Genomic DNA, 72,089 nt, shown 5'->3' with positions numbered 1-72,089 from the left:
CATGGAAGCAAGGGTAGAAGGGGTAGTGGGCATCTCATGGACTGGATGAAGAAAGATTGAACACACACACACACACAAATTGTAGAAGGCAAAACCATTAAAAACAACAGAGAAATAGGCAGGAATAGGGAGAAAGGAGAGAGGGGCTTAAGAGGGAGGATAGAGTTAGGGAGGGAATAGTCACAGAGCAAAGCAAAATTTAATAGCAATGGATGGTTATAAGAAGTTAAAATGGTTAAAAAGAGACAAAGGCAAGACTCAGAAATTCTAGTCTTTATTAAGTGAAGAAATGAAGCAGTAGGATTTGATCACTCTGTGTAATTATTTTTAATAGCAGCCCCTTTTTTTTTTACCACCTTCTTTTGTATTCTAAAAGAAGGCTAGGGATGGGGAAACACAAAAAGATATAATGGAGGGAAAAATACAACTATAATATATAACTACAAATATCAAAGGAATGAATTCACCCATCAAATGAATGAAGGCAGAAGGAATGAGAAAGCATAAGTCAATAATATTTTGTTTAAAATAAACACACTGGTATTGTAAAGATTCATCGAGAGTTAAGATGAGAGTCTAGAATAGAATTTCAAGCCTTGGGTGAATTCAAAAGAATAGTGGTAGTAATGTGACACAGTACATTCTAGGGTTATAGCACATCTAGTAAGAACTTATGGTAATATAAGATGAAGAGTCCCGTGTGATAAATAGAGAAAATCAGTTTGATTGAATCATAAACTGCAGGAGAAAGGGAGTAGCTTCCAGTAAGACTGGAAAAAAAGGTAGTAATCAGGTTGTGTAAGGCCTTAAAATGTAAATGGAGAAGTTTATATTTTATCCTAGAAATAACAGGAACTATGGGTGCCCTCCATGGCTCTGTCATGGGCCTTCTTTTCTCCCTTTATGCTTTTTCATCGGGTGATCCCATCAACTCTTATAGATTCAATGATCATCTTTTTGTGGGTGATCCTCTGAGCTAACTGTCTATCCACAACTGCTCTCCTGATCTTCAGTCTCATATCCAACTACTTACTGGACATTTCAAATTGCTGGTCCTGTTGACATCTTAAACTCAGTGATCTAAAACTGAACTAATTAGCTTCCCCCTAAAAGAAAACAAAACCCTCCTTTCTTCCAAACCACCATACTCCCAGTCACCCAGGTTCAAAATCTAGGTGTTATCCTCAACTCCTCAGTCTTTCTCACTCCCTTCATTCATATTCAATCAGTTGTCAAGTCCTAACATTTCTAACATGCAACATATCTCATATATGCTCCCTTCTCTTGTCTTATATCGTTACTATTCTTGGGCAGGTTTTCATCACCTCATGCCTGATTTTTTTCTTCTATTTGATCTCCCTGACTCAAATCTCTCCCCAATTCAGTCCATCTGCCACTCATCTAATAAAATAGTCTTCCAGCAGAGCCAAGATGGCAGCGGAAAGCAGGGACTTGCTTAAGATCTCCCCCAAATCCCTCCAAATACCTGTAAAAATTGCTTTGAACAAATTCTAGAGCTGCAGAAGCCACGAAATAGCAGAGGGAAGCAGGTCTCCAGCCCAGGTTGGGCTGGATGGTTGCTGGGAAGGGTCTGTCACACGGTGCTGGGAGCGGAGTGCAGTCCAGCATGGGCTGCACCAGGACAGTCCAGACCGGGAGTTGACCAGAGCAGGCCTTAGGGCCATGAATCATTGAGCCCTGGCAGTTACCAGACTTCTCAACCCACAAACACCAAAGGCCACAGAGCAGGTTAGTGGGTAAACTGCTAGATCAGGTTAGAGAGCTTCCAGCCCCAGCCCTGGGGGTGGCAGAGGTGGTATGGTGGTGAAGCACCAGCATCACCTGCTTCTGGAGTCCTTGTCTCACACAGTGGGAGGAATCAAGCAGCAGAACAGAGCGTGAATGCAGGGCTTGCTTTGCCTTGCATGGATCTGGGTCACAATTCTAGTTGCAGGAGAGGAGGAGCACTGCTGGGGAGAGCTTGCAGTGACAGTGGAGTAGAAGTAGCTCTGAAAACAGCAGTACATAACCCCTGAAGCTTGAGACAAAGCACTCTCTACTCTACAAACAATTATACCCTGACAAAATGCTCAAGGGTCAAGTAGTTGGCTGGGAACATGGCCAGGCAGTGAAAAAGGATGCAGACTCAGACTCTAGAATTTTTTTTTGGTGACAAAGAAGATCAAAACATACAGCCAGAAGAAGTCAACAAAGTCAAAGAGCCTACATCAAAAGCTTCCCAGAAAAATATGAATTGGTCTCAGGCCATGGAAGAGCTCAAAAAGGATTTGGAAAAGCAAGTAAGAGAAGTAGAGGAAAAATTGAGACTAGAAACGAGAGTAATGCAAGAAAACCACGAAAAACAAGTCAATGACTTGCTAAAAGAGACCCAAAAAAATATTGAAGAAAATAACACTTTAAAAATGGACTAACCCCAATGGCAAAAGAGCTCCAAAAAGCCAGTGAGGAGAAGAATGCCTTAAAAGACAGAATTAGCCAAATGGATAAAGAGGTCCAAAAGACCACTGAAGAAAATACCACCTTAAAAATTAGATTGGAGCAAGTGGAAGATAGTGACTTTATGAGAAATCATGATATTATAAAACAGAACCAAAGGAATGAAAAAAAAATGGAAGACAGTATGAAATATCTCTTTGGAAAAACCACTGACCCAGAGGATATATCCAGGAGAGATAATTTAAAAAATTATCAAACTACCTGAAAACCATGATCAAAAAAAGAGCCTAGAAATCATCTTTCAAGAAATTATCAAGGAAAACTGCCCTGATATTCTAGAGCCAGAGGGTAAAATAGAAATTCAAAGAATCCACCAACCGCCTCCTGAAAAAGATCCCCAAAAGAAAACTACTAGGAATATTGTTGCCAAATTCCAGAGTTCCCAGGTCAAGGAGAATACTGCAAGCAGCCAGAAAGAAACAATTTGAGTATTGTGGAAACACAATCAGGATAATACAAGATCTAGCAGCTTCTAAATTAAGGGATCAAAGGGCTTGGAATATGATATTCAGGAGGTCAAAGGAGCTAGGATTAAAACCAAGAATCACCTACCCAGCAAAACTGAGTATCATGCTCCAAGGCAAAATATGGATTTTCAATAAAATAGAGGACTTTCAAGCTTTCTCAGTGAAAAGACCAGGGCTGAATAGAAAATTTGACTTTCAAACACAAGAATCAAGAGAAGCATGAAAAGGTAAACAAGAAAGAGAAATCATAAGGGACTTACTAAAGTTGAACTGTTTTGTTTACATTCCTACACAGAAAGATGAAGTGTATAATTCATGAGACCTCAGTATTAGGGTAGGTGAAGGGAATATACATATAGATAGATAGATAGATAGATAGATAGATAGATAGATAGATACATAGATACATAGATACATAGATAGATACATAGATAGAGAGCACAGGGTGAGTTGAATATGAATGGGATGATATCTAAAAAATCAAATCTAAGGGATGAGAGAGGAATATATTGAGAGAGGGAGATAGGGAGAGATAGAATGGGGTAAATTATCTCGCATAAAAGTGGCAAGAAAAAGCAGTTCTGTTGCAAGGGAAGAGGGGGCAGGTAAAGGGGAATGAGAGAATCTTGCTCTTGTCAGATTTGACTTGAGGAGGGAATAACATACACACTCAATGGAGTATCTTACCCCACAGGAAAGTAGGGGGAAGGGGATAAAAAGGGGGGATCATAGAAGGGAGGGTAGATGGGGGAGGAGATAATCAAAAGCTTTTGAAAAGGCACAGGGCCAAGGGATGAAACTGAATAAAGGGGGACAGGATAGGATGGAGAGAAATATAGTTAGTCTTTCACAACATGAGTGTTGTGGAAGTGTTTTACATAATGATACATGTGTGGTCTCCATTGAATTGCTTGCCTTTTTAGGGAGGGTGGGTGGGAAGGGAAGAGGGGAGAGAATTTTGAACTCAGAGTTTTAAAAGCAGATACTCAAAAAAGAGTTGTTTTGCATGCAACTGAGAAATAAGATATATAGGGAATGGGGCATAGAAATGTATACTGCCCTACAAGAAAGTAAGGGGAATGGGGATGGGGGGGGAGTGGGGTGACAGAAGGGAGGGCTGACTGGAGAATGGGGCAATCAGGATTTATGCCATCTTGGAGTGGGGGGGGGGGTAGAAATGGGGAGAAAATTTGTAACTCAAAATCTTGTGGAAATCAATGTTGAAAACTAAAATATTAAATAATAAAATAATTTTTAAGAGAAAAAAAATAAACTGAGATGGAAAAATAAAATAAAATAAAATAATCTTCCAAAACCACAGATCTGACCATGTTACCCCCTATTCAGCAAACTCTGATGGCTCCATATTACCTCTAGGATCAAATAGAAAATCTTCTTTGGCTTTTTAAGGCCTTCATAAACTGGAGGCCAGGACATATCTTTTCACTCTCGTAATACTCCGCTCCATGTACTCTGTGATCCATCAACACCAGCTTCCTTGTTATTCCTTGCACAAGACACTCTATTTCCTAACTTCAGGCATTTTTATTGACTGTCTACCATGCTTAGATTTCTCTCCCTCTTCATCTCTGTTTCCTAGTTTGTCTGGCTTTCTTCAAATCCCAGCTAAAATTCAGTCCTCTACAAGAAGCCTTTCCTGATTCCCCTTAATGCTAGTGCCTTCTCTCTGCAATTTTCACCAATTTTTTGTGTGCATATGTGTGTATGCACATATATATGCATGTGTACATATATATATGTTTGTGTGTATGTATATGTACATATCTGTATATGTACATATATACATGCATATCACACACATAAATGCTATGTGCGTGATGCATGTTGTTTCTCCCATCAGACTGTGATTTCCGTGAGAGTGGCATCTATTTTTGCCTCTCTTTGTATCCTCAGCACTTGGCACATTGCCTGGTGCATAGTAATATGTCCTTAAAGGCTTGTTGACTTGACTTGTTGACTCGAGTAGGTGTGTGATAGTCATATCTGTGCTTAAGGAAAATTATTTTGACTACAGTGTTTTAGGATAGAGTGCAGCAGGGAGAGACTTTAGGAAAAGAGATGAATTAGGAGACTGTTGAAATGATCTAGGCAAGATGTGATGAGGGCCTGGACTGATGGCTGAGTGAATGGAGAGAAGTGGTCATATGTGTTGTTTTTCCTTCATCCTTGTTCTTGAAGAGGACTATGACATCAGGACAACAGGAAGTTATACCATGACTTGCAAGTGAGTTGGATTTAAGTGAAGGAGGCCTGTGCAAGGTTACCAGCCTCACTTTCTACTCTGAAGCCATCTGGGTCCAGTGGCAAGATATAGATCAGAAGGACTGGAGATGGCCCCATCTCAGAGGTGACAGATGTTGTGAATGTAGAAATGGCAAGATTTGTTAACTGATTGCACATGCGAAGTAAATAAGAGTAATGCCAAAGTTATGAATTTGAGAGACAGGAAGGATGGTGGCACCTTTGATAGTAACATGGAAGTTTGAAAGAAGAGAGGGCTTAGGGATATGTATAGTGAGGTCAGTTTTTGGAAATGTTGGATTTAAGATATCTCTGGGATATCAGGTTTCGTGATTGGTGGTATAGGACTAAAGCTCAGAGGACAGACTAGGGGGTGGATATATAGACCTGGGTGTCATCTGCAAAAATATGATAATTAAAACTATGTGTCCTGATAAGGTTACCAAGAAAGAATGTGTAGAGGGAGAAGAGAACAGTGCCTCAGAATGAATCTTTGGAAACATCTACATTTAGGGAGCATGATATGGAGAGAGCCAGAAAAATGAGACTGAGAAATAGTGTTCACATAGGTAGAAAGTAGGGTCACAAAACAGGTCTCTCCAAATGATGACAAAATCAAAAACCATATTGCAAAGGATTGAGGAGTAGAGGAGAGGAAGTAGTAGTGTAGACAACAAGTGTAAATAGCTTTTTCAAGGAGTCTAAGAAAGTGAGAAGAGATGTTGGATGAGAACTTTAAAGCAATGGTATAGTCTAGCAAAAGTTTTTTTTACGAATGGGACAGACCTGGATATGGATGAAGGAAGTAGAGACAAAAAAAACAATAATGGAGATTGAAGGTTTGAGAGGGGATGATTATGTTTTCAATTTTCTGGAGAAGACAAGAGGGGATGGGATCAAGTTCAAATGTAGAACGTGTTGACTTTGGCAAAGAGAAGGACTACTTCTTTGTCAGCAAATGGGACAGAGAAGAGAGAGTGGGAGATAATGTCAAAGAGTTTTGAGATGAAGAAAACAGGATAAGTTTATATTGAATGGTCCCACTAATGATTGAGTACCCCTCACCATCCCTGTTCTGCAGCGTTTGAGTCCAGAGCCCTATGAATATGGGATGAGGGGGCATGAAAGCTTCCCCTGTCAGATACTGGGGTATCTCTGTTCCACAGGCCTTTCCACTGTCAGCCCACCATGCCCTAGACCTCTTATTTTAATCTGATGATGGTGAAGCAGGTTTCTAGGACTTAGTTGTTGTTGCTTTTTGTTGTTGTTTTAAAATGCACTTTTATTGTTATCTTTTGGTTTTTTATATCACCAAAATTTCTCTCAATACCCCTTTGGGATGGGAATGGGGAGCCTCTCCTCTTCCAGAGAGCAATCAGATGTAACTATAATATTTTTAAAGAAAAGAAAAAAGTGAAGAAATTAGTAGAACCAATTACTATATTGAAAAAAATCTGAAAATATATACAATGTACCACACTTGTGAACCTCTCACCTCCACAAAAGGAGCAAGCTAAGGCTTGTTCTTTGTAATTTTCTAAAAGATGAGGGCTGGACAAGTAGATCTAAGAATGACCCGCTTGCAGATGATAAATCCATGGGAACTGATTCATTTGCCAAGCAAAACAGTATAGAAGGGAGCCAAGATGGCGGCTGGTAAGCAGGGACTAGAGTGAGCTCTGTACCGAGTCCCTCCAAAAACCTATAAAAAATGGCTCTGAACCAATTCTAGAATGGCAGAACCCACAGAGCAGCAGAGGGAAGCAGGGCCCCAGCCCAGGACAGCCTGGATGGTCTCTGGGTGAGGTCTATTCCACACGGAGCTGGGAGCTGGGAGCTGGGAACGGAGTGGAGCAGAGCCCAGCCTGAGCGGCATGGAACAACCAAACTTGGAGTTGGGCGGATGGGGCCCCTAGCGCCCTGAATATGTGAGCTGCGGGAGTGACCAGACCCCTCAACCCACAAACACCAAAGACTGCGGAGGTTAGTGGGAAAAGCTGTGGGAGTGGAAGGGGTTCGTGGTTCGGCTTCCAGCCCCGGGGGCAGCGGAGGTTGGGCAGCTACAGTTGCTGCTGCTTCTGGCCCCAGGCCCACCTGGTGGGAGGAATTAAGTGGCGGATCAGAGCAGGAGTGCAACAGCCTGCTGAAGATCTAAGCCCAGCCCAGGCTGGGGGTTCTTGGGGAAGGAGTAGTGCGGGTCTGACAGAGCTGGCACCTCCCCTGCCCCAAACGTGGAACATAGAACTCGTTAGTCTACAAGTAGTCATACCCCACTGAAAAACTCAAGGGTCAAGTTGGTTGGGAATATGGCCAGGCAGCGAAAATGCGCCCAGATTCAGTTTCAGACTTTGGATTCTTTCTTTCCTGACAAAGAAGACCAAAACATACAGCCTAAAGAAGACAACAAAGTCGTAGAGCCTACAACAAAAGCCTCCAAGAAAAACATGAACTGGCCCCAGGCCATAGAAGAACTCAAAAAGAATTTGGAAAAGCAAGTTAGAGAAGTAGAGGAAAAATTGGGAAGAGAAATGAGAAGGATGCGAGAAAACGATGAAAAACAAGTCAATGACTTGCTAAAGGAGACCCAAAAAAATACTGAAAAATACACTGAAGAAAACAACACCTTAAAAAACAGACTAACTCAAATGGCAAAAGAGCTCCAAAAAGCCAATGAGGAGAAGAATGACTTGAAAGGCAGAATTAGCCAAATGGAAAAGGAGGTCCAAAAGACCACTGAAGAAAATACTACTTTAAAAATTAGATTGGAGCAAGTGGAAGCTAGTGACTTTATGAGAAATCAGGATATTATAAAACAGAACCAAAGGAATGAAAAAATGGAAGACAATGTGAAATATCTCCTTGGAAAAACCACTGACCTGGAAAATAGATTCAGGAGAGATAATTTAAAAATTATTGGACTACCTGAAAGCCATGATCAAAAAAAGAGCCTAGATACCATCTTTCAAGAAATTATCAAGGAGAACTGCCCTGATATTCTAGAGCCACAGGGCAAAATAGAAATTGAAAGAATCCATCGATTACCTCCTCAAATAGATCCCAAAAAGAAATCTCCTAGGAATATTGTCGCCAAATTCCAGAGCTCACAGATCAAGGAGAAAATACTGCAAGCAGCCAGAAAGAAACAATTTGAGTATTGTGGAAACCCAATCAGAATAACCCAAGATCTGGCAGCTTCTACATTAAGACATCGAAGGGCTTGGAATACGATATTCCGGAGGTCAATGGAGCTAGGATTAAAACCTAGAATTACCTACCCATCAAAACTGAGTATCATGTTCCAAGGCAAAATATGGATTTTCAATAAAATAGAGGACTTTCAAGCTTTCTCAGTGAAAAGACCAGAACTGAATAGAAAATTTGACTTTCAAACACAAGAATCAAGAGAAGCATGAAAAGGTAATCAAGAAACAGAAATTGCAAGGGACTTACTAAAGTTGAACTGTTTTGTTTACATTCCTACATGGAAAGATGATGTGTATGATTCATGAGACCTCAGTATTAGGGTAGTTGAAGGGAATAGGCATATATATATATATGTGTGTGTGTGTGTGTGTGTGTGTGTGTGTGTGTGTTTATGTATATATGTAAGTGAATGTGTATGTATGTATATATCTATGTGTATATGTATGTATGTGTATGTATGTGCATATATATGTGTGTATATATATACATATATATGTACATATATATATGTAAAAGAGAGAGAGCAGACACAGGGTGAGTTGAAGATGAAGGGAAGACATCTAAAAGAAATAAAATGAAATTAAGGGATGAGAGAGCAACATACTGAGAGAGGGAGATAGGGAGAGATAGAATGGGGTGGATTATCTCGCATAAAGTTGGCAAGAGGAAGCAGTTCTGTGGGAGGAGGGGAGAGGGCAGGTGAGGGGGGAATGAGTGAACCTTGTTCTCATCAGATTTGGCCTGAGGGGGAATACCATACATACTCAGTTGGGTATCTTACCCCACAGGAAAGAAGAGGGAGGAAGATAAAAAAAAAATAAAAGGGGGGGGATGATGGAGGGGAGGGCAGATGGGGGTGGAGGTAATCAAAACAAACACTTTGGAAAGGGGACAGGGTCAAGGGAGAAAATCCAATAAAGCGGGATGGGTTGGGAAGGAGCAAAGTGTAGTTGGCCTTTCACAACATGAATATTGTGGAAGGGTTATACATAATGATACATGTGTGGCCTAGGTTGAATTGCTCGACTTCTTAGGGAGGGTGGGTAGGAAGGGAAGAGGGGAGAGAATTTGGAACTCAAAGTTTTAAAATCAGATGTTCAAAAAAAAAATTTTTGCATGCAACTAAAAAATAAGATACACAGGCAATGGGGCGTAGAAATGTATCTTGCCCTACAAAAAAGGAAGGGAAGAGGGGATGAGAGGGGAGGGGGGTGATAGAGGGGAAGGCTGACTGGGAAGCAGGGCAATCAGAATATATGCCATCTTGGAGTGGGGGTGAGGGTAGAAATGGGGAGAAAATTTGTAATTCAAACTGTTGTGAAAATCAATGCTGAAAACCAAATATGTTAAATAAATAAATTTAAATTAAAAAAAATTTAAAAGAAAAAAATTATCCCTGACTCTCACAACAACAACAAAATAAACAGTATAGAAGGAGCAGAGAAGAGGACCCAGGACAAAGCCTTGGGGGACACCTATGGTTACTGGTATGACTTAGATAATGGGCCAGTGAAGGAGACTGAGGAGTAGTGAGATAGGTAGTAGGAGAACCAGGAGAGGGTAGTATCAAAAACTGAGAGAGAAAAGAGTATTGTGGATGATAAACAGTGACAAGGGTTCAGAGGGGTCAAGAGGAATGAAGACTGAGAAAAAGCCATTGGATTTGGCAATTAAGAGAATCACTGGTGACATTGGCCAAGGGCAGTTTGGGTAGAATGATGAGGGTGGAAACCAGGCAGTGGAGAATAGAGGGAGAGGAAAGGAAGTGGAGGCACCAATTGTAGATGGCTTTCTCAAGGGGTTTAGTTATTTCTACTTCCTCAACCTCTCTTATATAGATCCCCATCTCACCACTCATACTGCCATCACCCTAATTCAGATCCTCGTAGCCTCTTGTCCAGACCACTGCAATAGCCTTCTGACTGGTCTCCCTAGCCCAAATGTCTCTCCACTTCAAGCCATCCTCTGCTCAACTGTGCCAAAGTGTTTTCTAAAGTGTAGGTCGCCTCCTCCCCAAAGAGCCCCAGTGGCTCCCTGTTGCCTTTATGATCAGATATAAAGTCTTCTCAGATTGGCCACAATTGATTCTTTATCTTTCTCTTCAAGCCCTATTATTGTCTCCCCCCCCCCCCCCCACCGTCCCAATCTGGGCCTTTTCTACCTCACACCCTTCTTCCTCCGTACTCCCCTCCACAAACTCTACAGATGGTCCTGCTGGCTCTATGATGCAGTCAGTTAAAGTGAGTGGCCTGCTTGCAGCTGCATTTCCTGCCTCCGCCTTTACAGTGGCTGTGACTCACTTCTAGAAAGCTCTGCCCCCTCAATTCTACCCTCTAGTTTCCCTGGCTTCTTTCAAGAATCAGATAAAATACCAACTTTGGCAGGATGACTTTCCTGGTCCCCCCAGGTCCTAGTGCCTTTCCTATTTAAATGACCTTTATCTACTCTGCATATTATGTAGGAACCTAGTTGTTGACTCCTCTGTTACATAGAATGCTCTTTGAGGGCATGAACTTCTACTTTTTATTTTTTTAATTTTTGGACTTTGTTTGTATCCCCAGGCACCCTCCCCCCCCCCCCCCCCCCCCCCCCGCCCCGCACATAATAAGTGCTTAATAAATGTTTGTTGACTGACTGATGGCTTTTTGTTTAAATCTCCCTCATGCACAGAGCCAGGAAGAGGAGTTGGTGGCATAGGCCTTTTACTTGTCTCTATTACTTTCAGACTCTTCCTCTGCCATTTTCACCCAGAAACCACCTCCTCTTCTTTAAGTTCCTTTTCAATTAGCTCCGTTGGGCTTCTAAGTGGAACAGTATATGGGATACTGGCCCTGGAGTCAGGATGGACCTGAGTTCAAATTCATCCTCAGACACTTACTAGCTGTGTGACCCTGGGCGAGTCACTTAACCCTGATTGCCTCAAAAAAAAAAGTTCATTCCATTCTGTCCAGACCACTTTTACTCATGGCCTTCCAGGCCACTCGGTTAATTCAGTCCCTATCTCAAAGTCTTCACCTCAACCCCTTCCCAATTCAAATATCTTGACCCTCCAACTTCCTCAACTTTCTCATCTTCCACATCTATAGTCTCCAATCAATCTCTGCCACATAATTAGTCATATCAAGTAAATTTGCCCCAGCCGCCAGAATTCCTCATTATAGCTGACTCTCAAGTCATTTGAGGACCTTGAGGAACACCGGTGGAGTCATGGATATGGGAATGGCTATGCTTTCACCTGGCTCTTGAGGCACTCCAACTCCTAGGGACATACAGGAGAAAGAGAACCTTAGTATTTACAGTATAGCAGATGTTCCTAGCAGACACTAGGAAGTGGAAAAGGAAGCTAGAAGTTTGGGATGTGTGTGTGTGTGTGTGTGTGTGTGTGTGTGTGAGAGAGGGGGGGGGGGGGCCTGGAGCTGAATGGTGTCAAGGCTCTGTTGGAAACTGTCCCAGCAGAGGGAGGAGGAGGGTGCTGGGCATTGGGGGTGGGGGTGTGGAAAGCCTGAATGCTGACAGATGGAGCTCTCTCTTTCAGGTTCCTCTGAGGACCGTTGCAAACCACACAATGTACAGAAGTAAATTAAATCCAGGAACATGTGCACCAAACTGGGGAAGAAGGGAGGAGGAATCTCACATGGGGGCTGGAGAGCCCCCCAGGGACTGGGGGAGGAGAGGCCAAAGGCAGTAGATGGGCCTGCTTGTGGAATGGAGGTCAGGGATCATTTGCTGAAGCACTTGGGGAAGTGGAGGTGGAGGGCAGAGCCACAGAGCCATAGACCCCTAACTTCCTCAGGTAGACAAGGGACCTTGAGAGTTGAAGCCAAGCTTTCTGGTTTTCTTCCACCCTATACCCCCTGCATTCATTCAGCTTTCTAGACAAATTGGACACCTAAGCCAAGTTGTCCCAAGCTTGGGTAATTTTTTCCAAACACTTTACTTCAGCCCTAGTGATGAGAAAAGTGTATTGTCTTGACAGTTAATTCCTAGCTCACCTTACCCTTTCTCTAACCTCCATGTTTTTGCCCAGGACATGCTTAACTTTGGATCATAGTCTTCCCTCCTCTCTGCCATCTCTTCCTTCAAGGCCCAGATCTTTGCCTGCGTTTGTGCTAATGTGGGTGCATGCCAGCTCTTACAATTTCATTGTGAGCTTTTGGAGGGCAGAGCTCATCCCCTAGCTGCTTTAAAGAGTGACTTGTATGATGATGCACTTAAAAAATGTTGGTTGAATTGAATTGTATTAAATGCATCCTAACTCAACCCTGGATAGACTGCAGTCCCCTCACTGCTTGCTTTTCCTGCCCTTAACGATAATTTCAAACACCTCCCCAACCCTGGTAAAAAGTGTCTAATGGAGAATCTCATCGATGCCTTCCTCAGCTGGCATAGGCAACATGTATCTAGAGTGGGGGTTCTTAACCTGGGGTCCACAAATACGCAAAGAGTTGGATAGATTTCAGGGGGATCCAGAGGTTGGATGGGGAAAAATGCATCTTTATTTTCACTAACCTCTAATTGAAATTAAACTTTTCCTGCAATTATTTAAAAACGCTGCTCTGAGAATGGGTCTATAGGTTTCAAATGAGATTATATTTATAGCACAATGCCTGGTGTATAACAGGTGCTTAATAAATGTTTTTTCCTTTCTCCCTCCCCCTTCACCAGACTGCAAAAGGGACCATGACACAGGAAAGGCTCAGATCCTTTGATATAGAAAAATCTCCTTTTTTTAATCAACTATCACATAGAGGAACCGGAGGAAGAAACACTCTGGACCCAAGTTGGGGATAGGAACGGGGTTTTTTGTTGTTTGGCTGATTAGTCATGTCTGACTTTTCATGACCCCATTTGGGGTTTTCCTTGGCAAAGCATTCCAGTATCTTTGCCAAGACAACCCCAAATGGAGTCATGAAGAATCAGGCATGACTAAAAACAATACTAAATGTAAGGTTGCCATTACCTTCTCCAGCTCTTTTTACAGATGAAGAAACTGAGACACACAGGGTTAAGTGACTTGCCCAGGGTCACACAAGTAGCAAGTGTCTCAGGCTGAATTTTAACTCAGATTCTTCTGACTCTAGGCCTGGCACTGTGTCTACTGTACCACATAGTTGCCCTACAGGAGCAGAGTAGTAGTTATTAATTTAATTCTAAGAGGAATTATGGCATTCTCTCTTTTCTCTTGGCCTGGACAGTAGCAGCATGGTTAAGTGCTGTGGTCTTCATACAGTTAGAAAGCTCTACAGTCAGAAAAGAGACCAAAAGTGGCATGAGAAACAGTAGAAGAAAGCTTATTTGGGCACTGATCTAAAGGCCAACCCATTTGGAGGAGGGTCCCATGCAAAAGAAGTTGTCTTGGGAAAAGGTGTGGAAGCCAAGCAACCCAATTCTGTTGTGTCTAAGTCCAACTAATTAAGAACAGCAAATAGTAATAATAAAAATGAAAATTTAAAAAAAACATCACTGCTTTTGTTCCCAAGGACAGTTGCTTGAACTTTAATGAGCACAACGATGAGGTTTTGGAGATTGGATTTGGTCGGAAAAGTAGGATTGTTAGTGATGTTCCTAGAGTCCACTTCAAGATTGTAAAAGATACAAACGTTTTTCTTCTGGCCTTGTTCAAAGGCACGGAAGGAAGAACAAGATCATAAAACTTGTATGATCCCTTTATCATAGTAAAACATTTTCATGTAAAAAAAAGGAAGTTTGACGTAGTGGACAAAAAAACTGGCCTAGCGGTCTTGCACCCAAGGACAGTGCATTTCCTTGGCTAGGCATTTAATTGAACTGAATCAGAAAATCTAGGCTCAGAATCTCAGCTAGGGCAGGGTGTCATGGCTTTGTCCTTAGGGTGCCCAAGTTAGAGGGTGCTAAAAGTGCTTTCAGACCTTCATCCCTGTAGCTGCAGCAGCTGAGCACTCAGTAAGCAAGAATAAATTAAGAATCTACCCCGCGGTGGGCTGGGTTCTGGGGTGTGCTGTAGTGGTTGTGAGCATTTTCAACAAAGAAATTAGCAATTGCTACAAATCAGAGTTTGGTTTATTGTTTTGTTGATTGTTTAGTCTTAAGAAATGATGGAGGAAGTGTTAACGATGCGGATTAAACTTAAAAGTATGTCTTGAGTATATTTCCTCCTACCTTGTTCCTCTCTCCCCCTCCCTCCACAGCATCCTACTCCAGAGCTGTAGGTTAAACATTTATCATCATACTAGCTAGATGAGTTTATCCCTTGCTCTTGATCCCCTGGTAGGATGATCCCTAAGACTACCTCCAGTTCCAACTTCTGTTTCCTGTTGACTCAAGGCATCTAGTATTTGAGTGCCTTTCTTAGAATACTTCACTTTAAAATTTGTGAGAGCATGCTTCATACCACTTGCCTCAGGCCTGGTTTATGGTACTTACTCCGGGTACAAAAAGAGCTCTGTTTGGTCTCTTCTTTTCCTAGGTACTCTTACAGCAGCTGTGACAGGCAGGACCTCTGTCTTGGCTCTTCCCTGGAGAACATGAAATGGCTCTGAAACCTAGGGGAGTTGGAGCTGGATACTTCTGCCCCAGTAATCTGGATTCCAGCAAAGGGAGGATTCTCATGTCCATTTACTGCCAGAGCAATATTTCCACGAATACTTTTTCTATGGATAAATTTTGAAGTGAGGCATTTTGAGCAGGATGCTCAGCCCCTAGTTGCCTTGGGTCTGGAGATAGAATGTTAGAAGTGAGAGGAGCCATAGGGGTCATTTGGTCAAACCTCTTTATTTCTACATTTATTGTTAACTTTGTTTTTCCCACATTTATTTTTTTTAATTTTATTTTTTTAAGTGTATATAAATTTATTTTCTCCCTTTGGGAAAAAAAGAAAAACAATACCCTTGCAACAAATAGGAATAGTCAAGCAAATCAACTTCCCATATTGGCCATGTCTAATATATACATACATACACGCATACATATATACAGACATGCACACATATATGTGTATATACATATATATTATATACACATATACAATTATACAATATATAAATATATATATATATATACAATTATATACATATGTATGTGTATATAAATATGTGTGTGTGTGTGTGTGTATGCATATGATTTTGTCCCCAGAGTCCTTTACCTGTCTATTGGGGAATGTACAGCATGCTTTATCATTGGTCCTCTTGAATCAGGATTGGTCATTACCCAGCCCACTTATTTTGTAGGCAAGGATACTGAGGCCTAGAAAAGGGGAGGGATTTTCCAAGGCTACATAGAAAATCAATGATAAAACTGGGAAAAGAACCCAAGTCTTCTCACTCCCAATACATTGCTATGCATCGCTCTGTCTTCATTGTCCTCGGCTGTTGGTCACCCAATGGATCATTATTGAAACAGTTTAGTTGGGAAGGGAAGAGTGACAGAGGTCTAGAGAAGAATAAGCGATATATGCTGAAGGGATCACAAAACTTGGTACTTGGTAAAGTACAAAATGCTACCTACATGAGATTAGTTCTTTGAGGGTACCCCTTGTCCCAGCAACTTGAGGAAAAAATAGCAAAAAGTTGATAAATACACCAGAAAAGAGTAATGGCCTCAAGCCCTAATACCACCCTGGGGCTAACAGTGACTCAGCATCCTAGGTAGAGTGTCTAGTTCATCTTTGTATTCCCAGGCTATACCTAGCACCTTAGTAGAGTTTTCAATGGGGGACAAAGTAGGAGCTCAATGGAAGTTTGCCAAATTGAATTGAAGGGAACACTGAGATTAGAATAGAGTTTCTTGACCCTTGTGTGTCTCAGATCCCTTGGGTTATGGTCTGGTGAAGCCTATGGACCTCTTCTCAGAATCATGTTTTTAGGTGATAAAGTACATAGGATTACAAAGGAAACCAATTCTACTGAAATGTTAATATATACCAATATACACATGCACACAAGCACATACATATGATGTGTGTATATAAATATAAATAAATGTATGTGTGTGTATATATATATACACACACACACACACACACACATACACACACACCAAAATCACAATCCTCAAGTTAAAAACTCCTGAAAAAGCATATTGACCACCTATTTAATTTATATGACTGAGGGATTTTTTTTCCCCTTTTATATAAAATGTCATTCTTTTATCAACATCCTCGAGTTAGGATTGATCCTCACTTATCTTCATTCCCTTCTCCCATTAAGAACCTGTAAAGAAGATGTTCCCTGGCTTTGATAATGGTATAATAGAATGAATAAATGAATGAAAAACATTTATTAATGCCCACCATGTGCCAGGCACTATGCAAAATTTTGGGCACAGAAAAATACAAGGAAGACAATCCCTACCCTCAAGTAACTTACATTCCAGTAGGGGAAGACAACTTATATAGGAAAGCCATCTGATGACTGGGAGGTCCTAGGCTTTACCTCCTTCGTGAAATCTTTCCTGATTCCCCAGATATTAGTACTCTCTTCCCTTCCTCGAATTAATAAGGAAGGGATGTTTTGGTCAGGAAAGTCTAAAGAAATAGTGAATGGAGTCATAGGGAAATTGACTGCCCCATCCTTTCTGGGAATGATAGTGCTGACTGGGGTGGAGAACTAGGAAGAGGGAATGAGCTTGTTGGCATAGCATAGAGATGGCTTAGAAGTTGGGCAGCAGGTCTGGGATCAGGGAAGGTAAGGTCATTAGTCAGAAGCACTCAGAGTTTCAGGGGAAGGAGCTTAAATTCCTGTACAAGGTGGAACTTAGAGGCATGACTTGAAGATGAATGGGAAATGGTGGTCTGCCCTATACAAAGACAGAGGCAACCTTGAAAATAGCTCTCAGATGTTCTTCCACTCAGTCCCCAATTTCATTCCCTAAGATCTCTCCTAACCCAACCAGGAATAGGACAAGACTGAGTGAATACATTGGAATGTGATGAGGACAGTGGTTTGCTTCAGTGGAGGGAACATTGGACTTGGAATTAGAATACCTAGGCTTCAAGCCCAGGTCTTCCATTTAATATCTCTGTCATTCTGAGCATCTTTTTTTTTTCTCTCTCTCTGGGCTTCCATTTCTTCATCTGTCAAAGAGAGGTGAGTGAGATGACCTCTTGAATTCTTTACAGCTATAAATCAATGATCTATCATGGTTCAAAATCCTTTAGCTTCACATGTGCATTTGAAAACACTCCCCAAAACACTCCAGTTGTGGGTCAGACAAGGAAGAAAAGTTTCTATTTTGACACTAACTAGCTATGTGATTGTGGGAAAGTCTCTGAGCTGCCATCTCTTCATCTGACATATTGAAATAGTAATTCCTGTCTTGTCTCTTTTATGTAGTTGTGGTGACCAAGTGCCCTATATTTCTTTAAATGTTCTGGGCCAATAGCCACAGCTCCCTTTATTTTAGGACACTGACAATCCATAAGTTTCTTTTCATATAAATCTTCATTTGAGTGGAGGCAAATTGAAAAAACAAAACAAAACAAAACACCAATCCAGCTCCCTCACTTAAAGGGACTCTCCTTAAACTGCCATGGAGCAGTGATGGGGGAAACCTGACGTAGGTTCTGGAGTTCAGTGTCTCCTGTTTTTAATGATCTCTCAACCACCTTTCATACTCATCTGTTCCAGAGCTTATTTACCTGTGACAGCAGGGCATCTAACCTTAGTCTATCTTTTAGTTATTCCAGGTCACTTCTTCTGGCTGTGGTCTGGGCAGAAGTGGGGCTGGCCCAGGATGCCATTCTTCCAGAATGTCACTTCATATCAGGCTAATAGAATAGAATAACTAGTGTCAACCAATTAGAGGAGGCAAATGTGGTGTACTATAGACCCGGAAAACCTGGGTCCAAATCCTGGTTCTTCTACTTTTTAGCTGTGTAACCTTAGACAAATCACTTTTCTGAGTGTTAGTTTCCTTATCTGTAAACAGGGGGAAATTATCCTAGCACTGATATAACTTGTAGCCATCTGATGATCAAATAAAATATATTTATATATATGTACATATATGTGTATATGCATACATTCATATATGTACACAGACAGAGTATTATTTAACTGTTAATTGCTTTTGCTAATATTGGCTCCCTTATCTCACCTACAAAGAAATCCTGCTGGGAAAACTTCCAGGCTTCCTGTCAACCCCCAATTTTTCTATATATTTCCTTTTTAAATTCCCAGATGTGTCTCTTCCACCGGACAGCATATTCATAGCCAGCTGGAATTAACTCCAGGAAGGTAATTTACTCCACCACCTTCTTAAGTAAAGCACACCTGGGAAGATGTCTGATAAAGTCCTTTCTGGTCCTTAACTCAGCCACAAACTCAACCAACTTTAAAGGCCTACTATATGCAAGTCACTGTACTAGGTGCTCCAGATGCAAAGAAAACAATGGAATAGCCTCTGCCCCCAAGGAATTTTCATTCCATCTATTGAACAGAATATAACATGTGTACACATGCACAGATAAGTGAATAAGCAGAAAGTAATTTGAGGAGAGGGGAGGGCATTAATAACAGTAATATCAGGAAAGGTTTCGCATAGAAAGTGACACAGTGGATAGAGCACTGGGACTGGGGTCAGGAAGACCCGAATTCAAATTCAAATTTAGATGCTTGCTAGCTGTGTGACCCTGGGTGAGTCATTTAACCTCTGTTTGCCTCAGTTTCCTCATCTGCAAACTGTAGATAATAAAAGCACCTACCTCCCAGGGTTGTTGTGAGGATTAAAGGAGATGATGATTGCGAAGCACCTAGCACAGTGTCTGGCACATGGTAAAAACTATATAAATGTAGACAATTAATTGTCTCATTTTCCTCATCTGTAAAATGATCTGGAGAAGGAAATGGAAAACCTCTCCAGTATCTCTGCCAAGAGAACCTCCAAAAAGGTCCCAAAGAGTTGGACACAACAGAAACGGCTGAACAACAACGAAAATATATCATTATCCTTATAGGAGGTAAATCTGAGGACCTCATAGGTCATTAGAAAATTTGCTTGGGAGAAGCTACATTACAAAGTTATAGCTAGATTTCTGTATGGAGCCCGAGGGTTTTCAAAACTTGCATGCCTATTATCTCATATCCAATATTTATTACCTGATTTGTTTCTTACAATAAGCCAGTCTGATAGGTGGGGCAACCATGGCGTAGTGTATAGAAAGTTGAACCTGTAGCCAGAAATACCTGAGTTCAAGCCCTACCTCCTATACACTATGACTGTGTGACGCAAGTCATTTCAACTCTAGGCTACTCACCAGGTCTATAAGTTTCAGAAAGGGTGCCATCCTGTATAGTATAGTCCCCTATCCCTATGAAAATCAGTTCTAGTTTGTATCCATATTTCAGATCTTAGTTATCTTGTGGGCTTCATCCTGAGGTAAATTTCAATTACATTGAACAAATCCAATCTATCATTGTCCTTGATTGTTGCTATAACATGGTGTCTGCATTTTTCCAAAAGTATTTCTATAGGTTTTAATGTATCTATCATGGTTTCTAAGAATACCCACCAATTTTATTTCTTCTTTTTGGCAAAGAAGTTTTTACATTTCTTTCTTTCTTTTTCCCCTGAGGCAATCAGGGTTAAGTGACTTGCCCAGGGTCACACAGCTAGTAAGGCTAGATTTGAACTCAGGTCCTCTTTACTCCAGGGCCAGGTATTCTCTCTACTATACCACTTAGCTACTCCTGAAATATTAACATTTCTATAGCTATCTTAAAGCCAGATGAGTCCTGTATTTTATTAATAGTATAATTTCCAAATCTTATGGCCCACTTTATAGTCCTGAAAATGAATATTAAAACTATTATTGTGCGGATATTAATCATCTTAAATATGTTCTTTCCATTTAGCTTTGATTTCAGAATGCTAATCAGTCTCTTAATGTTAATGGACTCTGCCACTGCCTTCCCTTCAACATCTTTAGGCTCAGTGTGTATTGATTGGAGGAGATCAAAGTGTATCATCTTCATCCATTAATTCAATGCAATCTCCAGATTGAAACTTGAAACCTTCAGTCTCCTTACTAGGTATATCTTAATAATTTTACATTTGTTGAGTCCAAATGAACTTTTTATATAATTTGAGAAAGATTCTCTAAGATGAAGGAGCTTTTGGATATGTTTTTGGTAGAGTCATATAGTTTAATGACACATGTTCATTAAGATGGTTTGGCACAATGGTGCCTTTAATTTGGAAGCAATATTTAATTCTGTTTAGGAAACATGATCATGAATTTAAGGCTAGGCAAAACTATACTGGGATTAAACTTTTCCCCTGAAAAATTCTGCATTTTATATTAGTTGTAGTTGACTTTATTGGGTTGATGGTGTATTCCAAATTTATGACAGTTATCCAAGCAGACATCAAATACTTTGGTGGTCTTACTATACTTAGATCTCCTCATACATTTTAAGCGACTGAATAAATTATGAGTGTGATTGAGTCAAAGGCTCCTCATTAACCAAAAAAGGAAATAAAAATATTATGGCCTTTTCGGAAGCTTTGTTCCATAATTTCCAGACTGATAATGTTGCTCTTTAAATTGCTTGACTTTGTGACATGCTTTTTTCATTTAGCTCTTCAACTAATACATTCTTTTCTTATAAGTGTTTATATATATTTTTAAATATACAAGCTGTTAATGCTTTGTATTGAATACACATAAATGTGTTTGAACAACATTTGGAGGGTTTTCTGGTGTTCTCATCTTGTGTTAATAGATATGTAATGCCTTCTGTTAAGAAAGATAGGAGTCAATTTCAGATCTGACAGGAAGTTGACAGAGTGCTTTACCAATAATTCATATGTTATTGTGAAGCATTTGAGCCAAGAATTTTGGATCTCATCTGGTTCTACTGCTTTCCAGTTTGATGACATAACTGTTCTGTCATTCATCATATTAACAATGCACAAACTTTGATCCAGCTTGCATTTTCATTTTGTTGGTCAAATAGAAAATTTCCGTATCTTCTTCTGGCACTCAACCTCACCTATGATTTCTGGATGCCTCAAGCCTCTGGCATAATGTTTTTGATCACGATTTTTGTTATTGATTCTTTCCATTCATTTCTTTTTGTTACCTTTCGCTGAGCAACGTGCCTGGTGTTCCGGTTTTCTACTGAAATACCAGCTAGATTTGGATGTAATCTTGAGATGCCCTTCCACAAATCTTCAACAGTTCCCTCTATTTGCCTCTGCCATGGTGGTGTTTGACACCTGTCCTTACATTCCTTGATAGTTTTACCTTTTCTCTTACAGTTTTTACCACATCAATGTCTGTCATATTAACTGCTATCTACTGCTATCTGCTGTCAAATACTGTGGAGAAGGCTATTTGTTCATGGTGGTGATAGTAGCTACCAGCTTGTGTGAATTAATCTGTTTTGACACAATTGGTCTGCTAACTAGATTTGTGTCATCAAATTTAAAAAAGAACTTTTTTTGAATCCCCAACTAACTATGCTCATGCCCTTTCGAAAATCATTTGAGATATCTGTCCTATTTTGCTATAATTTTTGCTATTGGGCATGAGTTCTGGAGATTGCATTAAATGAAATGTTTCAAAGACCTTGGGGTCTTCAACTTTTCCTTTTTCACATTTCAGTAGCTGCATAATTTTGTCTTTTATTTAGTCTAAACTAGTCTTAGGGGTGCACCTATGTGGTGCAGTGAGTAGAGCACCGGCCCTGAAGTCAGGAGGACCTGAGTTCAAATCTGGCCTCAGACACTTGACACATGTACTAGCTGTGTGACCTTGGGCAAGTCACTTAACCCCAATTGCTCTGCCTTCCCCCCTCCAAAAAAAAACCAACAAAAAACAAATAAACAAACAATAAACTAGTCTTAGGGATAGTTAGCTACACATTGCTGTATGACTTGGAGCTGAGAGTAACATCGACAAAAATGCATGGCTTATAACTGGTGAAATCTGTTTCCAGTGTTGTTAACGACATAGTATTTGAGTATAATGGAAGAGTTCTAGTCTTCGGTCCACTGCATACACAGTTGTGGTGGTGGCTGTCTACATCACCTTCACAAAAGCCTTTTCAGTAGGTGGGATATTGACATTTCTGATTTATTCGGGAGGATTTTGTCCTCTTCTGATACCAGAACATAAAAGAGTGCTACTTATTCCACGGTCATCCATGTTAAGCTTTTTAGTAGGACCAGCCTACAATTCTGTCTGCCCCATTTATTTCTTAGGTACATAAGATCCATTTTCTTCACACTGGCTGAGGCGTTCACATGATCAGTGGGATTGCCAGTTACATCGCCAGCTGGCCAGTGTTACAGGGCTCCTCCTAGTTCTTTGCAGTTACTGTAGTGACATCAGGGCTCACAGAGACTCTGCTGTACATCACACTAGCTGACATTCCCTTACTTTGCCATTATCACCTCTTAAGATGAGTTGATGGATTGGGTTTTGAGGAAGTCATCCTCCTCCTCATTTTTATTATTACTGTCAGAATATTAATAGGAGTTTTCATTAGTCTCCTTTTGCCACCAATCCCCAAGCCCTGTAAGTTTTGGCTTGGCTCCTAGATTTCAGAGCATAGATTTTTAACTGTTTTTGTGTCACGGGTCATTTTAACGTTTGGAAGCCTATGGAACACTTCTCAGAATGTTTTTTTTAATTCATAATTGAAGGAAATTCTAAATTTATTTAGAAGTTAATTAAAATGAAGATGTAATTTTCTCATCCAAGTTTATTTATCTTTCTGAAATCTGGCCACAGACTTCTAGGGATCCCTGGACCTCAGATTAAAAGCTCTTGTCTTTGAATATTTCTAGTCCATCATTGGGAGGTCACTAGAGCAAGTTTGTGTGTGTGTGTGTGTGTGTGTGTGTGTGTGTGTACATGCCCACATACATACATACACACACGCAGAGCTATATACACATATAAAGACATATATACACATATATACATGAATATACACACACATGCACATTAATTTATACATGCATGCACAGAGTATGTATGCATATAGGCATGTGTGCATATATATGTTTGCATGTGGATAGGAAGAAAAAAGAAGGAAAGGAAGAAAAAAGAAAGGAAAGATTTTAAGGTCTCTGGCCTACAGTCTGCTCACATCCTGGAGGTCATCTTTGAACACGGTTTTAGCCGAAGCTCCTCAACTCCTGTGTGGCTCCCCCAAGGCATCTCCTGCTTCATCAGGCACACATGCAGTTGTCCCCTTTGGGGGCCAGGATTACTGGGAATACTAATGAATTCATTAGTGGGGCTGATGGATTACCATTCTGTCTCTTGGCTAAGGGTGCTTTGGGGAGAACAGATTGCCACTCCATAAATCTGCCTGTTGCCTCCCTCCTCTCTGCTCCAGAGACTAATGGTGTCCGGCTGCAGGCAGCGCTGTCCCTGGCCCCATTCACACCACCCAGCAGATGGTTCCAACAGGTTAGCTCAGAACCATACAAAGGCGATGGGGGCATAGAGGAGGGGAAAGAAATGGCCCTCCAGCCTGTGCAATGGATCCAAACCAAAGGGGTGGGGGAAAATAAATGCAAATAGCCTAGGGTCTTTTCTCAAAGAGCAGTTGGTTAGGACTAACACACCGCCCCCCACTCCCTCTTGCTCACTGCCCTTGCTTGTTCCCTGTGCCTAACTGTCTGAGCTCAGAGAATGGAGCAGCAGACTGGACAACCCTTAGGACACCTGACGGAGCTGGGACTGACCCTGTCTGTTGACCAGGCTCTTTCAGAGTTGGGACTATGTGCATATTTCTCTCTCTTCAGTCTCCAATGTCACCCCTACCCTCCACCCCACCACGTGCCATGAGCTAATCCTATTGTGTTGAGGCTGTTACATCTGTTAGAGCTGAGAAGGCTCAGCAGGCAGCCCCTTCTCCATCGATTGGGCTTTATCTCAGGGAGGGGCTGAGTGGTATAGCCTGAAGGTGAGGTCTAAGATTCAATAGTAGTTGTTTAGTAGTGTCTGACTCTCTGTGACCTCATTTGGGGTTTTCTTGACAAAGATACTGGAGAAGCCTGCCATTTCCTTCTCCAGCTCATTTTACAGATGAGGAAACTGAGGCAAACAGGGTTAAGTGACTTGGCTAGGGTCACACAACTAGTAAGTGTCTGAAGCTGAATTTGAACTCAGGAAGATGACTCCAGGCCCAGCACCCTATCCACTGTACTACCTAGCTGCCCAGGATTCAATAGACCTGAATTCTAATCCTACTTATCCCAGTCTCAAGTCTCTCCACACTGTAGTCTATCCTACATGCCTCTGTCATAGTAATTTTGCTGAAGCCCAGATTTGACCACATATTTCCCCTATTCAACCAACTCACTAGCTTTCTATTATCTCTAGGATAAAATTTAAAACCCACTATTTAAAAAAAAAGACGACAACAACACTATTTAGCTTTTAAAACCCTGAACAACCTGGTCACAATCTTTTTTTTTTTCTAGCCTCATTGGAGACTACTTGCCCTCCCACACTCTGAAATCCAAACTGGCCTTCTCTCTGTTCCTCACGCATGACATTTTCTCTCATCCCTGTGCTTTTGTATTGGCTGTCCCCCATTCCTGGAATGCACTCTTTCTTACTTCTGCCTCATAGAGTCTTTCTCTTCCTTTATTTTTTTAAAAATTTTATTTATTTTTAGTTTACAACATTAAGTTCCATAAGCTTTTGAGTTCCAAATTTTCTCCCCTTCCCTGCCCTCCCCTCTTCCCCCCCCCAAGACAGCATGCAATTCGATATAGGCTCTACATATACATTCACATTAAACATATTTTCACATTATTCTTGTTGCAAAGAAGAATTATAACCAATGGAATAAACTATGAGAAAGAAGAAACAAAACAAAAAGAGAGTAAACAGTACGCTTCGATCTGCATTCAGACTCTATGATTCTTTCTTTGGATGTGGATAGAATTTTCCACTGTGAGCCTTTGGAGCTGTCTTAGAATTTTTCTTCCTTTAAAATGTAGCTCGAGCACCATCTTCTGCACAAAGTCTTTTTTTGATTCCCCCCTCCCCAACTTCTAGTGCTATGTCTCAGAAACTACCTTTCATCTGATGACTTTGATTTATATTAATTAACCTTATCTTTAAACCATACACATCTTATGTGCATTTTGCATCTCCTCCGTTAGCATGTAAACTCACGGAGAATGGGATTTGTTTTCTTCTTTATACTTGTATCTCATGTGCCTAGTGTAGTGTTGAACGTGTAGCAGTGTTTAATAAATACTTGTTGCAAATGGAAAATACTTGTCAAAATAATGAAAAGTGAAATGAGCAGAACCAAGAGAGTACTGTAGACAGTAGCAGCAATATCGTTTTAAGAAGGACTTTAAGTAAGTTATTTTGTCTGTTATAAATGCCCAAATTATCAATAAACAACATAGGAAGAAAGATGCCATTTGCCTCCAGAGAAAGAACTGATAAATAGATGTATAAAATAATTTAGCATATATGTGTGTGTGCATACACACATACCTATTTGTGTCTAATGGTACCCATCTTTAGGGCAGGGGAGGAAAGGAAAGAAAAAAAAGGGAAAAAAGGAAAAAAATACATAATAACTTTATTACATATTTAAAAAGAATAGCAAGTTGTACCTAGTAGGTTTGCAATTTCATGGACAATAATATTTTTTATTATACTTTGGAAATGCTTATTTTATTCCATAAATTAAAAATTAAATTTAAAAAATTGCTGATTAATTAATTGATTGAGAATGTCTTTTACCAGCTCATTTCACTCAAATGTCATTTTCCTCCTTCAAAGACCTGGGTGCAGATCTCAGTTGTGCCACTAATCAGCTCAGTGACTTTTGGCAATTCATTTCTTTTTGGATCACAATTGTTTTCATCTGTAAAATGAGGGGGTTGAGACAAGTTGATCTATAAAACCCCTTCTTCCAGTTCTAACATTGTGTTTTAAGTTTCAGCTCTTGCAACTTGGAGAAGTTACTTAGCTTCATAAAATTTTACGTAGTAAGACATAGCACAGACCTTGGAAAGCATCTAGTCTCAACCCCCTCATTTGGCAGATGAGGAGCCTGAGGCCCAGGGACATGAAGGGATTTGCCTAAGGTTGCTGAGTGAGTTGGTAACAGACCCGTGGGTGGAAGCAAGGTCTTTTGGTTCCTAGTTCATGGTCCTCTTTACTATGCCAGGTTTCTTTGTGCATCTTGGTTCTCATTTCTCCCATCAATGAAATGGGTCTTTATGTCACTGCAGAGAGGGTGAGCTGTGCCCTGACCTGTTTGTGAAGCTAAGAGAAATGGTGCTGAGTCTTAGAAAGGGAGTTTTTGTGACAGGTCACAAAGTGGAAGGAGAAGCTTGGGTTGGAAGTTATTCGATCTCCATAGAGTCAAGTTTTGAATGACTTGGATCCTGAAAACTGACTGAGGAAAGAATTATTGCTGTTTGTAAGAGTCCTCATACTGCAATGATCTGTAATTTGAGCTATAATTTTCTTGAGCTTTAGCCTGGTGCCCTTCCCATGAAAGAATACTTTCCACCAAGCAGATCTCAACCCCTATGAGTAGGTGGAAAGAGTCCAAGTTCACATAGTGAGTGTTAGTGTTGAAATCTGAACTCATGTTGTCCTAACTATACTGACTTCCTGGCAGTGGCTTATCTGCAGCAAAAGGGGCATGTAGAACAACCATCCTCTCTACCTATTTCCATTTTGCAAATTATAAAACTCAGTTCTACAGAGGTAAAATAACTTTCCTAAAGTCACATAGTTATTGCTTTAATTCAGATAATACCACCACCTCTTCCTGGGTTTCCCTACTATGATCACAAGATCTCTGCGGTGGCAAATATTTATTGGTAAGGCATATACTGAATCCTCTTTCTGGCTCCCCTTACCCCCCACTGAAGATTATTATTCAACCTCACAGCACCCATACCTATGAACAAGATTTCTGGAACCTATATACTCTATATTTAAAGTTCTTCAGAAAGCAGAGATCATGGCTTCCTGTAGGGTCTTTTTCTGGACAAACAAGCTTCCTTATCAGACAAGGCTTCTTTAACTCTAACTTTAATTATTCCTGGTTCAGTGCCTCGTTTTCTCCTATTAAAATGATAGTTAAATTAAAGAATTATTAATTAATTAATTATTCTTTTTAAAATGATCACTCAATTCTATTTATTTTGGTCATTTTTGTAAACTTATTTTGTCTCTCTAAACCTTATTTTGGCTTCCCTTTAAGGGCTCTATACTCCCCTTATCTTTTAATCACAGGGAGCCACACTGAAACACTGAACTTAATCATTTAATCAAGGCCGTCCCTTACCCCTTACGGAGTAAGGAAAATAGCAAGTTTAAAGACTTCAAATCACAAAGAACAGGTATGTAGCATCATGGTGACATCACTAGAGCTAGAAGCAGGAGCCCTGGAGTTAAATCCAGGACACTGGACAGGTTGACTGCTCTTAGTCTTAACTTTCTCTTCTATAAAATGGACAGAATCACCATCTACTTTATAGAGTTGTTGTGAGGAATGTGGTTTATTTTATATAAATGTGGTAATTATTTAAAACCTTCATTTTCCATAGTCTTCATTAGTTGACACAGTTGGGGAAATTGTTGCATACACCTATTTAGCTCTTCCAGGTTTACAAAGCATTTTTATATTATATACATTAACTCATTTGGTCCTTCCAAGAACTCCATGAGGAAGGCACCAGTGCAGTTACCACTCTTGCTGTTTTAAAGATGAGTAAAGTAAAATCCAGAGGGGTTAAGTAATTTCCCTAAAGCCCCTGATACTATATTCTCTAACATGGAAAGTTTCTTCGGACAGTCAGCTCTACCCACCCTTAGAACCTTCCTGGGTCTTCATCACCAAATTTCCCTTCCCTATTTTTGCCGGTGGATCCCAAGGAAGAAAGCCTTCACTCTTCTCCTGCCCTGCTCTCCCCCCTCCCCTGCTCCCATGAAAGGCCAGCAGCGACCTGTCGGGAGGAGCTAGAGCAAGGGAGGGGAGAGGAGGGGAGGCTTCTCAGCCAGTGCTCTCTGTAAGAGGAGGAGTCAGCCAGCCAGAAGGCAGGGCCATCACCTCAGGCTGAGAGGAGGGGTGCTGGGGGTGGGGGAGAGGGAGGGGGGGAGTAATCAAAACTGCGGCCACTCTGAGCAGCTGACCAGAGAAAAGGAGCTGCCCAGAGGCAGTGGTCCTGAAATTCCATGCCGAGGAGCTAACCAAGGCAGCAAGGTTCTGAAACCCAACCAGTCCACTAGCGCAGACAGAGGCCAGATCTCAGGCAAAGGGATTGTGGACCGGGACCGGGACCTGGGAGAAGGAGACAGCAGAACCAAACCAGGGCAGAGGGTACAGTCAGGGAAGGAGGGGTGGCTCCCTAAGACACAGGAGCAAAGGGTTGATATGAAGAGCTGAAGCCAATTGATGTAACCACGGAAAGGATGCTTAGAGGAACTTGGATCCTGTGACTGCTCAAGGGACCAAGTGACCTTCCAGAAGCTGCCAGGCTGCTATTTGAAGACAGAGGTGAGGTGGGACCTAGGGAAGTTCTAAAGTATCTGTGGGGAAAACCTCCCCCTGCCCACCAGGGACATAGGAGACCTGTGCGGATCTAAGAGAGAAGTTGGAAGTAAGGGGGTGTGTCCTATGAAGCAGCTAAGTGGCACGGTGGATAGAGCACCGGGTCTGGAGTCAGAAAGAAGAGTTCAAGTCCAGCCTCTGCCACTTAACTAGCTAGGTGATCCTGGGCAAATCACCTAATCTCTCTCTGTCTCAGTTAGCTCATATATAAAATGGGGATAATAATAGCATCTATCTTTCAAGGTTGTTGTGAGGATCGGGTGAGATCGAATTTGTAAAGTGCTTAGCATGGTGCCTGGTACATTGTAGGTAATTAATAAATGCTTGTTTCCTTCCTTCCTTCCTTCCTTCCTTCCTTCCTTCCTTCCTTCCTTCCTTCCTTCCTTCCTTCCTCTCTTCCTTCCTCCCTTCCTTCCTTCCTTCCTCCCTCCCTCCTTTCCTCCCTCCCTCCTTCCCTCCCCCCCCAATGTTAAATAGGGAAGGAGGTGGCCAACCAGGAGCTTCATGACAGTGTTAGAGCTTAAAAGGAACCTCGGAGATCATCTAATCCAATGTCCTCATTTTTCAGAGGAAGAAACTGAGGCGAGAAGAAGGGAAGGGAAGGAACTTGGCTAAGGTCATAGAGGCAGTGAGTGGCAGAGCAGAAATCCTAACTGAAATCTTTTGATCCCAAGTCCGAGACTTTTTCTACCATTCTGTAGTTGCCTTGGCTATCTAGAGTTCTGGGCGGGAAGGGGGGGCGGTGCTGATGGGGAATGGAGAGTTTTCCATCTCAAAGCCAGGAGTCCTAGTAAACTTTATTTCCTCAGATTCCTTCATCAATCCTTCCTCCACAGTGCTCTCACAGATATAATTATACAACCTCACAGCATCCACAGGAGGCAGATGGGGCTAGGGCTCATTTCTGTGAGGTGGTGGGAAAAGCACTAGATTTGGAAGCAGAATACCTGGATTAAACCCTTGGCTCTTCCCACTAGTGTAGCTGCAGACAAACCCTTATTTGAGGCTCTTTTCCCTCTTTTGTTAAAATGGGAATAATGATATTTTCACTTTCTACTTTACAAGACTCTTGTGAAGATGGAATGAGACTATGAATGAGATGATTTATGAACCTGAAAGTACTTTGTGAGTGTGAGGCATTATTATTTCACACCTTGGGAAACTAAGTCCGGAAGAGTCTTAGGCATTTTCCAGTACAACTGGAAAGTTAATAGCAGAGAATAAACCTCCTTTCCAGGACTTTTTTTTGATTATGCTTTTCCTGTGGGCAAATGTTCACGTACTTATAGGACTAGGCAAAGGTGTGGTTGTGAGGTGGAGGAGAGAGAAAGGATTTAGGGAACAAAAAGTCATTGTTCTGTCTGTTTGTTGAAGACTAAATTTCCTTGGCGGTGGGGTATCCCATTCCCAGGCTGGAGCAAATGGAACATGGAAGGGGAAATGGACAACTTCAGATGTTTCTTTTGCATCACCATTATTAGCCCAACCCATCACCAAAACCAAGAAATGATCTACGGCATCTCCAGGCTTAGGGCTAGTATGTTGTCTTTATTAAAGTCCTTTTTGGAGTTGGAAAGACAATTGGCATTTCTCTTGGAAAAAATTTCTAGAACACTCTGATGGTATGAAAGATGAAGGAAGCCCCAGTGGGACTGAAGCAAGTGTGTGTGTGTGTATGTGTGTGTATGTGTTCATTATGGTTGGATATGGGATGAGAGGAAGAAGTCAAAATGATTACCATATAGAATCGCTGAATCTTAAAGCTAGAAGAACACCCAAAATGGAGTCAGAAGATCTGTTTTAAAATATCAGTTCTGCTACTGAGATAACGATACTTATGCAACCAAGCTTGCAGGATGGTTAACTTTAAATACATAGGTAAGTTATGTTCATCTTCCTTCTCCTCATTCCTGTTACCATTGTCATCATCATCACTATCTAGTCCAACTACTTGACTTGCCCAAGAATCCACAGATCTTTAGACAACGTAATCCAGTCTGCAGCACTCTGAGCTCCTCAGACATTACCCCTTTTGTATCACAATAGGAAGTGATTTTGATACTCATACAGGCCTATGGATTGACCGCATGACTCCAAAAGTCACTTCACTTCCCTGAGATTTGCTTTTTCAGTAAGGAAAATGAGTTTACTTAATGTCTAGAATCTAAGAATGAGAGAACGAATAGATGTGCGAAAGTTGATTCAGCTCCTAAGACAACAAAAGTCATACAAGATTTGCTTCCCCTTGGCCAATCTTCTCACTTCTCTCCCCCCCACCCCCACCCCATGAATAATGTAAATGCTTGGGATTCAGATCTTTGGCCTTGGCCAAATCAAAATTTCTTTCCTGGGATTCTGATGATGATTGCAATCTTCTTACCTTTAGTGATGAGTAAAAAATTCATTCCTATTTAAAATCTCCTTTCTTTTTCTTTCTGTGATAGAAAGATACAAACTTATAAGGAGAGCACAACTTTTTGTCTACTAGGAAAATTGTCCTGGACTTATAGTCAGCTAGGTGGTGCAGCATATAACTTGCTGGGCCTGGAGTCAGGAAGACCTGTGTTTAAATTTGACCCCAGATGCTTACTAGCTGGGTGACCCTGGGTAAGTCCTTCAACCTCCGTCTCAATTTCCTCATTTCTAAAATGAGTATAATAATAGTACCTACTTCTCAGGGTCATTATGAAGATCAAATGGGATAATAATTATACAGTGTTTAGCACAATGCTGGGCACATAGTAAGTTCTACATAAATCTTAGTTATTATTTAGGAGATGTGAGTTTGAATCTTGACTCTAGTGTTCACTGGAGTGTGTGTATGTATATATGTTCATATATATATATATTTACGTGTGTGCACATAATATATGTGTATATAGGTATGTTCATATACACGCACACATATTACAGATGTGTGCATGTATGTATAATCTATGTATAACACAATACATGTGCATATAAACATATACCTATACACATGTGGATGTGTATATCTATCTATCTGTCTATCTGTCCATCTGTGTATACATATACACTTGTATATATATCCATATAATTAGATGGAGACCTTCTTAGCTCAAAGGTGCAGACTAGAAGTAATGGGTGGAAATGGCAGAGGGTGTAGTTTCAGCTTGATTTAAGGAAAAGCCTTCCAACAATTGGAGTTGTCCAAAACTGAGATGGCCCCACTAGAAAAGGAAAAGGGTTATCTAGCCACGGGGGTCTTTGAGCAGAAGATGGGGTGGTCCCTTTTCATCTTGGATGCTGTAGAAAAGATGACTTTCCAGGTCTAGGTTGGATGAGGTGACCTGAGGTCCCTTCCAACTCTCCATCTGTGATGCTGTAGTAATAATAGTAATAAGTCAAAGGCACACAGTGATTTAAAGTTTAAAAAGCATTTTCCTTACAACCAACCACCCTGTGAGGTGGGTGAACTCAAGAGATGAAGAGACTTGGCCATGGTCATACAACTAATGAGACTGAAGAAGATGTTCAAACCCATGTGTCCTCTAAGCTCAGCATAATGTTTACAGAGGATGACTAAGGCGTCCCACTATATTCTACTCTGACCAGGCCACATATAGAGTGTTACCTCCAGTTCTAGGAGCCATATTTCAAGAAAGATGGTGAAAAATTGGAGCACATCCAGAGGACGATGACCCAGATGATGAGGGGCATGAAATCAGGGGAAACACGGCACTTCTCTTCAAATATTTAAAGGGTTACCATATGGAAGGGAGATTAGACTTGTTTTATTTGTCTCCAGAGGGCAGACAGAGAACCAGCGGATGTTAAGATACAATAAAGATATATAACAATACATTTAAAAGTCTTCCTAACAAATATAGCTATCCCAAAGTGGAGCAGTCTTCCTTGGAAGGTAAAAAGTTACTTCTTATTGGGGGTCTTCAAGAAAAGATTAGACGAATATTTTCAACAGTTTCAGACTGGATTCATAATTTGGGCATAGGGCGGATTAGGTAATCCCTAAGGTTGCTTCTGACCATATGATTCTATGATATTATTCTCTGAATGTGATTATGTTCTGTCTTGATGCCCAGATGCCTTTATGTAATGGATATTAGACGTGGTGTTAGAAGAGTGTGTGTGTGTGTGTGTGTGTGTGTGTGTGTGTGTGATGGGTGGGTGAGTGGGGCAGGTTGAGGTGAGGTTATGCCTAGTAGGATTATTACCTGTTTGACTTTGGGTCAACCAATTAGCCTTTCCAAATGTTATTTTCCTCAGGTGAAACAAGGACATGGGACTAGTTATCTCTAAGAGCCGTTCCGGTTCTAAATCCTATGAATCCTTTGATTCCCGACATGTGCTGGCCTGAGAAGGACCCACTCCCCACCTTAGCCTCCCACTGGACACACACCCAAAAGCTAGGCGAGCTTCTGTCCCTCAGTGTCAAATCTGGCCTCTACCACTTGCTAGGCTTCACCTTAATTTCTTCCTCTGTCAAATGTGGAAAATGACTTACTTTGCTTTGCTTTACAGATTGAGTGAAAAGCGCTTCGTAAACCTTAGGGAGCTCTGTCTATTTAAGTTTGTAATAATTAGAATGATCATACAGTGCCTTGCACATAGTAGGGACTTTTAAATGTTTTTTCTTTATTATTCATTTATTTTCATTATATATTAATGATATTTATTATTAGATAATTTAATAATTTAATTAATAAATATATATATATAAAATAATAAATAATAAAAACTTAATGATATTTATTATTAGATATTTTTCTTCATGTATTCTATGAAGAGCTAGCTATACCCCAAAATGTGAAATGACACACTGTCTCTCATGCCTGGAATACATTCCTTCTTCATCTCTGATTTCCAAAATCCTTATCTTCCTATAAAGCTCTACTCAACCACTCCTTCTTCTGTAAAAATGCCTATGCTTCCCCTCAGTTTTTAGAGCTTTTCCTCTCTTTGAACTTCCTTGTATTTTCTTATTTATAGATGTGGAATATCCCCCAATAAACTGTCCATGAGGAAAACTTTTGTTATATTCACCTAATGTGGTAGACTTAGGTAGCATTGAGCCTGGAGTCAGGAAGACCTGGATTCAAAACCAGATTTAGATACTTACTAGCTATGTGACTCTAGAAAAGTAACTCAGTTTCCTCAACTGTAAATGAAAATAATAACAGACTGTAACCTCCAAGGGTTGTTTTGAGGATCTAAAATATTTATAAAGAGCTTAGCACAGTGCCTGGAACTAGAAGATGCTTAATAAATACTTGTTTCCTTTCTTCCTTCCTGGATGGACCTGTGATTTAGGAACTCCCTGAGGATGAAAGTCTTTTTTCTGATGCAGATCACTACATTCTTGGCAATTTATAGTCTTAGAAGAGAATTACTAGATCATGTATAGGTTAAGTTATTTTCCCAGGGTCACACAGCCATAATGTATCAAGGACAGGACTTGAACTCTGAACCTCTTGGATTCAAGGCAGACTCTTTGCTGCCTCTCGGTCTTGCACACAACAGGTGCTTGATAAAAGTTGGTTAATTAAATTAAATTGAAATGATTTAGGCAAGCATGGAAGAGATTTTTCAATTCAATTAAAAATATTGAGTGCCTACTAGGTGCTTGGCACTGTGCTAAGGGCTCGAATAAAAATACAGTCCCTTGGGGCAGCTAGGTGGCGCACTGAGTAGAGCACCAGCCCTGGAGTCAGGAGGACCTGAGTTCAAATCTGGCCTCAGACACTTGACACACGTATGAGCTGTGTGACCTTGGGCAAGTCACTTAACCCGAATTGCCCTGCCTTCCCCCCTCCAAAAACAATACAGTCCCTGTCCTCAATGAACTTACAAGTTAATGGGGGTGGGGTGGGGTGGGGTGGGTTGAGAGAGAAGACAATATGCACACAAAAAAGCTGAAATCAAAGGAAGTAGGGTTGGTGCACTAGGGTGTACTGTACCTATGAGGGCATGAAGTTCCTTGCTAATGCAAAATGGAGAGTTACCAAGAAAGTTCTGAGTCCTGTAAAGGAAGGCTTTGAGAGTTTACTGCCCTGCCCTCCAGCCTTCCAGTTAGAGGGGAGAGTTGAGAAAGTTGAGAAAGTGTTGACTATAAGGATGGTCATTGGCTTGGGAATGGTGATTCTGGGTTCTCATGGGTGACTGGGTGATGATCTTTGCACCCACTACATGGGTGACACAAACCTGGAGGGGGCACTCGAGGATATGATGCCTGTTGGGTCACTGCTCCTAATCTCCCCCCAGCCATTGTTATGGCTCATCCTAGAATGGAATGAGATGTAAGGAGGAGTGATAACAGTGGCAACTCTTATTTCTATGGCATTTCCACCCTTACAAAATACTTTGTCCCCATGTTGCTGATTCTGTGAGGTAGATAGTCTAAGTCTTTTTTTATCCCCAATTTATAAAGAAACAGAAGCTCCAAGAGGTTAAATGACTTGTCCATGGTTATGTAACTAATGTCAGAACTAAGACAAAGATTGTCCTGAATTCAGAGCTTAGCATTTAGTAGGCACTATATAAGTGGTAGTTGTTGCTATTATTTCAGCATTCTTTCCACTAAATATGTCAGTTAATTAATAAATATTTATTTAGTACCTCCCATGTGCCAGGCACTGTGTGACATGTGGGGGAAGATCCCAATTAGTGCCGGTAATAAATCCCATGAATTTGAATTTGTACTATTTGAAGTTGTAATTACGCAAATGGTAATTGGTGATGGTAATTACCAAAATGGTAATTGGTTCCAACACAATGGAAATATTAATTTGAATAATGTAGCCATTTCAGAGGATTCATTATTCCCACTAATAGGTATCATGAAAATCAACAGAAAGGCATCCTTCTGTCTTTGGGCACACCAGTAGCTAGGAGAAGAAGGTACCAGGTCCTATTTAAGACGATTCATCTTTCTCCTCTAGCTTTCCTACATCTTGGATCAAGACCTTCATTAACAAAATAGCCCTGAGCCAAGATTGGAGGAGAGAAAGCTCAGAGTGAAACCAGTTTCTTTTGGGAGGAAGGGGGAGGGGAAGTGGGGAAGAGAGGAATAGAAATGGGAGAGCGGAGGTCCTTATGTCTCCCTCTTTAGAGCCCTAAAGGTAAAGCAGTGACTAGACTGAAGACTTCAACCGTGGAATACCGTAGGGAAGTCCCAAACCCTCTGGTTAGTATGGAAAGAGAAGCCTAAGATTCCCAGAGGCCAATATCACCACATAGAAAAATGAAAGCGTTATTGGGTTAGTGGAATAGAATATGGAACAGTAATATTTGTTCACTAAAGGCAGTGGAAGAGGATAGTCCTGAAGGTATCCTCAGAGAGTTGACCATCAGCTTTTAAAAGAATCAGACCAAAATAACCCCGAGTCAGGATCTTCCCAATTGTTGGGACACGTGGAATATATGTGTGTGTGTGTGTGTCTGTGTCTGTGTAGGTATGCATGTATATATTTATGTATATATTTTATATGTGTGTATATATGTATATGTATGTATCTGTGTGTATATATATTATGTGTGTGTGTGTGTGTGTGTGTGTGTGTGTGTATAGCCAGAGATGCACTGGCACAGAGATCACAGAATGTTTGAGCTAGAAAGGACTTAGAGGCCATGAAGGATGACGCTTTGATTGGAGAGTAAGTCACTTTACAGGCTGCTCTCATGTTTAAGCTGGATGTGGCAGTACATCTGTAATCCGTTGTTGTTGAGGATGCCGAGGCTTGTCGGTCAAATCATCTGAGCTCCGGAGTTCTGAGCTGCAGTGGGGCTAAAGCCAACTGGACGCCCCAAATAAGTCTGGCACCAATAGGGTCAGTTCCCCAAGTGGAGGCTGCCTAGGGAGGATTGAAAATGGGTTCAGGTTGGAAAAATGGAAGAAAGTCAAAATTTCTAGGTTGATCAGGCAGTGCTAGACTTCTAGGCCAGGTGAGATGAGGAGACCCAGTCTCAAACAAAGAAATAAAAAACTGTCCTAACTTTAGTGCTGGGAAAGCCATTTAGTCTTGTTTCCTCATTTTATAGAAGAGGAAACAAGGACCAAGAGAGGTTTAAAGGACTTGCCCAGATCAATCCAGCAAGTTAGTGAGAGTCCACTGATTTTTAGAGCAGTACTCTTATCACCGCACCAAGGGGTGTTTCACTTGGGTCTGTGAACTTTAAAAAACAAATACTTTGATAACTATTTCAGTAAAATTGGTTTCCTTTGTAAATCCTGTGTATCTTATTTTATGCATTTGAAAATATGATTCCGTGAAGGAGTCCAGAGGCGGCACCAGACTGGCTGCTGAAGGGGTCCAGGACGCACAAAAAGGTTAAGAATCTTTGTTCTACACCACAAATGCTACCTTCCTTTAGGAAGTGTTATAAGCAAAAAAAAAAAAATAGCCGGAAACTGGTTTTCTCAGTAAGGAGACTGTAAAAATCAATCAATCAATCAATCAATTAGTTAGTTAATTAATTAATTAAAGAGAAGCAAACACTTAAGAATATACCATCTCACTAGATAGAATTTCCAGTGGTTCAGGACATTGGTGCTTTCTCCAAAAGTTTAAAAAACAAAAACAAAACCCTACAGACTTTTCTCAAATGTCATGTGGAAAAACCCACTTTCTCTTTGCCAATTCTACAAGCATTAATTACGCCCCCGCTATTGTGCAAAACAATGTCCTGGGCATACAAAGATGAAAACAAAAATGGTCCCTTATTTCAGGAGGTTGCAACTTATTGGAGGGAAGAAGACGAATATATGTTAATGTTATACAAGGCAGTATAGGATGGTGGCAAAAGAGAAGGCAAGATAAAATGTTCTAAGAAAAGTTGAGAAGAGACCAATACCTTCTAATGAGCAAAGGCTTCATGGAAAGGTGTAGCAGCACTGCAAAGGGAATTTCTGAAGGCAGCGGGGGAGGATGGGTGGGGGAAGGGGGAGGCCTGCTATGATGCATTGAGGCAGAAGAGAGAAGGTGATCAGAGAACGGTGCACTTCTATTTGCCCGGAGCAAGGACTGAGTGAAAGGGATTAGAATGAAATCGGGCAGAGAGGTACACTGGAGCCAGGTTGTGGGGGGAAGAGTGATTGGAGTGCCAGATTCAGTAGTTTATATTTTTATAGAGGCAGCTAGATGGTGAAGTAGAAAAAGATGTTGGAGTCAGGAAGAACTGAGTGTAAAGCTATCCTCAGGCACTTAATGGTTGTGTGACCCTAGGTAAGTCACTTAATCTTTCTCAGCCTCAGTTTCTTTATCTATGAAACGGGAATAATAGTAACACCTATGTCATAGGGTTGTTGTCAGGATCAAATTAGAGAAGAAGAAAGCACTTAACAAATCTTAAAGTTCTATGTAAGTGTTTCTTCTCTTTGTCTCCTCCTCTCCCTCTTCCTCTTCCTCCTTTTATAGACAAGAGGGAACCACTGAGGATATTTTTTTTTGGTAGGGAAATGATGTCAGATTCATGTATTAGGAAAAATTGTGCTGGCAGCTGTATGAAGGACAGATTAGAAAGGAGAGAGACTAGGCATAATAATTAGAGCTCTTTGAAGATAGTCCAGGTGAGGCATAATGAGGATGTGAACTTTCTCTGTAGACTTGAAAGCAATCCCTTCTGGCCAGGAGAGGAATGGGGTCATTGGTTCTCTTAGTCTGGCCCTTTGGGATGCCCTCTGGAGCCATTTGGGGGCCCAGAATGCATATCACTAAAATACCATGGTACTTTACAGTGGCCCTGTGTTGCCAATATACAGCTGATGTCTCAGTGGGTAGAGCACTGGGCTTGGAGTCAGGAAGACCTGAGTTCAAATCTAGACTTAGACACTTCCTAGCTGTGTGACCTTGGGCAAGTCACTTAATTTCTGTTTGCCTGACAAAAGAATCCTCTGGGTCACCTGGGGAAGGAAATGACAAACCACTCCAATATCTTTGTCCCATGGATATAGGCTGGGGGGCCATGAAGAGTCGGACACTACTGAAGACAGAACAATGAAAAATGTGTTCCTAAGGTGCTATTGGCCCCTTGTCTAGACTGTTGGAAGAGGGCCTGGCTGAAGAACCAAAAGGTTTCCCTTTCTTCTATCTTCCACCCATTTCTCTTTGCTATAGCCCAGTGAGATGGCCTTCTGGCTATGCCCAAAGATAATATTAGAGAAAGGTTATAGTCACAGCTTGTTGACAGACTATCTCTAAATAACTCTGGAAAAGAAAGTTAGCAAACAAGTAGTTATTGAAAGTTGATAAATACGCCAGGCACTGTTCTAAGCACTGGAAATGCAAATGTAAGCAGAAAGAAAGACTGTCTCTGTCTTCAAGGGGCTTATATTCTAAAGGGGAAAGAGAGTACAGCATTCCTGTCCTAATGATCCCAGTGCATAGCTAGGGTGCTGGTGTCAGGGAAGGAAGGGAGGGAAAGAAAGGTAACTCAGAGCTGAAGCATTTTGGTGGGAGGAGGAGAACCAAAGCAAAGGAGGGTTCTTATCTCCCACAATTTCTCCCTTCTCTCCTCTTGGTATCTTTGTGAAGCCTTCAATGAGGAGGATGAATTAGAGAAGACAAAAGAGGAAGCTAGGTAGAGAAAGATTAAGAAGACATAAAATGTTGACTACAAAGAGGTCCTGTGAAGGTGATACCTGGGACCATTGACCCAGCTCTTCCTTTCTGCACCTTCCATAATCAATGGGTCTTTTTATCTTTCCCAACATCTGTGTCGAGAGGGAGCATGGCATCCTTTCCCTGCCATACAAAGTCCTTTTTGGCTCCAGAGATGACGTTGCCTTTGAGAGGTCCATGTTACTTTAACAGAAAGTTAATTAGGGCTTTTACCTTCTCCCTGGATATCTGCTAGAGTTAACAGTGCAGCTCAGCAAACCAGGTCCATCATCCATATTAAACATGGGATTTTCTGACTAGAGCTGGGCAGCCAGTTGATCAATAGGTTCCAACGTGTGTTTTCAATAAAGCTGCTTACCCAGGAACTCTTATTAAATGAGTAAGTCAAGCTGACATGATTTCCGTGCTGATTAACATGAAACCTAGGCTGTTTTTGCAGCTCGGTGACATTAATTATTCATAGGAGGTAAATGAGGTTACAGGGAGGAAAAAAAGCTTTGATTACCAGGTACCTAGGGCAAAAATACAAAAATATAATGTGTGCGTGAATGTGTGTGTGTGTGTGTGTGTGTGTTTGTGTGTGTGTGTGTGTGTGTGTGTGTGTGTGTATTAGGGGAAACAAAACAGCTAAAGTCCCAGAATTCCCTGGTTTTAGCTTCAATGATGAAGAAGCTTACATGTTCTCTTCTTTCTTAAGTCAAGAGAAGAAGGGGATGGTGAAGCAAGAGGAAAGAGGAGGTAATTTCCCAGACAATGTTCCCAATTGTCTTTTCCCAGGAACAGACTAAGTGAAACTCATCAGAACTCTTTATTTGGGAGACCACACTCTTGTGATTCCTGCACTGATCTCCAACACAACTTAGGTTCCTTTAGGTCAGACAGAAAACCGCAGCTCAAGCCATCAGGCTTTTTTTCTGTTAGTTTCATGACTGGTTTGCAACTTACCACTTCCGTAAGCTAATCAATAATCATTTCTGTTAGACCAGTGGTTAAGTGAGGCTGCTCACTTCTGGAGGACCTTCTGGAGGGGGGTCAGGAGAACAAAGAGGCTTCAGACTGAAGAATAATATAAGCAAAAGCAGTATAGTAAGAAAGCTGGCCTTAAAGTGACGAAGACTTGAGTTCAAATGCTGCCTTTGACTCATAAGTGACTGTGTGACCCTGAACTGTGTGACACTTCATCCCCAAAAGCATTAATCAGCTCTCTAAGACAATAAGTTGCAAAGGAGGTGCTGACCTGCATTGATAGAGTTTCCTCACTTGGGAGTTCTTAGACCATTAAAATGTCATGTCCCAGTCCATATCTTTAATGGGAATAACAATTTATGTTTGTAATTCATTTTATATTTAATAGAGAACCTCACTTCCATTACCTAATTTGGTCAGCAAAGAACCCAGTGAGGTACAGAAGGGGAGGGAAGGGGGTAGAGATTAAGCATTTATTAAGTGCCCACTGTCTTCTAGGCACTGTAAGTGCTTTATAAACATTGTGTCATTTGATCCTTACACTGACCCTGTGAGGTAGGTACTTTTATTATACCCGTTTGCAGTCAAAGACAACTGAGGCAGACAGAGGTTAAGTGACTTACCCAGGGTCACAAAACTAGTGTTTGAAGGTGGATTTGTACTCAGGTCTTCCTGATTCTAGGCCTGGCACCCTATCCACCATGTTATTTAGCTGCTGCTAAAAGTAGCTAGGGCAGTTGTTATTATTATACGGTAGCAAGAAGGTAGAATAGTAGATTTAGAGTCACATCAAGGAGTACTTATTAGAGACATTGTGCTAAGCATTGAGTATACAGAGAAAGAGACAGCTAGGTGGAACAGTGGATGGAGTGCTCGGTCTGGAATCAGGAAGACCTAAGGTCAAATCCTGCCTCAGGCATTTATTAGTTGTGTGACCCTGGGCAAGTCACTTCACCCTGTTTGCCTCTGTTTCCTCATATGTAAAATGAGCTGGAGGAGGAAATAGCAAACCGCTCTAGCACCTTAGAAAACCCCAGATGGGGTCAGGGAGAGTGGGAAGTGACTGAACAACAAATACAAAGACAAGTAAAGACAGCCCGTGCCATGCAAGATCTCAAAATCTAATGCAAACAACTTATACAGCAAGATGCACTCAGGATACACTGGAAATTCTCTCAGGAAAAAAGCACTAGCATTGTGGGGCACTGAATGGGGAAAAAAGGAAAAGACTTGTTGCAAAATGTGGGAATTTTAGCTGAGATTTAAAGGAAGCATCCAGACAGAGGAGATGAGGAAGGAGAGGAGGGAGTGAAAATGCATGGAACTGGGGGATGGAATGTCTTAAACAAGGAAAAACAAGAGGTCAGTGTCACTAGATTTAAAATGTGGAAAGGAAGTGAAGAGGAAGAAGTCTGAGAGACCTACAGGTTACAGAGCTCCTCCAATCTACCCTCTGTCCACTTGGATCATGATGTGGCTAAGGCCAATACTGTAGCATGTCAGTAGGGAGAGAAATGTCCTCTCCTTCAGGAAGAACTGGTTTCAAATCTTACCTGAGACACCTAGTGTCTGTGAGACACTAAGCAAGTCACTTAACGTCTCTGAGCCTTAGTTTCTTCATTTATTAAATGGACGTAATAGCAGCACCTACTTCACAGGATTGTTGCATCAAATGAGATAATACATATAAAACACTTCTCAAACCTTCAAGTGTTATATTATTTTATTATTTTTATACTGATTTTGAAGTTGAAAAAACTAAGGATCATGGGAAATAAGTAATGTGCCTATGTCACAAACAGCACAGCTAGGACTCTAACCCAGGGCTAATGTTTCCATGGATCATCTTACTTGCCCAGGCTTTTTATTTTATTTTTATTTTTAGAGGGGGGTAAGGCAAGATAATTGGGGTTAAGTGATTTGCCTAAGGTCACACAGCTAGTAAGTGTGTCAAGTGTCTGAAGCTGGATTTGAACTCATGTCCTCCTGACTCCAGGGCCAGTGCTCTATTCACTGTGCCACCTAGCTGCCCCTGCCCAAGCTTTTTAAAAGATAAGAAAGGCTCTCTTGGCAATAAAGGAGCTAAATTAGTGGGATGGATGACTAAGGGAAATTGAAAAATCCCTTTCTGGAGGTTCTTGTGAACGAGTGAAATTCTTGTCTGTTGAGGGCTGGGTACAGTCTTTTCTTGGGGCAGGTAGAGGGACAAGATGCCCTTTCTAATGTTTTTGTGCCCATCCTTTGACAATCCCATTATCTTGTAAAAAGTTTAGATTTAGAGCAATAAATTGGTAAGCCAGATATTAATTCTCACTCTTCCCTTTGTTTCAGAGTCTAGAGATGGCCAAAACATATGTGAAACCTAAAGAGATGGTGGAACTGGCCAGCACCCCATCCTGGATGGACAAAGCCCTGAACACCCAGGATGAGATAAAGGAGGAGAATGAAAGACAAGACAGCTATAGGATGCTGAGTGGCTTGGCTGAAGAGCATGACAGCATCGAAGAGGAAGAGGAGGAGGAAGAAGAGGAGGAAAATGGGGAGAAGCCCAAGAGGAGGGGTCCAAAGAAGAAGAAGATGACCAAAGCACGACTGGAAAGATTCAGGGCCCGAAGGGTGAAAGCTAATGCCAGGGAGAGGACTCGGATGCACGGCTTGAATGATGCTTTGGATAACCTGAGGAGAGTCATGCCGTGCTACTCCAAAACCCAAAAGCTCTCCAAGATTGAGACACTGAGACTGGCCAGAAACTACATTTGGGCATTGTCTGAGGTGTTGGAGACTGGCCAGACACCTGAAGGGAAGGGTTTTGTGGACATGCTTTGTAAAGGGCTCTCCCAGCCTACAAGTAACCTGGTAGCCGGATGCCTCCAGCTGGGGCCACAGTCTCTCTTCCTAGAGAAGCGTGAGGAGAAGGCCGCTATTCATGATTCCACCATCCCCAGTCACAATTTCAGCTATCAGTCTCCAGGGCTCCCCAGCCCACCCTATGGCCACATGGAAACGCAGCTTCTCCACCTTAAGCCACCTACATTCAAGGGTTTGGGTGAATCATCTTTTGGTGGTCACCCACCTGACTGTACCACCCCACCCTATGAAGGTCCCCTTACTCCTCCCCTAAGCATTAGTGGCAACTTCTCCTTAAAGCAAGATGGATCTCCAGACCTAGATAAATCATATAGCTTCATGCCTCACTACCCCACAGTAAGTCTGAGTGGGGGACACGGGCACTCAGCTCATTTTCAGACAGCTACTCCCCGATATGAGATTCCCATCGACATGTCCTATGACCCCTACCCACATCATGGAGTTGGGGCTCAACTCAATGCCATCTTCAATGATTAATCATATGGCATATGCCCCAGCACTCCCAACCTTGGAAAAGGCTAGGTATGATCTGGCAATATTTCTTTGTGCTCACGGGAGATTCATTAGCTTCAAAGTTGTCATCTTTCAGTAACTTAGACCATGTAATACATGGTCCTAATTCTTTGGGGCATATCTATTCTCTAAGACATTTTTCTTAATCATCCATTTCCATCAATTCTTGACAGTGTGTTGATTTACTGATTTAACTTGTAGCTGATAGTAGAAGGCTCTGTGTGCTTTTCTCCTCAGGATTTGATAGGAAATCTCTGCAAAATTACTGTACCCAGGACAAGACAAGCAATAAAACAAAATAAATTAAGATCATGAGTGGAATAACCAAAGGAAGCCACCAATTTGGCATGACAGAAGTTGCTTCTGATTATTAAAGTCTTGGTTTGGACATAAACCTCACAAATGTTTCCTTTCTTAGAAGTCTTCGAGGAAATTTGTGATAGGCAGGAGTCTCATATTGTCTGCCTTCCTGGAGAAGCTGGAAGGGCAGCGTGTATGTGGGGGGTGTGGGGGTGTGGTGCGATTCTCTCATGACCTGACTCTGATTATAAGGAGGACTACAATCTGAACATTTCAGTTCCAGGAGTTGGCGGTCCAGGAGTGGCATTCCCATGCCAATTGGCAAGTCAGCACTTTTCTTTCATCACTGGAGCTGAAATAAAGAATTCTGAGATCATCCTTGGACAAAGAGGACCTAATGAAGTCACCCTCCCTCCCTTGAGATATCTGTAGAGATCTGAGGGAGTTAGGAACCAACAAAGCATCCTGATGGGAGCAATTAAATAGCCACCATCAACCCTCTTTCCCACTACAGGTTTCCTGCCTGTTAGCTCTCTTCATGATGTGCTGACAGATCATTGAATTCTCCAAGGGAAAGTGCATTTCATTTGACTTAAGTAAACCATATTGAAACCACTGACATTAGTCCCCCCAGCCATCTCATTTCCTAGGTGCCCCACATGTGTTTTCCTGTGGAAAATACTTGCCACTGCCTCTCCATCCAACTCCATTCTACTCCACACTATTTTAAATTTCCTGAACAGAATAAAATGATGTGAGGATCATGCTTATGCATATGCTGACTTACAACTTGGATGGTAGAATTAGAGTGAAATTAGGACCAGTCAATGGGTCCTTCTATCCTGAAGCTTTACTTCATACCTTCCTGTGAACAGTTTACTCTCCTGTTCCCCCACAATTCCTTGTCATCTTCATATTTATTAGTCCATCTGAAATGGCCTTTCTCTCAAGACCCAAGAACCGAGGAGAATTTCTTTACTAGCCCAATACAAGCTACCAAGGGCCAGATATACTGTCTTCAGAACTAGAGTTCCATGGTGTGGAGGTGGTAACCTTTTAGAAAGCGTGGAGCACCAACACACACCAGCCAGCAACCATCACGAGAGAGGAGGACCCTGCTCACCAACCAGACCAGTGTGTGAGAGTGGGGTCAGACTGATGTGCATTCTGTTTCCCAAAGGCCATATTATAAAAAAGAAAAACACCTGCTGAAGTATATGTACCTTACCTGTTTCTCTCATTTACTTATTTCCTTGCAAGCCTAAGTTATTTTCTTTCAGCTTTGTGTGAAACGTGGAATGTGTTCCTCATGTATTCCCTGGGTTTGCAAATACCCTTTAAGTCAGCCTTGCAGAAAAAGATCAGCCCAACATCATTCTATTAGCCCAGAAGGGAAGAAGTAAAGCGAGTGGCATATGTTGCCCCCGCTTGTCATAGATGACTACCTAGAATCTGAGTGCATCTCAGCACTAGAAGGGATGGACCTCAGAGGCCATTTTTCCAATCCATAGCCAAAATGTGAATCCTGATTATAACACCCTAAAAATGTTCGCTCGAAGGCCTCGAGTGATTAAAAACTCATGACTTCCCGTGACAGTCTATGCCATTTGGGGTAATATTTATTTGCTAGAATATTTTCCTTATATTGATTCAAAATCTGTATCCTTGTACCCTTCATCCATTGCTTCTTATTCTGCTCTTGGCATTCAGGTAGAACAAGTTTAATTTCACTTCCATATAACAGTCCTTCAGATATTTGAAGACCACTGTCATGTCCACCATTGTCTTTTTTCCTTGTCCCAGACGAGTATATAAATATTGCTCTGAAAGGTTGGCTGCATTTGTGTTTAGGGTTATATGTAATGTGTAATGTTCTGGATATTTATTAGATATTATTTATTTAATTTATTACTCCCCTTCCTCTTGTGCCCATTTTTCAGATTCTGCAGGTGTGACATTCAGTGCCAGTCAATAGAGTAGGTGGGACATTAGCTGGAAGATGGCTCATGACCTTAGTAGGGTGATCCCGGTTTGGGGGGGAGGGGTCATCAGGTAATGCCAAATTTCCCACCCCAAGGTATTTTATACAAAGCAGCAATAACATGAATGGCTATGCAAGCTAATTGTTTTCTCGTGTTTTCCTACTAAGAAGAGCCAGATATATTTTTGGAATCTGTTTTCATGTGCTAGTGGGCCAGGACCAGGGTCCTCTGCCTGCTGATTCTGCACAGGGATTTTGTAGAAAATTGGGATTTGGAGAATGTCGTAGAATATAGATGGACCCTGTCACAAGGCCCATGAGAGATATCTTACTCTTTTGAAGAGTCCTGCTGGATATCAAAAGCCAATGTTTGACCCCTTTGATAATATGAATAAAGGTGTGAATCTTGTTAAATGTGGTTTGTCTCTTTGTGAATCTTGCTTCTTCCCTTCTTTCTTTCTCTCCCTCCCTTACCTCCATCCCTCTCTTACCTTTATCCATTGCTTCCTCCCTTCATCCCTTCCTTCCTCCCTCCCTCTCTCCTTCCTTCCCTTTCTCCCTCTCTCCCTTTCTTCTTCCATCCCTCCTTCCCTCCCTCCCTCCCTTCCTTCCCTCCCTCCCTCCCTTCCTTCCTTTCCTCCCTTCCTTCCCTCCCTCCCTCCCTTCCTTCCTTCCTTCCTTCCTTCCTTCCTTCCTTCCTTTCTTCCCTCCTTCCTTCCTTCCTTCCTTCCTTCCTTCCTTCCTTCCTTCCCTCCTTTCTTCCTTCCCTCCTTTCTTCCTTCTTTCTTTCCATCCTTCCTTCTGTCCTTCCTTCCTTGCTTGCTTCCTTCCTTCCTTCTTTCCTTCCTTCCTTCCTTCCTTCCTTCCTTCCTTCCTTCCTTCCTTCCTTCCATCTCCTATGTTCCTGAATTCACAGGGCAGAAAATAGGGGGTAGAACCATGCAGACAAGGTAGATTCACGTGCTCTGGAGCAGAGGTACACAAAGACTTGGTGGGACCTACTTGGTATGGCCAATTGTCATAGCAGGAGCTCAGAAATACATTTCACAGTGCTCATATCTTTCTACCTTCATGAGTTGATTGGATCTAGAGAATCTTACAGTTGAATGTATTCTCCTGCCTAAGGAGGCTCACCCATCTCCTAGGATCCTAGACAGTACCAATTAATGACTAGTAATTAACTAAATAGGGCTAGTTGACTCTGTGGAAAATAGTGAAGTCAGCAAGATTTAGTTTAAATGTTGCTGCTGCTCCTTACCTTCCCCAAGTCCAAAGACCTCTTCTGTTGAAGATGTCTTTTTTTTTTTTTAGTTCTTGCTTCATTCAATGAGCAAATTTCTCACTTAGTCCAGACTCTCTTGACATTAACTTGGCTTACGATGAGTGAGTTCATCATGAGCTCTGGAGGTGGAGTAGATCACAAACCTTTTTACACTAGTGTTAGGGACTTAATGCATTATTTCTCTGAAGATTTACATTTTAAAGGAGAGAAGCCTAGAGAAGGAAATCTTTGGCTCAAAGGAATGAATCTCTAATGGGAGAATTTCAGGGAAAATTTGGTGGCGATTGGAGTTGTGACTTCCTTGTCTCCCCAAATCCCACCATGGATAGGGTATTAAACTATTATTCCCTGAGGATGGCCCAGTCCTATTCTTCTACTCCCAAATCAAACATGGGACAAGACACACCCAATTCTCAGCTTCCTTGAACTAGAATCCCTGGTCTCATAAATTCATTTACTCAAGCAAATCACAGAATTCAAGGTTGGGAAGGAACTCATCAATTGCCCAGTCCAACCCATAGCTGAATTGTACTGGAGAAATGCTGCATATAACATCCCCAACAAGTGGTCTTCCACCTACTGATTGAAGAGCAGCCATGAAGGAGAGCCTCCTACCCTTACCTCCCCTCAACTGGAGGCAGCCAGTTCCACTTTTGTTAGGAAGATGGTGGGATCTAAATTTTTGACTCTGTAGGCTAGATTCAGATGAAGAGTCCTTGGATTCCTGGGGTACTTTCCCTTCAAAGGACTCCAAATTTGTTCACAGGTGTTACCTTGTGGGTTCACAATTTCCTATTTGGAAAAGTCATTTAACAAGTGAAGAGTCATAAATAATAGAAGTCTTACACCGACCCTATATATATGTATACACACACACACACACACATCTCTCTTTCTCCTCTCTCTTTATATCTATATCCCTATCTATACACATACATACATATATATACACATAGATATATACATATACATACATGATATACATACATATATACATACATACATGCATTTATATACATACACACCATACACATATATCCTACATTCATAATATCAATACTAATTGTGTCGACCTTTGGGGCCGTGGATTGGGGATCTAACTTCAAGTCAAGAAGAGCTGAGTTTGAATCCTGACTCAGACACTTGTTAGCTGTGTGACCATGGGCAAGTCATTTATATCTTCTCCCAGCTTCAGTTTCCTCACCTGTAAGATGGAAGGAAATATGAATTTTTAATCACTTACCATATGTGCCAAGAACTTTACAAATATGATTTCATTTGATCCTCAAAACAACACTGGGAGGTAAGCAGTATTATCATTCATATTTTACAGTTGAGGAAACTGAGGCACACATATTAAGTGTCTTGCCCCAGGTCATATAGCTAGTAAGTGTTTGAGGTTGGATTTGGACTCTGGTCTTCCTGACCATAGGCTGAGTGCTTAGCATTCAGTGCCTTGATTCTGGGAATGGGATTAACAATAGCACCTACTTCATGAAATTATTGTGGGTATCAAGTGAGATAACATACATACAATTGCTTTGCAAATCTTAAAGTGTAATAAAAAGGCTAGCAATTGTTAGCTATTCTTACTATCTCCCAGGATTGTTATAAGACTCAAATACAAAAATGTAGGGACAGTTCTTTGTAAACCTTAAATCCCTACATAAAAATCACATATTATCATTATCTAAAACTCTTCTCTCTCAACACTCCCCTCCCTCACTTTAAAAAAGAATTCTTACCATATTTGTTAGATGGTATTAGAGAGAGAGAGGGAAAGCATGGATGACAGTTGGAGAAATTAAAGAACTAGAAAGTGTCAGAAATTCTTTGAGGTTGCAGAGCAAGTCACTGTCTAATGAACTAACTGACAGTGTCTTACCCCAGCATGTCAACCAACCAGCTCTAGAGAAAAAAAAACACTATGAATCCTAGAAATTCAAGCCATTTAATCTAATTTGGAAGTCTGGCAAGACTATGGATGCCTTCTCAAAATGATGTTTAAAATGCTTAAAACAAAATAGGATTATAGAAGAAAGCAACCATAATGAAAGTTATCTTTTTTAAAATAATATTTTATTTTTCCCATTTTTCCAATTTTTAATATTCATTTTCAAAGATTTTTTATCAATATATATGTAATATAATGCATTATATTATATATTATATATAGTAGGCTTTATAGCGTACTAGTTCATGTATGCACCTCAAGTTAAGAACACCGGCCCTTGAGTTGTAGCCTGAAAACCAGGGAGACCTAGATCTTTTTTGATGTCCCACTTCTGACACATACTATTGGTATGGCCCTGGCATACCAAGCTACCAACACCCACCCATGCCCACACACTCTAAAGCTATAACTTTCAGAGAAGGTGCTGTGCTAGCTTACATTGGTTGAGGGATGTTCAGTACCTGGGCATCCTCTGGACTAAGGGAATCATTGTTTCAAGGTCTATTCCCTATTTCTTTCCCATTGTCTCCCTACTGGTATAGAGTCAAAAGAGGGTTTAATGATCTCTTATATTTGCATGGCAAGATAGGGTTCATAAAACGTTTTCCTGTATATTATCTCATTTGGATCTCAGAGCAGTACTGTGAAGCAAATAAGGCAGACGTGACCATTTCTGTTTTCTAGATGAGGAAATAGAGTTTCAGAAAACTGTCCATAGCCACACAGCAGTAAGTGGCTGGTCTAGGGTTTACACTCAGATCTTCTAGGATCCACATCCCAGTGTATCTTTTCATCGTACTTCACTGAATTTCTGCATCTGGTTAGGCAAGATTACGGGGATAATTTGGGGCCACTCCAGGTGACTGGTGACTCAGGATACAGCAGCTGCTGAAAAGCACTGAGGCCAAGTGAGGGAAATGTGGTTGGCAATGGATGGAGGAGAAACGTGTGGTACCGGGGGAAACGATAGAGCAGATGAGTAGAGGTGGCACATTGGCCTCTGGGGATTAGATCAACAGCCATGATAATGGTGCATCTGATTATACATCAGGTGTGGGGTGATAAGTGGGTCAGCCCAGTACAGTCACAACGAACCAAAGAATAATTTATAAGACTATGTGCTTAAGTCCTAGTAACAATCATGTATTCAAAATAATGGGCCCTGAGGGCAGAACTTGGCACAACGGGTGGTGCATTGGGGCACTTTTTGGCTTCATGTAAAGAAAAGAAGCTTCCTCAATAATTAGAACTGTCCCAAATAAAGTGGGATACTTTGGAGGAAAGCAGTACCTTTCTATAATGTATCTTCAAACAAAGACTGAGTAATCATTGGTCAGGGAGATTATTGCAGGTTCTCCTGCCCAGGTTTGGGGTAGATTAGACAACCACCTTTTTGTTGTTTTTATTTAGTTGTTTAGTTGTTTCAGTCCTGTCTGACTCTTTGTGGCCCCATTTGGCGTTTTCTTGGCAGAGATGTGGGAGTGGTTTGCCATTTTCCTTCTCTAGCTCATTGTACATCACACAGCTAGTAAGTGTCTGAGGCCAGATTTGAACTCAGGAAGATGCATCTTCCTGACTCCAAGCCCAGCATTCTATTCACTGTGCCACCTCACTGCCTCAGACAACCTCTTAGTCCCTGACAATTCTAAGATTCTAGGATTAGGTAAACAAATAAACAAACAGATCCTGGGCTATATCATGGGGGATTCCTGTCCTTCTATGCATTATTATAATCTGCTAGGTGGATAGAATACTAGGCCTTGAGTCAGGAAGTTTGTCGTTGTTTGGTCATTTCAGTCATGTCCAACTCTCCGTGATGCCATTTGGGGTTTTCTTGGCAAAGATACTGGAGGGGTTTGCCATTCTCTTCTCCAGCTTGTTTTATGACTGAGGAAACTGAGGCAAACAGGGTTAAGTGACTTGCCCAAGGCCACACAGCTAATAAGCATCTGAAGCCAGATTTGAACTCAGGAAGATTAGTCTTCCTGACTCCAGGCTGGTGCTCTACCCACTGCTAAACCTAGTTGGTGGCGTGTTCAAATCTGGCCTTTGGGCAAGTCACTTAACCTCTATTTGCCTCAGTTACTTTAATTGTAAAATAGGGATGATCATAACAACTCCTTTCTCACATGCTTGTTGTGAGGACCAAATGAGATAATGTAAAGTGCTCTGCATAGCGCCTGGCACATCGTAAGTGCTATATAAATAAATGCTAGCTATCATTATTATTTTGGAGGTTTTATTTGGAGAGGGGAAGGGCAGGGCAATGGGGTCAAGTGACTTGTCCAAGGTCACACAGATAGTAAGTGTGTCAAGTGTCTGAGGCTGGATTTGAACTCAGGTCCTCCTGACTCCAGGGCTATTGCTCTACTCACTGCGCCACCTAACTGCCCAGTTATTATTACTATTACTATTATTATTAATTAGTAGTAGTAGCAGCAGCAGCGATAGTAGTGGTAGTAGTAGTAAAGTTCCAATTAGGTAAGAATGGATAGTCTGTAGGTAAATCATAAAAAGTTCCTCGTTTGTAGGGATTGTTTCATTCTTGCTACTTGTATCCCCAATGCCTAGGACGGCACCTGAAACATAGCAGGTACTTAAAAAATAATCTATCGATATAATGAATATACACTTCCAGCTTCTTCTACGACTTCATCTTCAGGGGTGCTTCTTACTTCTCCCCCAATACACCCAGAGGCAAGACTGCCTGATAGCAGCAGCCTCCTTCCAGAACTAAACCTTCAGGCCAAACCCACCTTAATTGGGATCCTTTTTCGTATTCAGCTATGTCTTAGCAAACCTCCAGTGGAACACTGTGGTCCTTGTCAATAAAGTTGTCACTTTATTGATGCTTCAGAACACCCAGGTAGAAAGTATTAGCCTTGACATCCATCAGAAGACTGGAGTGCCACCTCCAACTTGCTGCCATATGACCTTGGCAGCTCAGCCCCTCTGGGGCGCAGTTTTCTTATTTATAAAGCAGGAGTTTGGATCAGATGGTCTCTTCTGGCTCTGATTCCTAGGTATCTAGGGGTGAAAAAAATGTTTTTCCTCTCTGTGAATGGTGGGGTAATACAACTATCATTTGCCCCCCTCCCACTTTTTGTGAAAAAAATTGAGTCTTGGACACATCACAGAGCTAGTAAGTAGCAGAAATAGACTTTCGGCTAGGTCTACTGGACTCCCTGTGTCATGGTGCCCCAGACATTTTATGGTGCTTGTCCAGCAAAGGGCAAGGTCATCTGAACTGGTTAAAACCAATTCTTCTGAGCTATAAGGAGAAATACAGATCCTTAAGATACCAATATTGAGAAATTACATTTCCAGGAGTTTCTTGGTGCTGGGTCTCTCTTTTATCCCCATGTGGTACGTGCTAAGGAAATGTAGACTCATTTTGATTTTATAGTAAGATAAACAGCATTGGAAAGGTAAAGTTTATCAGAGAAAAAATAGTCAATGTATTCCAAAATGATTTAAAAATTATCTGTTGTTTTGAATTATTCGTACTATTTTGTTATCTACCCGCCTTACATAAAGAGGATTAAGTTTTGCTTCCTGCTTTTGTTTTCTTATCTCATAAGGCAAAATGCAAGAGTTAGAAGCATGAGAATGATGGGGATGGGATCTGAACCCCTAAAAGGAAAAGATGATATCCTTGAGATCTGGACCCCCAAAAAGGAAAAGCTCCTGAACTTTCCCACGTGGCTCAGGTCCCTAGAGTTTGAGGGATGCAGGGCAGTTCCTGGTTAATATTCCTTTCGTTGTGGCCCTCATTGTCTGCATCTGGTCCCACCCTAGATGCCACTCCATGATTCCACGTAGACCCCTTCCAGGTGGCCCAGGTTCCTAGAGTTCACCTAGGGCACCCAGCCCAACCTGGTCCTTCTCTGTTAACTCCTAGTCACCCCAGACTACTTGCCCACTCCTAGATCCTTCCCACAGTCTTTCTGTATATAAGGTCCATCTTGCCCCTCCATTAAATTGCTTAAATTCCTCAAGAGTCTGGTCAATGCTCAGATCCAGTCTGGCCTGCTTGTTAATACAAGTGTCACATCAGGGTGGATTCTTAAAATCTCGGTGTTCTGATAAACCTTGTCTTTGGCTGAAAGAAGGCTTGAGTTGAATTTATTCGAGGTAGGGCCTGGGTCACTGGCCCTTGGATTTAGACTCTTGGAGTTTCAGTATTCTTATTTGTAAATTGGAGCAATAATAAACTCTCTAGATCCCACAAGGCCATTGTGAAGATCACGGCTGCAATACGATAATAGACTTGAAATTGATTTGTGAGGTTTAAGATGATATATAATTTTAAGGTAGGAGCAGCTGGGTGGTGATGTGGACAGTTTCAAGCCTGGAGTCAGGAAGACTCATCTTCCTGAGTTCAAATCTGACTTCAGACAATTACTAGCTGTATGAAGCTGGATAAGTTGCTTAACACTGTTTGCCTCAGTTTTCCCATCTGTAAAATGAGCTGGAGAACAAAATGGCAAAGCACTTCAGTATCTCTGCCAAGAAAATCCCAAACGGGGTCATGAAGAGTTGGACATGATTGAAAACAATAGTAAATGTAAGGTATAATTATCCTCCTCACATGGAATTTTCAGACTTTTAAATTGTATTAGAAATATTATCTCAGCTTATCCTCACAACAGCCCTGGGAGGTAGGTGTTGTTCTATCCCCATCTTACAGTTGAGGAAACTGAGGTTAAATGACTTGACCAGGGTCCACAGCTAGCAAATATCGAAGACCAAGGATGAACTCAGGTTTTCCTGACTCTAGGCCCAGCCACTCAGCTGCCTCTATTATCATTATTATTATTATTAATCTCCTGGTTTGTTTTTGACAGACTTTGTAAGATAAGTGGGAATCTGCCCTCTCCGCTGTCCTGCTGCTGCCAGAAACATACCCTTATCTGACTGGAGAGTTCAGCCTTGGGATCAGGTAAGACTAGGTTGTGAAGGCACGTGGCTTTGCCCTCTGATGACTGGGCACAGCCTGCATCAGTTCTGGGCCTTCTGGATAGATCCCAGGGCTCGCCCTCAGTCCGTCTGCTGCCAGCCAGCCAGCAGTGGCTCCTTTGTGTTAATTCCCTGGGCACTGCCAGGGGGAATGGCAACATTACCTAATCTCTGCTCAGTGAGTTTCGTGGGGAAGGCAGGCAGATGGAGAGATGACTGGGGGTTTTATGAGCTGTTTGGAGCTTGAGATGGGAGGGAGGGAAGAGTTCAGGAGGGACTGGCTTATGTTCCAAGAACAACCGACACATCCCTCCATCTCTCCTTCTTTAAGAAGACCTCAAGACAGCAGTTTGTTCACCTGCATGGATAAGGGTGAGGGAAGTGGGTTCAAGAAACCTTCCTTAGCCAGAGATGATCAATCTGGTAGAGGGAGGAAGGAATGCAGAAAATCTGAGCTCCAGAGAGCAGGAAGAATCACAGAGAAGCAAAGGGAAGAAGGAGAAGCAGTGACAGAAACAGGGAGAGCCTGATCTTCAGAGAGGCACAGAATGAATGATGAACAGAGGCAGAGAGAACCCTCAATGGAAAGACTGTATTTGTACAACGTCAAACAAATGGATCAAAGCCAGACAAGTCCATCTTAATTTTTCTTTTTTCTTTTGTGGTCATAAGATGGATCATCATACATAATATGGATATTTGAAAGCTTCCAGACAAGTGAATTTTTCTCTTTGTCAGGTATCATGCAAACAAAGACAGCTGGAAAGACACAAGTATAACATACTGAGAGAGACTCAGAGAGAAATACAGTTATAAAAAGAAACCAAAAAAACCCCAGAAATATAAAAAGGAAAAAAAATCCAAGAGAGAAGGAGGGGAATGATGAGGACTAAAGAGGGAGATTGAGGAAACTGAGATGACTGTGGGGGAAAAAGAGCATTTTTGAATAAAAAAATTCCCCCGCTCTTAGGTCTCCAGACTCCTTAATAAGAAGGACTCCACATATACATTCACCTTGTACCAGACTGAAGTCCAGATGGCTTCCAACTTCTTGGGTCACACTTGGAGGAGATGCCTTGCAACATGAAAGACTTAGATTAGTCTTCGGGAAAACTTTTTGAATGATAAAAAAGAGATCAGAAACTAGGATGATTGTTAAAGGAAGATTTCAACCTCTCATTTTCAAGAGAGACCCTTTTAGCCTGGCCTAGGGACAGGGCAGCATAGAAGTGGCCATGATCCCTGCATATGAAAGCAATAGAATTGTTAGTATAAAATTAGTATAAGAATGAGGGGTCTATGGGCTGGAGTGGGTGACGCATTTGGAGGCTGAGTGCAGTTTGGTCTGAGCAGAGGCACTATGGGCAAGCAGAAGAGGGAAGTGGAGGGGGAGCTGATACCATGCCCACATTTGGCATGAACTGACCAAGATTTTTAGGGTGTGTGTTGTGGGGAGGGAAATGCAGCAGATTCTTCTGTGATGGAGCATTGCTGAACCATGCTGCCCTGTTTCTGAGCTGCAGCTGCCCTCCGGGACTGTGGTCTGCAGCTGTTCCAAGAACCCTGGCTTCCCAGGGAAAGAGGACAGCAGCAGGGAGGGAGGGGGGAGAGGAGAATGGGGAGGAATGTGATGAGGAGCCAGGCAAGGGACCAGGGCACCCAGTTTGGGAGATTCCATTATACACAGAGAGGGATGCGATCTGGAAGGAAGAGAGATTGGATGTAGTGGGACCCTTCTCAGGACTGAGGTATATGGATAGAAAGCAGAGAATCAGAAGCCATCTCCTCCAGCTCCCTTCACTTCTTACATGACCCTTCATAGCCGTCCCAGTGACGAGTTGTCAGCCACCAAGAACACCACAGGTGTTTCAGTCTCACCTCTTCCCCCTATTCACACAAATAGCTACCAGCTTAGTTCAACCCTAGTAACTAATCTTCTAGATCTTTGCACCAGCTTCCTAATTACTCTTTCTGCCTCAGATCTCCCATTCTAGTCTAACCTACACATTTCTGGCAAAGTAATTTTCCTTTTAATGTAGTTCAGACCATATGATTCCTCTCTACCCAACCAACTCTAGTGGCTTCCTATTGCCTCTGTTATAAAATATTAACTCAGTTTGTTTAGCTTTTAAAGCCCTGAAGTCCCAGACTGTCTTTCTAGGCTCATGGGAAATTACTCTCCCTCCCTCAGTCTGTAATCTGGCAAAATTGGCCTTCTCTCTATGGACACTCACCTCTCACAATGCACACTCTCTCTCCCTCCACACCTTTGCACTAGGGGTCTCCTGGGCTAGGAATGCACTCCCCTAACTCCACCTCAAAGAATCTCTCAACTTTAAGATGCAGTTCAGGCACCATCTATATGAAGGTTTTCTTTTGTTTTTGTTTTTTGGCAGGGAAATTGGGGTTAAGTGACTTGTCCAAGGTCACACAGCTAGTACATGTGTCAAGTGTCTCAGGCCGGATTTGAACTCAGGTCCTCCTGACTCCAGGGCTGGTCGCCACCTAGCTGCCCCTTATGAAGGTTTTCTTGATTCCCCCAATGCCCTTCCCTCCCAAGCTGCCTTGCATTTAAATAGTTTATATTTGTATCAATCAACTATATGCTGTATATGTGCATATATGCCTATTGTCTCCCTCATTAGAATGTAAGCTCATTGAGAGTGAGCATTATAGTGACAGGCCTCAAACCCATTGGTGGGTGAGGGGGATGTCTATGCCACACATGTGAAGACCTCCCTTGGCATAATGGGCAGGCGAGAACAATCTGTTCCTATAGCCATGAAGGAGGCTGAAGCAGACGCTGTGGAGGGCTTAGACCTTGGTCAGACATGGAAGACGCCAAGGTCATCCACGGCATCCCTGGCCATTGCCAGTTGTCCTGACTTATCTTGCCACTGGGCCTCAATGACTCTGGAAGACAGTGAGGCTGACGACTTTATGAAATTCTGCCTCGCTTAAATCCAACTTATCAAGCCAAGACATCACCCTGCGATGTCACTGGTCCTCTTCCAAAAGAAGCTTAAACAACATTCAATAATTATTGCATGAGTGATTACTTCCCTTGATATGTGTGAAAACAGTCGAAATTTTTGCTTTACTTGGTTTGCATTCCAGCCCTGCCTGTGCCACTAATTGGCTACATGATCTCGGGCAGATAATTTTCTCTTTCTGTACCTCAGGTTCTTCTCCAGTAAAATTGGAATTATAATAAATAGCAACTAACTCATAGGGTTATAGCGAGAATAAAAAGAGATAATATAGGTACAGTGCTTTGCCAACTTAAAGTATTAAATAACCATCGGTTACTATTATTATCCCAAGATTGTGACCAATCTCCTCGATTTCACTGCCAGAACCATTGTGGCATAAGGAGGGAATGTGGAAGACACGTGTACTCTAAACCAAAGACTAAAAGTTGGCTTTAGTCAGCTGTGAAGTCCTCACTGATCCCTACCAGCTAAAAACAATGGCTTCCTTCCTCTTCCCTCCTCCAATTTTACCAGCTCATTTTGTCTGACTCTCTCCTTCCCCCTTCTCCAGTCTAGCTAGCTAGTATCATATTTCTTTGTGCAAGTGTCTAATCTCCCTCACCTCCCCGAACAATTGAGTTAAGTAACCTCTGTGAGTGCTGGAGTGAAGATGTAGTTTATTTTTGTATTCCTACCACCAAACACAACACTTTGGACATAGCAGGTGTTTAACAAATATTTGTTTAAATAAATTGAAGTGGGTTGGATTAAAGACCTCGTGTTCAAATACCATTGGGAGTTTGCCTGGTTTGAGGACTGACAATGTTTCTCCCCAGGTTCCAAGGATAAGCTTTGAGACTAGAAAATAGGACTTTTGTAGACAAAGTCAACATGGAGTATTGGAAAGAATTACTGGAATTGAGATCAGCAGAGCTGGGTTTGGATCCTAACAATGCCATCTGTTGTCTGTGTGAAGACAGTGAGGAAGGGCACTAAGAATTGTGGGAATCGAGAAAGGGTTGGTGCTCCAGTTGTCTGGAAGGAAATGAGGGGTTATATGAGGCAGTGCATTCTAGTCATGGGGTGGGGGTGGGGGGCAACCAGTTCAAAAGCACTTAATGGGAGATGGAATGGAAAAGGAAGAAGGGAAGTTTGTGGAATGTGGGGAGGAGAATAATTTTCAACAACGTGGGTTGGAGCCTACCTTTGTGAAGAGTTTTAAATGCCAAGCAGAGGAATTTCTCTTTTATCTTAGAGGCAATTGGGAGACCCTTTGGCTTACTGAGTAGTGGACTAACCTGGGTCAGACCTGCCCTCAAGGAAAATCAGTTTGGATCTTTATTTAGGGATAGCTGCTTGAAATAATCCTCCTGTCTTTCTGCTCTCCCACCTCCCTCTGTAAAACCCAAGCAGCCATAACATCAGTACCCCCTCCCCTCAAATCCCGGGTACTTCCTCTGACAACTGTTGCCTTTCTCTCCCTCAGTCCCAAGCAGGGACAGACACATTTGTTCTCTCTAAAGCATCGGAATCTCATTGTCTTCCCTGCCCTCTTCCCTTGCTGACCTCTCACCCGGCATTGTCAGGAGCAGGGGAGTGGCAGCTGGGCCCCAGCGGGGCATGATGGGCTTCCCCAGGGCATCCTCTGGCAGGTGCGGGAGGACTTGACAGCTGGCACTTACTCTCCCCTCCCCCTCCCCACTATTTGTCCTCCCTGGGAAGCCGTGAGGGCTAGGAGAGGTCAGACTGTACAGAGAGAACGCTGTTAGTACAAACCAAGGGCAAGCAGGGCAGGAGCAGGGTGTAGAGCCTGTCTTAGTCTTTGAAGACTTAGCCTTAACAAGGTCTTTCCAAGCAATAAGGCCAAGTCTCTGCATCTCCCTCCAAATTGTGGCCCTGTCTACCCCACCTCCTCTGAGAATGATGGAAAATGTCCTAGGTTTAAGGTCAAAAAAGACCTGGGTTTGACTCCTGTCTCATACTCAGCCTCTGTTAGCCTGGAAGACATCTTTTTATTTCTCTAACTCATTTCCCTCGCGTATAAAATGAGAGCAGTGAGTTAGATCACCTCTAAGGTACTTGGTGGTTTTAAATCTTCTGAGGCTGTGAATCTGATTGTGTCCCTTCCCTTTTCCTTCCTCCCTGAGCAGCTGTGCATGAAGGTATATGAGAAGGGAGGGCCCAGAGTCCAGGGTACCCCAAGGGCCAGCCAGACCATCTAGGAGAGATTAGAAAGGAGCAGGATTTCACTGTGGTGTGAGGAGATTTGAAGACTGGCCCTGCCCCTTCTTACTTTTGAATTTGGGCAAGTCATATGTTCTCTCCATTTCCTCATCAGTAAAACAGAGAATAATAGCCACGACAGGGTTGTTGCAAGGATCAGCTGAGAAAATGGATGCAAAGTATTTTGTAAATTGTAAAAGGGCTATGTCAGTAACAGTTCTGATGATTGTTATTCTTTTCTCTCTCTCCTTTCCTCTCTGTCTGTGCCCTTGTCTCTATCTGTCTGTCTATGTCTATCTCTCTGTCTGTCTCCGTCTGTCTCTGTCTGTCTTTGTTTCTGTCTCTGTCTCTCTGTGTCTCTATGTGTCTTTGTCTCTGAGTCTGTCTCTCTTTGTCTCTGTCTCTCTCCCTGTCTCTCTGTCTCTTCTCAGCATTAAGGCAATCAAGTTCCTTTGATTGAATCTAGAGACTTTGATGACCTGCTTAAGTCACATGAATTTGAATCCCCATTGAGACGCCCTCTGTTGGCTGACCCTGAAGAAGTGTATATATACTCTGAGGTTAGCATTTTGCTTGGGGGCTCACTCATTGGAAGAGTGTTCCTGTGACTTGACCAGATGAGACTCTGGGTAGCCATTAAGAAGCACCCCCTGACTTTGAAAACCCAGATGTTGGCGCTTCTCTCTGGTAACTACGTATGTATTGCTATGGACAGACAGTTATTTGCTCTATTTATATAATTTCTGCTTGTAATTTCTGTTTGTGTTTTCTCTGAAGTTCAGGGTGCTGACTTTTTCCCCTGAACTAAGTGAATTATATATGTGTGTTTAATTAAAGTGAGATTATAAACCCCTTAAAGTTGCTTTCCTTAGAAAAGCAGATCAAAGAACCTGTGCTAGCTGCCCGCCCGTGCTGGTGTTATTGGTCTCACACCTCCACAGAAGCTGCAGGTGGCATTGTTGTTACACCTCACTAAATGGAGATGGGAAGAAAAAAGATTCCATGTATGAGGAAGATCCAATGAAAACAAATGAAGTTGGGAGATGGAGTGTCATGTATGAGTAACAGCAAGGCGTTCAGTATCACTGGACTGAAGAGTATGCAGGTATGAGGAGATATATGAAAGCAGGAAAGTTAGGAGGGAGATAGGTTATTAAGGGCTTTGAATGCAAATAGAGGATTTTGTATCTCATTCTGAAATTGATAAAGAGCCATTGGAGTTTATTGGCAGAGCGGGGCAGTCATATGGTCTGATCTGTGTTTTAAGAAGATCGCTTTGGCAGTTAAGTGAAGAACAGATTGGAATGGGGAGAGACTTGAGGCAGACAGACCCACCAGCAGACTATTGCAATGGTCCAAGTATGAGGACATGAGGGCTTGTACCAGGATCTGACAGTGTCAGAGTGAAGAGTCAAAGATAACGAAAGGTGTTAAGCCTTGGGAACTGAGTGGCTGGTGGTACCCTAAACAGTAATAGGGAAGTATAAATACTAAGGTGCTTTTGTGTGGTTTGTTCAGTAATCACCAAATTGAGAATGAAGGTTTTTTTTTTCAGAAAAGCTTTTTGGTATATCCTTTTCTGTTTATCAGTTAGCAATATATTATTTTCTTTTAAGTGTTTGAAGATTAAAAAAAGAAATACAAGCTCTTAATGCTTTAAAGTACACAAATAGTACTTGGCCTATACTTGTGGGAACCCTGCTGTTCTCATCCACGGGTGATAAATATGTGATAATATAATGATGATTATTGCTATTGTAGCATCTTAGAGTTAGAAGGAAACTCAGAGTTGACCTTGTCTAACCCCTTACCTGAAATATATCTAACTTGAGGGTAGATATCAGGAAGAACTTCTGAACCATCAGGGAAATGGCAGAGACAGTGATTAAGGAAGAGTGGAATATTTGTCTCAGGTAATCTCTAATAAGCAGGACCAGACCTTTATCTCTCTGAATTGGTTCAAGAATGGAGTCAATGATGAATCTGCTTGTGACAAAGCCTCTGATCCTTAGTTTGCCTCAGACCATACCTTCATACTTGTCTTACCTCCCAGTTTTCACCACATACGGCTCCTCTGTCTTGCTTCAAATGCTTATGAGCTACACAAATCCCTCATCTGCAAATTTTCTTATCTATAAAATGAAAAAGTAGGAGGCAATGGCTTTGGAGGGTCTTTGCAGCTCTAAATCTATGATCTTATGACCCACTGGAACCAGGTGATGGCAAACCCCAGGGTTAGAGGAAAGCCTTTCTCAGAGACAGTGGGCACCATGGTCTCTGGCTTTGGAATCAAAGGATATAGATTCTGTTGTTTGTCCTTCATTCTTGAGGAGGACCAATGACATCATGAGGGTGATATCTTGATTTGTGAGTGACTTGGATTTAAGTGAGGCAGAGCTGTGCAAAGTCATCAGCCTTACCTCCAGAGTCATCAGAATCCAGTGTCAAGACCACTGGCAATGGCCCTGCATAGATTCTAGTTTCAGATCTGAAACTTACTAGTTGTTTGACCTTGATCAAGTTACTTCACTTTTCTAAGACTCAGTTTCCTCATTTGTAAAAAGGAAAAATAACACGTATACTACCTACTTCATACTGTTGTTATGGGGAAGGTAGTTTGTAGACCTTAAAGAGATTTAAAAATGACTTAAAATTAATAATAAATGAAAATAACACATTTATTAAAATTTTAATAATAAAGAGATTTAAAAATAATTTAAATATTATTACCTAGGTCATGGCTTGTGTGAGGGAGGTGCTTTGCAGACTGTAAAGTGCTACATAAATGTGATATATCAATGCCATTTTTGTTATTGATATAATTAAAGGACAGGACCATTTTAAGGGCAAGATAGATGTTGCTTGTAAATTCTCATTAATAAACTTACCTCTTTTCTCTCCAAAGTATCCCCCAGACTCCATCTCCTAAGCATCCTAGCCAGCTTGGCCTGAGTGGTATAATGACTAAACCAGACTTAATCCTCATTTTAAGAGCTCTAATTCCAGTTCTGTTTGTAATCTGATCAACCTAAAGGCCCCAAAGCCCTAGTGGGCATGACTAGGAAAACTAAAAGGATTTGAATGAAAACTGGGAAAAAAAATCCTGGAATGGAAACTTAAGGTCTCTTCTCTCCTCCCTGCCCTTCAACATTAGATCATGGTCATGAGTTTTCCTGAATACATTTGCATTCTCTTTAGAAGAAAAACAGTTCTCATGCACCAATCATTTCTGTTTTTATGGAGAGAATTACCTGATCTCCTTTTCTTAGTCTGAGGTTAGAGGCAGACAAACTAAAGGGTGTGTGTGTGTGTGTGTGCATGCACGCACACTCACGTGTGCAAATGTGTGCACACTCAGTCCCTAATCCATATGAAAGCTGGCATAAGTATGTAGCCAGGCAGTGAATAGGGTAATTCTACAATAATGTGTTGCCCTGGGAAGGCCTCAGTCCTGCTTTGGAAGCAGCAAATCAACTCTCTAGGTTCCTCTCAGGCTCAGATTACACCCAGAGGGATAAAAATAAATAGGCTTCAGCTCCCTGTGGAGGGAAGAAGAGTGGTCCTTGAAAAGAAGAAAGATTAGAAAGGATTCGAGTGGACCCCTCTCCACTCGCCTGCTCCCCTCCCTTTTGGCAGAGTGGGACAAGTCTCCGAATACTGGATACTCTGAATACTCTAAATACTACTCCCAATGTCAGATCTCTGCAGTGTTTAGGGCATTGCAGGCATATGCCCTTTCCTTATATTTGAGCCTAGAAAAATATGCAAAACTTGTTGTCTCATAAATAACATAGCCTTACACTTCATAAGGCTTTATAATATATATATATACATACATATATAATATATATATATAATAACAATAACTGACATTTGTATGATACTGTAATGTTCGTAAGACATCTAATAAATAGGATCTCATTTGTATCTCACAAGTGTATGGCTTGTTGGGTGTGTGGGGGTGTGATTTAAATAGAGGATAGGTGACTTGTTCTCACAAAAACTCTGTCAAGTAGGTATTACAGGTACCCATTTATAAGGTATAGCCTTATTATACATCTTTCCCCTTCTTGCACTCTATGGTGAGGGCACATTGGCTTTCCTGCTATTGCTCACACACAGCTTTCTTGCTATTGCTCTCCCACGGCATTGGTCTTTGTGCGGGGGTACACCCTTTCCATCTCCACCACTCAGAATCTCTGATTTCCTTTAAAACTCTTACAAAGGACTTTTCCTGATAGACAGACACTGGACTGGACCCCTTCCTTCCCCTTTCACCCTGATCAAACAAAACAATAACCTGTATTTATTTTGTGTTTTGTGTTGTGTGTTATATGTGTTTGTATTGTTTTCCTCAATAGAATGTAAGGAACAAAAACTATTTCCATTTTGTCTTTGTATCTTTGACACCTAGCAATGCCTGGCAAATAGCAGGCGATTAATAAATGTCTTTAGATTGATTGATTCTGACTTTCACTCTAGTCTATTTTTCACCACATTGTGGCTGTCCCCCAGAGGTGCCATGAGTGTCAGAGCTGGGATTCAAATCCAGATCTCCTAACCAGTCTTCCTTTCACTCCCTTCAAACTGTTTATTCACAGGACAAATGGTCCACTGCCTCCTAGAGGACTTAAATCCTGCCTGTGGATCTCCCAGATGTTGGAACTAATTTTTGTGTAGATGTAGCCTTTCGTGCAAAATATGTGTTACTAAATAGTGGGGTGCTCCCTCCCCAATTCTCACTAATTCTGCAAGGATCAGACCACAGTCATATAGATCATAGAGGGATGATTGCTACCCTGGCTTCTAGAAAAAACTGTGTGATTATTACTCATACTGGAGGTCACAAGTGCCTACCAGCATACTTCCCTTTAAAAATTGGCTAATACACTCAATTAGCTTTTAGAAAAGACATTTATTTAAATGAAAAAGAAAGAATAGTAGTTATAAAGAATTTCTGGCTCATTCTTCCACAAATACTCAGAGTCAGAAACAGCACACAGGTGGGGAATATCTGTGACCAACTCATAATTCTGGAAGAATAGGACTTCAATGTCCTTTTTTTAAATTTTATTTATTCATTTATTTATTTGTTTTTGTTTATCTATTTATCTGTTTATTCATTTTTCCCTCTAGAGAGTCCCCATGAATTTTACTGTGGGTCAGGGTGTGGGTATTGGTGATGGACAAGTTACTCTGCTGTTAGGTGGGGCTGGCTTCCCATAAGACACACATGCTGCCAGCCTGGGTGAGATGGGTCGCTTGGCTGCTGATTACCATACAATATGCTCAGTGGGCATATTATCTGAGCTGGATGGGTTAATTTGATGGACTACCCATGCTCGCTTGCCAATGGGCAGCTAAAGTCTCTGCCAGCTCTAACCTCATCCTTATCTCGGTGTTTCTATGTTCTTTCAGATTGTGCTATTTTCCTAGCACTATTTTCTAATATTATACTGATTCTGTTCCAATCAGTACTAGTTCTTATTCTAATATTATTTTCAGGTCTCTCAGAAAGATTGAAGACCCTTAGCTTAGGACAGGCAGAAGTCTCTCCAGTTATTCCCTCTCAGGTTTGTCACATCCCAACCAGGAGGTGGGATAGATACAACTTCTCTTGGTCAGCAATTCTTCATGGTTCATAGTTTGGTTTCCTAAGTGAGAGACTTCACCCTAAATTATGATGACCACCCCAGTACATTCCCCAGATTCCTATTGGGTCTCACGGAAACTAGTGGATAGAGGGCAAAGATACCAAGGCAGCCTGGACCTTGGGACAAGTTCATTGTCTCTTCTGGCCTTTTCTATGGACAAGGCCCAAGTGACTAGCATAGGACACCTAGCTGCCTCTGGCTCCCCAGACCACAGGTTCATCAAAGTGCTGTCTTGCCTCCCAAGCAGTGCACCCTGTAATCTGTTTACAGAGCTGTCCAGAGTATTTACCAGGCCATGGCTAGGGGCCAGGGGATTAAGGCCAGCTTTCCCAATAGCATCTGCTCTCTGCTGTCCCCAGCTGTGCGGAGCAGAGAGACTTCTGTTTTGGGATAGGGCATCAGGTGGTGGTCAGGAGGGAATGTGTATATGTGTGTGTGTGGTGGGGGGTGGGAGGTGGGGTGGGGAGGAGCAGGATGGCCCCTGGGGAATGGGCATGTGTGTCATCCCTATTGATGTCGATATAAGATCTCTTTACCTAGCAGCTTTCATAAGCAGGTATGAATTGCATAATGCAAGTAGAGTCTGAACATTTCTGAGCCTGCATTCTTTTTTTTAAACCAGACTCCAAAAACTGCTTGTGCCTTTTCCACATTTTCTGATCTTGTCACTCCTCCCTTAGTCATCGTCTCCCCCTCACTGCCATTGTCACTGCACTAGGAGGACATGTGCCTGAAGCTTATAATAGAATCTTAGTGAGGAAGGGATTTTCAGAGTCATCCAGACTAAGATGTATTGTAATAACAAGGCCTCACATTTACATAGCGCTTTTAGGTTGGCAAAGCATTTTATAAATATTATTTCATTTTATCTTCAGAACAACCCCAGTAGGTCTTATTATTTACATTTTTTCTAAACAATGAAACAGACTGATTAAGTGACTTGCCCAGGGTCACACAGCTGGTAAGTATCTGAGGGTGGATTTGAACTCACCTCTTTCTGATACCAGGTCCAGCACTCTACTTATTTGCACCACCTAGCTGCCTAGGTGGAAAGATTTCTGATTTGGGTTTCAGAAGATTCTAGGCTCAGATGTCCCATTCATAGATAATCCAATGAGGCAGTAGCAATAGATAGAGAGCTGGCTTAGGAACCAAGAAGACCTAGCATCAAATTTTAGCTCTTACACCTAGTGGCTATGTGATCCTAGGCAGACCACTTAAATTCTCAGTGCGCCTGGATGGCTTTCTAAAATTGGACCTTATAGAAGGCCTGCTGATATGGATTAGTAGAGGGCATTTCCCCATACCAGTGAAATTACAGGTTCATTTTTTTTAAGCACAAATCCCAATGAGAGGTACTGGGAACACAAGGATTAACTTGAGATAGGCTGTGCTCTCAGGGAATTCAGAATCTAATGGAATGTAGGAGTCTGATACACAAATAAATGTGATACAAAAGAGAATAAAATGATGATGTTAGAGACGTCCAGCAAAAGTGATGTAAAATATTTGAAAAATTGTGGGTGGTGGGAGTCAAACACCACATTAAATATTATTGTGTGCATTAGGGAGAATAATATTTTATTGTTTCACAAATGGACTAACTCCAAATGTGTGCAATAGTTTGGGCAATATATAATTTTTCATCCATTTTGGTTTTTCCGTATGGATTGTTATGCAGATCTGTTCTAAGGATTATGAATTTCACTGAAGAAATTCTATAGTGCACTGGGGTTTGATATAATTTGCCCAACATCACCCACCTGCAGGAGCATCTAAAGAACTTGAACTATATGCTGAACATCCTTCTTATAAAAGACAAGTGCTGTTGGTGGCCTTTGTTTAATGCTTCACATGAGGTGTATAGTTGGTAAAGTTAGCTCTGAGAATTTATCAAGGAACTCTCTGCACTTTTAACCAATGCATGAGACACTTGGTTAGAAACAAGACTTTAAGGCTGCATTGCTACTTAGCTAAAAAGTCAATGAAAAATCAATCAACAAGCAATGACCAGAGTGGGGTTTAATATTCTCTACACCTTCAGTCAGATGAATGATTGTGAAGATGTGAGATCTTCAGATACTACATGGGAAATGTAGAAAATAATCTGTAAGCCTGACTATTCATTTTTCATATATTAGACAGGCACTGCAGCTGAATAATAAATTGGACCTAGGATTGAATAGGAGCAGAAGAATAGGGTGAAGTACATTTTGGAAACTGTCAACCTTTTAAATTTCCCCGGCTGCCTCTAACACACACACATGCATGCAATCCACTCATGCATTTGCTTTTAGCACCAGATTTTCTGAGTGATACTGTGTGGCTAAGCATCACAGAACAACACAATATTCGAAATATAAAAACTACAAGTGTCCCAAAGGGCAATGATAGGTGCCTGGTGGATGTGCAATACATAGAGGCTGCAGTATATTAACAATGATGACTAATGCTTAAGAAGTAGCAAAAATAACTATCGTTCAGAAAATGAATTGAGGGAAAGGGTGATGGGCTGGTAATGTATTAATTAATCAATAAGCATTTATTAAGTGCATACTATATTCCAGGCATCATTTTACAGGTGGCTAAGTGGTGCAGTGGGTAGAGTGTTGAAGCTGGAGTCAAGAAAGCCTGAGTTCAAATCTGGCTTGACACTTACTAGTTGTGTGAACCTGGGCAAATCAATTAACCTCTGTCTGCCTCAGTTTTTTTTTTTTTGGAGGGGGAAAGGCAGGGCAATTGGGGTTAAGTGACTTGCCCAAGGTCGCACAGCTAGTAAGTGTGCCAAGTGTCTGAGGCCGGATTTGAACTCAGGTCCTCCTGACTCCAGGGCCGGTGCTCTACTCACTGCATCACCTAGTGGCCCCTGCCTCAGTTTTCTCATCTGTAAAATGGGGTAAACTGTAGCCCCTACCTCCCAAGATTAGTGTGAGGATCAACTGAGATAATATTTGTAAAGCACTTTTCAGATCTACAAGCATATATAAATAATATTGTCGTTGTTATGATTATTCTAGGCACAGGGATGAGGAAGAACACATGGATGGCATAAGTGTTATGCTTCTCCCCATAAGGTCTTTTTTTAAAAGACGATTAAAGAGGAGCAGAGACAAGATGATGGTGTACAGGCAGCAAACTAGCTGACTTCTCCCAACATCGCCATCCAAAAAAAACCTTAAGGTAACTCCTCAAAACAAATTTTGGATTAGCAGAACCAACAAAATGTCCAGAGTGAGACATTTTCCTAGACTGAGACAACTTAGGAGGTCAGTAGGAGAGGTCCGTGGCACCTGGGTGGGAGCTGGCCCAAGTATGGCAGGATTACCAGCAGTGAGCCTTGGAGGTAGCCCAACAGTGGCAACAGCAGCTTCGAGGGCTCTTAGTCCAGAGATGGTAGGGGGAGATGGAGTCAGACAACTGGTCCGAAAGAGATCAGTGACACCATTTTAGGTGGCATTGATTGTCAATTCTATTGCCAATACTTGGTTCTGGATTGCTGTTCCAGGGTGGGGAGGAGCCCTTGTGGTCAGTCACAAGGGAGCAGGGGCCCTGGTCTCAGCTCTAAGGCAAAGAGGAGTGGAGTGTTTGTGACTGCAGGGGACCAAGGGGCCCCTCTTGGGTTAGGACCAGAGTGCAGACCAGGGGAACCATGACCAAACCTCTCCTAGCATCATACTACCTTGGAAGCCCAAAATACTTGCCTACCTCCAGAACTAGCTCTGAAATCAGTACAGTACCTCTATACTCCAAAGTGTAATGGTAATTAGGGTGGGACTTTTTTTACTGTTTTCTCTTTTGGAGCACTGAGATAATCAAGTGCCTTTGATGAGTCCAGCTTTTGTTTCTTTGATTGAATCAAGAGCCTTTGAACTGCTTGAGAAATAGGAGAACTTAGTTCATATGGGTTTGAATCACCTGGTTGTGACACCCTTTGACCCTGAACAGGATATATAAACTCAGAGGTTAGTGTTTTGTTTGGGGCTTTCACTCACTGGAACAGTGTCATGTTATTTGACTGGCTGAGACTCTGGGTAGCTGCTAGAGCCCCCCCAGCTTTGAAAACTCAGATGTTGGTGCCTCTCTCTCTGGTAACTATGTAATTCTTTGGTCAGACACCTAGAGGCCTGTCTGTTGATTACTGTGTGTTTGCTTTCTTTAGATTGTCTCTGTTTGTAATTTCTGTTTGTATTTGCTCTGAAGTTCAGGGTGCTGGCTTTTTCCCTGAACTAAGTGAATGATATATGTTTCATTTAAGTGAGATTGTTAACTCTTTAAAGTTGCTTTCCTTAGAAAAGCAGATCAAAAAACCTGTGCTAACAGCCTTCCTGTGTGCTGGTGTTATTGGTCTTACATCCCTACAGCAGCTGCTAGCAACCTTGTTGTTACACAAGGTGAGCAGGGCCCAACTTTAACATAGTGTTCGAGATCAAGAAATAGACTGGAAAAAATGAGCAAACAATGAAAAATTTGACCATAAAAATCTACAGTGGCAGGGAAAACATTTAAGAGAAACTTAGAAGACAACAATGTGAAAATAGCTATAAGCAAAGCCTCAAAGAAAAGTCCAAATTGGACCCAAACCCAAGAAGAATCCCTAGAAGAATTAAGGAAAGAAATAAGCATGGTAGAGGAAAAAATTGAGAAAGGAAATGAGAAAGATGAAAGAAAATTAGGAACAAGAATTAACAGCTTGGCAAAAGAGGTACAAAAAATACTAAAGAAAATACACCTTAAAAACAAAACTGGCCTAATGGTAAAATTCACTGAAGAAAAGAATGCCTTTAAAAGCAGAATAAGTCAAATGGAAAAGTAGGTACAAAAATTCACTGAAGAAAATAATTTCTTAAAACTTAATATTGGGCAAATGGAAACTAATGACTTCATGAAACATCAAGAGACAATAAAACAATGTCAAAAATGAAAAAAAAATAGAAAGAAATGTGAAATATATCATTGGAGAAACAACTGATCTGGAAAATAGCTTGTAGAGAGATCATTTAAGAATTATTGGATTACCTAAAAGTCATGATCAAACAAAGAGCTCAGACACCATATTTCAAGAAATTATCAAGAAAAACTGCCTCGATATCTTAGATTCAAAGGGTAAAACAGAAATTGAAAGAATCTACAAATCACCTCCTGAAAGAGATCCCAAAATGAAAACTCCCAGGAATATTATAGCCAAATTACAGAGCTCCCGGGTCAAGGAGAAAATACTTCAAGCAGTCAGAAAAAAACAATTAGAATATAGTAGAGCCACAGTCAGGATCACACCAGATTAAGCAGTTTCTCCATTAAAGAAGTGGAAGGCTTGGAATACAATATTCCAGAAAGCAAAAAAAGCTAGGATTACAATCAACAATAACCCACCCAAGAAAAACTGAGTATAGTCCTTCAAGGGGGAAAATGGATATTTAATGAAATAGAAGACTTTCAAACATTCCTAATAAAAAGACCAGAACCCAGAACCGAATAGAAAATTTGACATTTCAAATATAAGACTCAAGAGAAACATTAAAAGGTAAACATGAAAGAGTAATAATAAAGGACTCAATGAAGTCAAAATGTTTATATTCCTATATGGGAAGATGATACATGTGACTCCTAAGAACTTTATCATTATTAGGACAATTAGAAAGAGTCCACATAGACAGAATGTGCAGGTATGAGTCAATTATGTTGGAATAATCTAAAAAAAGTGAAGAGGTGAGAAATAGGGATGTACTTGGAGAAGGGGCAAGGGAGAGATAAAGTGGGGAAAATTTTCTCACCAAAACAAAACAATACAAAACAAAACACATGCACACTGAAGAGCTTTTATAGTGGAGGGGAAAATGGGGGCAGGATGGAGTGGCAGGCAATCCTTGAACCTCATTCACATTGGAATTGGTTAAACAAAAAGGCCCCTTCTTCCTTGTGTATGAGAGTATATATACACACAGACACACACATATATTCATATATTATATATACATACAGACACAGAGTTGGGTATAGAAATCTATCTGACCCAGTAGGCAAATAGGAGGGGATAAGAGATACGTGGGAGGTGGGGGAATGATAAAAGAGAGAGTGGATTAAAGGAGGCTTTGGTCAGAAGCAAATGAGAGAGTGAAGGATAAAATGAGGAAAACAGGATTGAGGGAAATACAAAGTTAGCAATCATAACTGTGAATGTGAATGGGGTGAGCTCACCCATAAAAACAGAAGCAGATAGCAGAATGGATTAAAAACCAGAATCCTGATGATGACATGTTGTTTGTAAGAGACACACTTGAAACAGAAAGACACACACAGAGTTAAAACAAGGAGCTTGCACAGAATCTAATTTGCTTCAGGTGAAGCAAAGGTGAAAAGGCAGTTAGAAAAAGCAAAAAGAGACATGATTAAAAGAGATAATCAGGGAAACTACATTTTACTAAAAGGTACCATAGATAATGAAGTAATATTAAAAAATGTTAAGGGCGAGTTTCTCTGATAACGTCCTCATTTCTCAAGTATATAGGGAACTGAGTCAAATTTATTTAAAAAAAATGAAAATTATTCTGCAATTGATAAATGGTCAAATGATATGAACAAGCAGTTTTCAAAAGAAGAAATCAAAGCTCTTTACAGTCATATAAAATCCTGTAAATAACTATTGAAAAGAGAAATGCAAATTAAAATAACTCTGAGGTACCACCTCACACCTGTCAAAAATGACAAATGCTGGAGGAGATAAGGGAAAATAGAGACACTAATAAACTCTTGGTAGAATTGTGAACCAATCCAATCATTCTGGAGAACAATTTGGAACTATGCCCAAAGTGCTATAAAACTATGCATACTCTTT

General features: G+C 41.5%; 1 protein-coding gene across 1 annotated transcript; it reads left to right on the top strand.

Annotated features, from left to right (window-relative positions):
- The first annotated feature begins 28,566 nt into the window (after positions 1-28,566).
- NEUROD4 (neuronal differentiation 4) lies at positions 28,567-46,624 on the top strand. Its single transcript, XM_036762184.1, has 2 exons — positions 28,567-28,933; positions 42,883-46,624. Exon 2 carries the CDS (start codon positions 42,892-42,894, stop codon positions 43,894-43,896), a length of 1,005 nt encoding a protein of 334 aa, XP_036618079.1. The 5' UTR covers positions 28,567-28,933; positions 42,883-42,891; the 3' UTR covers positions 43,897-46,624.
- The last annotated feature ends 25,465 nt before the right edge of the window (positions 46,625-72,089 follow it).

The sequence above is a fragment of the Trichosurus vulpecula genome, chromosome 5, assembly GCF_011100635.1.
Source record: "Trichosurus vulpecula isolate mTriVul1 chromosome 5, mTriVul1.pri, whole genome shotgun sequence".
In the NCBI taxonomy this organism is placed as follows: domain Eukaryota; kingdom Metazoa; phylum Chordata; class Mammalia; order Diprotodontia; family Phalangeridae; genus Trichosurus; species Trichosurus vulpecula.
This window is presented reverse-complemented; position numbering and strand designations above follow the sequence as displayed.

Excerpts from the sequence above, each read along its gene's own strand:
- NEUROD4 (XM_036762184.1), top strand. The coding sequence starts at position 42,892 with ATGGCCAAAACATATGTGAAACCTAAAGAGATGGTGGAACTGGCCAGC.